Source organism: Oryctolagus cuniculus, chromosome 5, assembly GCF_964237555.1.
Source record: "Oryctolagus cuniculus chromosome 5, mOryCun1.1, whole genome shotgun sequence".
Taxonomy (NCBI): Eukaryota; Metazoa; Chordata; class Mammalia; order Lagomorpha; family Leporidae; genus Oryctolagus; species Oryctolagus cuniculus.
In genome coordinates, this window is record NC_091436.1 from 79430710 (window position 1) to 79502798 (window position 72089).

Below are 72089 nucleotides of genomic sequence, written 5' to 3' on the forward strand. Positions count from 1 at the left end.
AGAGAGACAGATAAGCAGACACAGAAAGAGCTCCTATCCATTGGTTCAACTCCTAAATACCCACAGTCAAGGCAGGACTAGGGCTGCAGCTAGAAAAATGAACTCAATCTAAGTTTTTCAGTGTGTTGAAGGAAACCAATTATTTGAACCAGGATATCTGCTTCCCAGGATCTGCTACATTCTTATTTTTGTGTGTTGGTGGAAGGGTGGGAGGGATTGTCAGAGCACTTAAAATCTATGTTGGCAATTTCCAAGTATACAATATGCCGTTTTTAACTATATTTATCAAAATGTTCATCGGATCTCTTGAACTTATTACTCTTATGCAACTGAAAATTTGGTTTTTTTTCGAGATTTATTTTATGTATTTGAAAGAGATGGGGAGAGAGTGAGAGAGAGAGGTAAAGAGAGAGAGAAAGAGAGAGAGACACAGAGAGAGAGTGAGAGAGAGAGAGAAATTTTCATTCCACTTGTTCACTACCCAAATGGGGCTGGGCCAAGCCAAAGTCAAAACCAGGAACCTGTAACTATTTGGTCTCCCACAGTTGGCAGGAGTCTTTTCCCAAGAATTTAAAATTGTAGACATTATTGGATGAAATAAATATCTCTTTTATTTTTTATTCAATTATTTTTTAATTTCTATTTGATTTTTATACTTTTCATTTTTCCTATTAACTTATTAATATTGTTTCATATTTTTCTTCTTAATCTTTCTCTTTTTTCTGGGTGCAAATTCCAATTAGCTTTTGTCTAAATAGATGTTTACCTGATCCACTGAAATTTTCTGCTGTTATTGTTTTTATTAATTTATAGACTTTGTCTTTGATTCTTTTAAACTCTTCCTACACTCTTTTTGATATGTCACGTTTCTTTCTCATTTAAAATACATTTTTAAGGGAGCCGACCCCATGGCTTACTTGGTTAATCCTCCACCTGCAGCGCCAGCATCCCATATGGGAGCTGGGTTCTAGTCCCAGTTGCTCCTCTTCCAGTCCAGCTCTCTGCTGTGGCCTGGGAGCGCAGTGGAGGATGGCCCAGGTGCTTGGGCCCCTGCACCTGCGTGGGAGACCAGAAAGAAGCACCTGGCTCCTGGCTTCGGATCGGTGCAGCTCCAGCCATGGCAGCCATCTGGGGAGTGAACCAATGGAAGGAAGACCTTTCTCTCTGTCTCTCTCTCACTGTCTATGACTCTACTTGTCAAATAAAAAATACATTTTTACTTCATAGTGAACATATTTCATTTATATCCAAGATCCAATAATTCTTGTATCTCAGTAGTGGGAAGTGAGCCTCTGCTTTTATTTTTTTTTTCCTTCAACTCTTCTTCATGTAATCTTTCCTTTGTTGTTTTCAATTGTTGATTTTATTTTGGCTGAATTTACCTCTAGGAGTACCTGAACTCATTTTGAGAAAGTGTCCTTTCAGAAAGAACATGAGTTTCTTTCTGCCAGATACATAAAAATCTACCAATTCAGGATTAATTGAATTGAACTGAATTCCACTTAAGATATCTAATCTAATATTCTGTTGGACTGTATTAAAAGCTGACATGTGAAGACTCCAAATAGCCAAATCAATGCTGAGCAAAAAGAACAAAACAGGAGGCGTTACACTACCTGACATTGAAATATATTAAAAACCTACTGTAAGTAAAATAACATTGAATTTCCATAAAAGCAGATACACAGAACAATGGCAGAATAGACTCTAGAAGCAAACACACACATTAACAGCCAAATGATCTTTGATAAATGTGCAATGGATATGTAGTGGAAAAAAATGATAATCTTTTCACTGATTCTGGGAACATTGGATATCCGCATGTAGAGCATTGAAACTAGATCCGTATCTCTCATCATGTACAAAATAATTGCATAATGGATTCAAGACCTAAAACTAATAACTGAAAATTTGAAGCTATTAGAATAAAACATAGGGAAATACTTCATGACATTGGTATAGTCAAGAGTTTTCTGAATTGAAACTGAAAAGAATAGGAAACAAGAGCAAAAATTGAGAAATGGGTTTTCATAATATCAAAAAGCTTCTGCACAATAAGGGAGCAATGAACAGAGTGAAAATACAACCTACAAAATAGGAGAAAATATTTGCAAGCTGTACAGCTAGTAAGGGGATAATATGCAGAATATACAAGAAACCCAAAAAACTCAATTAAAAAATTCAGCTAAAAATTTGAGCAGTAGATCTATAAAAATATACCTCAAAGGAAGACATACAAATGGATAACATGTACATGAAAAACTGTTCAATATTACTAATCATCAGGGAAATGGAAATAAAACCTATAATGAGATACCACCTCACTATGATTAGATTGGTTATTGTCAAAATAGACAAAAGATAAAAAAAATTTTGAATATGCAGAGAAAAGGCAACCCCTGTATATGTTGGTGGAAATGCAATTTCATACAGCCCTTGAGGAAACACAGTATGGAGATTCCTTATAAATTTAAAAATATAATTACCTTATGATCCTGCAATCACATTGTTGAGCATATATCTAAGGAAAATTGTAGAGGATACTGATCAAATATTCTCAGGGGAGCACACTCCCCTGGAATACAACATGGCTGCAGTTCTGTCTCTGCCTATGCAGGCTGGGTGAGGGCACACCTTCCCAATGGAATGTGGTGGCAGAAAGCAGCAGGGTGGGTAATTTGTAACTATGGTGAATACTGGTTTTGGGAGCTCAAGACTGTAAATAAAACTCCGGATCCTCATACTGAATGATAGGGATCAGCTTGCTGTCCCTCTTCCAGGAAGATAGGGTTTGGCTTTTCCTGTTCATATGGTGGGCTTTGGTTCATATGTTGCTGTGCCTACATGCTTGCTGGCTTGTAGAATTGCTTGCACCCTCTAATAAAAAGTGCTGGCCAGGAGCTATCCAGCAGCCTGCTGGTCTCATGGAGCTTCCTGTGTCCCCTCTTTTCATTTGAAAAACACCACAGAAAATGAGGTTAAAAAATCTGCACTTCCATGTTAATTGCAACATTGTACACAATAGCCAAGAAATGGGTACAACCTAAGCATCCCACCAATGATGAATGGATAAAGAAAATGTGGTACATATACACAATAGTATACTATTTAGCCATAAAAAAGAATGGTCTTGTCATTTGCAACATCATGCATAGAAGGGGAGATAATTATATCAGCTGAAATAAGTAAATAACAGAAAGATATCTTACTGATATGTGGAATGTGAATATGTATATGCATATAATCAAGAATACTATAACAGTTACCAGAGGGTATGGAGGGAAGACAGAGGGAGGGATATGGGGTTCTGGGATTCTGTTTCACAGTGGAATTTTTATAGATAGCATTAATGCACTGTATATTTTTTTTATAGGACAGGCAATCAACAACAAATTAAAAGATAAGATTTTGGAAGTTTTCACTGTAAAGAAATGTTAAATCTTTGAACATATACATTTACCCTGATTGATATTACACAATGTATACATGTACCAAAACTCTGAAAATATTATTATGCAATATTTATTGTGTGTTAAAAGTGATTTACAATAAAAATTAACAACTAAAATAAAAATAGAATCTTTGTGAAGGAGGAGGCTTTCTTTAATTAAAAAATGTTCAAGGACTGGCATTGCAGGCATCCCATTTGGGCCCCGGTTCAAATCCCAACTGTTTTGCTTCTGATTCAGTTCCCTACTAATGCACCTGGAAAAGCAGTCGAAGATGACCCAAGAACTTGATCACCTGCCACCCACAAGGATATCTGAAATGAATTTCAGGCTCCTGGCTTTGGCGTGGCCCATCCTGACTGTTGTGGCCATTTGGGGAGTGAACCAGCATATTGAAGATTCTCTTTCTCGTTCTCTTTTTCCCTTGCTCTTTCTCTTGCTCTTGCTCTTTCTCCTTCTATCTCTCTCTCTCTCCCTCTCCCTCTCCCTCTCCCTCTCTCTGTAACTCTGCCTTTCAAACAAATAAATACATCTTTGAAAAAGATTGTTCCTTTATTCACAAGTTGTCTTTTTCTTTCTGATGCCATAAGGTAATACCTGAGACTGGATGATTTATGAAGAATAGAAATTTAATTTCTCATATCTCTAGAGCCTGGAAAATCTGAATTCATGGAGCTAGCCATTTGGTAAGGGTCTTCTTGCTGACTTATGCCATGGAAGTAGTTGGAAGGACAAGAAGATGTTAAGAGATAATAAAAGAGGATTAAGCTTCTTCTTTCATAATGACCTCTCTTCTGCAATAATGAATCCAATCCTACAATAATTGCTTTAATCCATTCACTTTGCCATCACTGCTTAATCATTTGTAATGAGACCCAACTTCTATCTCTGTTGCTACAGAGATACTTGGGGGACACATTGAGCCATAGTAGAAATATTTTATTCAAAATTATCCTGTCAAGATTCCTGACTTTATGCAGAAAACTTTGTCACAGTTCTCCAAATTAATGCACACGAACAGCTAATCTGATCTCAAGCAGCCATGAAGCCTAAAACTTTACATTTCAGGCATCAGCAAGCACGTCTGGTCATTGTGACTTGTGAATCTGCTTATCACTCTTTTGCTAAGGTTTCTATTTTTTTTTGTGGAGTTCTGTTTTGTCAACAAAAATATGCATTTGAAATAGTAGGTTTTAATGTTTTACCTAGAATATCTAGGTGCTTTATTGTACAGTATTTCATATAACACCTAATGTAACTTGCATATTTTCCTATATGTTAGGAAAAACATTATCTAAAATATTCTTAGTAACCAAAGAATGTGGTGTAGCTGCATGACTTTCTATAAATATTCTCATGCAATTTGATTCTAAATGTCTCTAAGGGAAATAATAAACTTGACTTCTATATCTCCCCAAATAAAACAACAATTATTTGAGTGAGAGATTTAGCTTATATTCTTTATTTAGGAACACTACCAAGAACATATGTTTTACTCTCTATAAGTTCTATAACTATTGAAAAAAGAAGAAAATTCCAATATATTCACTAAATAAAAATACTTTTTCTGGTATCAAAGTCTTAGAAACATAAAAGTGAAGCATATTATATTCATCTAAAGTTGCCTACCTTTATCATTTCATAAAACTTATGCCAGGGTGGGCATTTAGTTTAGCAGATCAGATGCCACTTGGCACACTCACATCCCCTGTGGGAGGGCACACTCACATCCCCTGTTGAGTTCCAGTTCTACACCCAATTCTAGTTTCCTGCTTATATGTACCCTGGGAGGCAGCATGTGATGAATCAAATAGAAAGATCTCTGGCGACTACACTGGAAAACTGGATTGAGTTCTGTGTTCCAGATGTCAGCCTGACCTAGTCCCAGACATTGTAGACATCCAGAGACAGAATCAGTGCTGATATTCAGAAAGTTAATCAATGCTAGGAAACTCTTGCACAATCTTTTTTTTTTTTCTTTCTCTGTCTCATAAGCGACTAAATAAAATAAGAACTATGTGATATATTCACGTAACTTCTTACTATTATATTATTTTATGGTGATAGTATTTTATTATAAGTTAAACTATAATCTATACAGTGTCTTTGGATCTGTGTCATATTTCTATAATTATTTACTTGCTAGGTTATCAGATCTGTTAGAGGCAAATAAAATTATAAATCCAAACGGTGCTACTGAAATTTGGATGGTTACTTATAAAAAGGTTTATTTTCTTATAAGTTAATATGAGGCATTGCTATGGTTTTAGAGTGCCCTCCAATATATATGTTATGGAACCTTAATTTGCAATGTAAGAGTGTGGAGGTGAGTCCTAAAGGGAGGTATTTAGGTTATGATAAGATTCTCAGGAATGTGTTAATGCCAATTATAAAAGGCTTCAGCTTATGAATTCAACCTGTTGTTCTCTCACCCTCTCTTGCCCTTCTACCTTCTGCCATGGGTTGATGAAGCAAGCAGGTCCTCTACGTATGTGGGATTCTTTACCTTGGAGGTTCTAACCTTCAGAAAAATAGGAAACAAATCTTTGTTCTTTACAAGCTACTTAGCTTTAGTATTTTGTTACAACAGCACACAACAGGATAAAATAGGACTGTGTATTTTTTTAAAAAAGAATTTTTTTTTGAAAGTCCGAGAAACAGAGGAGACATAGGGAGATCTTCTGTCCTCTGATTCATTCTCCAAATGCCTGCAATATGTGGGGCTGGATAAGCCCAAGCCAGGAGTCCAGAATTCAATTCAAATCTCTCACATGGATAACAGGGACCCCTAGCACATTAACCATCACTGATGGTTCCCAGGGTGCACTTCAGCAGGAAGTTGGAATTGGATATAAGGCCTGGACTTGAATCCAGCATTGCAATATGGAATGCAGGCTTCCAAACTGTGTCTTCTCATTGTCTGAAATATCCAGTCCTGGCCCTGTGTATTTAAAAATACATACCTGAAGTAATATTACAGCACATTACATACTCTTGAAAAGAGAAAATTCAAAAATTTAGTGTCACTATTCTTTTATATAAATGATCACTTTTTTTAAAAAAAAAATATTTGATTAATTTGAAAGGCCAAGTTAGGTAGAGACAGAGAGAAAGTGTGATATGTCTTCCATCTTCTGGTTCACTTCCCAAATGGTCACAATGGCCAGGGCTTGGGCCAGCCCAAAGTCAGGAGGTAGAAGCTCTATCCAGGTCTCCCATGTGGGTACAGGTGCCCAAAGATTTGGGTCATCTTCCTTTGCATTCCCAGGTGCACTAGCAGAGAGCTGGATCAGAATTGCAGTAGCTTCGACTTGAACCAGCATCCACATGGGATGCTAGCACTATAGCACACAATGCCAGTCCCAATAACATCTTTAATAAGAAAATTTCAAATTAAATCACTTCTAATCAAACAAACCTAAAGCAACATGCTAAAGAAAAATGTTACCACATAGTATATACCTAATGCAATTTCAGAAATGTTAACACTTGAACATGTGTATTTTGAACTAAGAAAATATTGATTCATGTGATACACTACTGTATGATCACATCAGAGATATAGTCATATCTGTTGACAGAGTGTCCTAGGACCTTGAAATAAATTGGAGTGATTTAATTTTTTTTTTGCTTTCAAACTTTTATTTAATGAATATAAATTTCCAAAGTACAGCTTATGGATTACAACGGCCTCCCCCACATAACGTCCCTCCCACCCGCAACCCTCCCCTTTCCCACTCCCTCTCCCCTTCCATTCAATTCAAGATTCATTTTCATTTCTCTTTCTATACAGAAGATCAGTTTAGTATACATTAAGTAAAGATTTCAACAGTTTGCTCCCACACAGAAACATAAAGTGAAAAATACTGTTTGAGTACTAGTTATAGCATTAAATCTCAATGTACAGCACACTAAGGACAAAGATCCTACATGAGGAGTAAGTGCACAGTGACTCCTGTTGTTGACTTAACAAATTGACATTCTTGTTTATGGCCTCAGTAATCACCCTAGGCTCTTGTCATGAGCTGCCAAGGCTATGGAAGCCCCCTGAGTTCATTGACTCTGATCATATTTAGACAAGGCCATGGTCAAAGTGGAAGTTCTCTCCTCCCTTCAGAGAAAGGTACCTCCTTCTTTGATGACCCATTCTTTCCACTGGGATCTCACTCGCAGAGATCTTTCATTTAGGTTTTTTTTTTTTTTTTTTTTTTTTCCCCAGAGTGTCTTGGCTTTCCATGCTTGAAATACTCTCATGGGCTTTTCAGCCAGATCCACATGCCTTAAGGGCTGATTCTGAGGCCAGAGTGTTGTTTAGGACATCTGCCATTCTATGGATCTGCTGTGTATCTCACTTCCCATGTTGGGTCATTCTCTTCCTTTTTTATTCTATCAGCTAGTATTTGCAGACACTATTCTTGTGTATGTGATCCCTTTGGTTCTTATTCCTATCATTATGATCAATTGTGAACAGAAATTGATCACTGGGACTAGTGAGATGGCATTGGTACATGCCACCTTGATGGGATTGAATTGGAATCCCCTGGTATGTTTCTAACTCTACCGTTTGAGGTAAGTCAGCTTGAGCATGTCCCGAATTGCACATCTCTTCCCTCTCTTATTCCCACTCTTACATTTAACAGCTATCACTTTTCAGTTAAGTTTCAGCACTTAAGAAAAATTGTGTATTGATTACAGTGTTCAACCAAAAGTATTAAGTAGAACAAACACAAAAAATACTAAGAGGGATAACATATTAAGGTGCTCATCAACAGTCAGGGTGAGGGCTGATCAAGTCACCGTTTCTCCTAGTGTTCATTTCACTTTAACAGGTTTCCTTTTTGGTGCTCATTTAGTTGTCACCTATCAAGGAGAACAAGTGGTATTTGTCCCTTTGGGATCGGCTTATTTCACTCAACATAATGTTTTCCAAATTCCTAACAGGGATCACTTTTCAGTTAAAATTTAAACACCTAAGAATAATTGTGTGTTAATTACAGAGTTCAACCAATGGTACTAGAACAAAAACAAAATACTAAAATGGATAAAGTATTACATTGTACATCAACTGTCAGGACAAGAGCTGATTTTAAAGATTTATTTCTTTATTTGAAAGGCAAAGTTAGAGAAAGGCAGAGGCGGAGAGAGAGAGAGACAGAGAGAGAGAGAGAGAGAGAAACAAAGAGAGAGAGAGGTCTTCCATCCACTGATTCACTCCCCAGATGGCTGCAATGGCTAGAGCTGCACCTATCTGAAGACAGGACCCTTTGGGTCTTCCATGCGGGTATGGGGGCCCGAGTACTTGGCCCATCTTCTACTGTTTTCCCAGGCCATAGCAGAGAGCTGTATCAGAAATGGAGCAGCCAGACTTGAACCGGCACCCATATAGGATGCCGGCACTGTACACAGCAGCATTACCCATTACGCCACAGTGCTGGCCCTGAGTGATATAATTTTTGTCATTAGAGATGTTTCACATGTGGTGTTGTAGGGTGAGTATGTAAAGAGGTTTATCTGCTTATTCTAAATGTGTTGACTAGTCACAGTGCCTGGAATTATTAATTGGCCATAATTGTAAGCTGAGTCTAAATTCAGGAAAGAGAACCTGTCATCATAGATGTAGAACAAATGATTGCATGAATACAGGTTTGCTGTCAGTATCTCTAGAAATAGATTTGGTCACCTTAAAATAGTTTGAATTCTTCAGTATCTTCTACACACCTCATTGAACAGTGAGTTTCAAGCTGGTTTTCTACATAAAGTAAAAAAAAAAATTTACATGAGGCATCCAATGAAACTTCATGATTAACCATTAAGGCTGAGCACCTGTGGAAATTTTATATTAGTAGTAGAATAGAAAATGTACTGCAGTAGACATATGGAACACGCTGACCACTTGGTAATGATCCCAACTTAATTTAGGGAAGATTTGTTTTTCCTGAACATTTTCATACTATACTTTCCAAGCACCCAAAGACAAAATCAAATGCAGTGCTTATAGATAATTTTAATGAGCACTAGGCTGTAATGTTATGAGACTAGCCATTACATGGCTTATTTTTAAAAAGGTAAAACTACTAAAGTTACTTAAATCAATATTGATTCTAAGTAGAATCTAAATTGAAGTTTATATGCTGTTGGGAAAAAATAATTAAAATCAGATTAATATTTATGCCTTTGGTAAAGGCATAAATCTTTGCTAATGCTCCAGCTGCTGTGAGACACTGACACGTGGAAAGATGTAAATCAAGAAGGAACAATACTAGCCAGTGCAACTTCATTTAATGTAAAAGAAGCAAAAATGACAATGATCATTGATTGTGGCAAATTAAGTAGCATCTTATACACAAATACATGTGAATATCTTAGATTTTATACTAAACTAAAGGTGGAAGATCTAATTCAAATCTTCCAAAATTATTTAGTACCTATTATGTGACAAGCATTGTTACAGTTTCTGGAAACCTATAGATTATGAAAAGATAATTTTAATCTAAAACAGTTCATGGACTGGTAGGCAAGACAGATTATGTTATTATTATTAAGGCAAAGTGATGAGAGAAGTTGTAGGTTCTCTTTGGAAATTAAAGACCATTCAGATAAGCCTGGAGAGCCAGAAATACTTTATCACAATAACTCTGGTGAAAAGACTCATAAAATGAAATGTCAATTTAATCTAAATGAGTCTAAAAGAAAGAAATATAAAAATGTGAACATTAAATGAATGAATTCTAAAACTCTTAATTTGGAAGACCCCTCATTCATGTATTTAAGGATAAGAGGCAGTGAGGAGTATGTATGAGAGAGTGAGTATGCAGAGGATATATAAAACTAAGAAGGAGAATTGGAGCGCAAACAACAACAACAACAAAATTCCAAATCAATCTTTTAGGGAAAGTGGATCTGGGCTAAGTATCTGTGAATCAGAATTCACAGTTGCTTATTAGCATAATTAATTTTACTCACAGACCTGCACAGAATTAGTATGCCTATCATTTTTATTAATAAAGTCTTTGATCTTACTATTTTCTTTCCTTGCATAGTAAATAGAATATATCTCTTCCTTTTCATTGTAAATGTAACGTTATATGCAATCTCTCCACCTGCTCTTAAGATCATTAATTTTTTGGCACAGAGTACTCTCTCCTTCCCTCCCACTCCCTCATGGAAGCTTTTCTCCAGACAAATGGGTCTCCTGTTTATCTTTTGTAAATATCTTTGCATATTTGGGGCTATGTCAATTTCCTGCAGTGTGGAGGCTCTTTGAGGTCTTTGCTGTTTCTAATGATCAGATGTTAGACTCTTTCAGATTGTGTCACACTGGTATTTCTGACTATTTTAATCAATGTTTGCTGTATGAGAGTACATGGACATGTAAGGGATGTAGGGAGTATTTCTAGCAGATGAAGAACCAGCACTCATGGATAACTGGGATTTTTAGCATGCAGTTTGGAAGGAACTCAGATCTTTTATCGGCAACTTTACTTGCTTGTCTCCAAAAAGTGAGTATCCCTAATTTAATGTCCATTATTGCTTTGGTTTTGCTTGTTTTTCTCTTGACTCTCAACTGTATTTCTTAGTTTGTACCACTTTTTTATATACTCTCTCTGTTTGTATCATAATCAAACACCCTGATAGAATCACCACCACAGATAGAAAAAATTTAGATATGATCCTAAGCCTTGTAAACTTTGGATCAAGTACCATAACTTTTCAATAGGCATGGCAAAAGTAATGATTATGGTAATAAGTAAAATGGCTAGCAGAAAGAAATGCCTACTGAGGAGATATTGTATGAATGACAAGCTTGCAGACTTCTGTTTTGTCTAAATTCTAAAATATTGTCCATCCCCTATATCTTCAGGTTCTGCACCCGTGGAGCCAACCAATCATAGAGAAAAGATGTTGAGAAAATATTATAGTAAGTTTCAAAGAACAATATGATGAATTGACACAAGTTAAGGGATGGATGAAGATACCCTACCATGGCCTCCCGTGATTTCACAGATCCTCATGCTCTCTCCAAGGCTCCTTGTTTCAGCATTGTCCACTTTACATCTCGTTTGTGTGTTAGGTAGTTAGGCCCATGATGGCTCCTTCTTTACTGAACATGTAGATGTGTTTTCCTTGCCATTATTCCCTAACTGAGATAACAACTCTATTCAGCGTTCACATTGCATTAGATATAACCAATTTGGAGATGATTTAAAGTATATAGGTGAGGGGCCTGCACTGTGGGGCAGGTAAAGCTGCTGCCTGCAGTGCTGGCATCCCATATGGGTGCTGGTTCACATCCCAGCTGCTCCACATCTGATCTAACTCTCTGCTTTGCCTGGGAAAGCAGTAGAAGATGGCCCAAGTCGTTGAACCCCTGCATCCAAGTGGGAGACCCGGAAGAAGCTCCTGATTCTTGGCTTTGGATCAGCACAGCTGTGGCCATTGTGGCCATTTGGGGAGTGAACTGGCCTCTCTGTAACTCTGCCTTTCAAATAAATAAATAAATCTTTAAAAAAATAAATAAAGTGTATAAATTGTAGTATGGACAGGAGGGAAGGCAGAGTGCGAAGAAACACTATGTTCCTAAATTTGTATATATGAAATGCATGAAATTTGTATACTTTAAATAAAAGGTTCTAGGTAAAAAAATAAAGTATATAGGAGGGTATGTGTACATTTAATATTCAAATACTATCATTTTACATAAGAGACTTCAATATTGCAGATTTTTGTATCTACGGGGAGTCTTGGAACCCATCCCCTATCGATGCCAAGGGATTGTTAGTAAAATAGCACGCTGTTGTCTATGGCCCCATCTATGCCCTAGACACCCTCCTAGGCTCTAGCCCCTGCCAGGTGACCACATGGCCCAACCAACCACAGGTGTCAGCCCCAGTGAGATTTGCTGCTTCTACCTCCCTGTCCATTCCCTAGCAAATGTTTAACAGACCTGTCCCTGAGCACGTGTCTCTCTCTCTCTTGATCTCTCTCACTCTCCTCCTTTCTTACCCTCTCGCCCTCTCCCCCAGCCTGTCGGGCTTCCCCGACCTGACAATAAACCTTTCCTCTAACTCCAGTGTTCGCTGTGTTTGGTGGCGGCCCTACAGAGATGGCAGAACAAGTTTATACTTCTAATAAGTTAAAAATAGTTTTAAAATATCAATCTTACATTGATTGTAAATTAAATTTTATGTTATCATTTCATTTTTCCCTAAGTTTGGTCTTGTCTATCAAACTAAAATATGGAATATTTGAGGTCAGGGAACTTTACTTTTTAAAACAATTCTTATGGTAACATGTATCAAAGAAATTTAATGAATTTTTTTAATCTAAAATACAGCTCAGTATATTTTTCTATAACGTTTCTACTATGATTATTCTTGTTTCATTTGTTGCCCATAATAAGAAGGTATTCAAAATATAAATGGTTATTTATTATCACTATATTTTTAGTGACAATGTTAATCGGAATTAATGAATACTTTCTACTTTGAAGACGCTTCCTTAAATCTTCATATACAGTTTAATTGTTCATTTTCATATAAACATTATTAATGTCATGAACTGTAAGGAATCTGAGATTTTACTCGACTTGCAGCCAATAAGTTATTATTCCATGGTTTTGTGGACACTGGTCATGAACGTGAGGCTCTTTTCTCAGAGAAAAGGAAAGTGTATTTGTCACAGTAATTGCAGTTGTCAGAGTAACATCATTTGTGCCAGTTCCTTGATCCCTGGTTTCTGCAGGCGATGAAACAAGGGCCAGGTGGCATCTGCATACTCAGTGGGTTGTATTACCCAGGAACCCCAACTTTAGGAAACAATAAACTTTTATGAGAAAGTTGCTTGCAAATCTGTCCAACTTTTGCCCCAGAGCAAGATATAATCTTATTATCCTGAAGAGCAAATAAATATTCCCTCTGCCCCGGAGAAACATATTATCTTTTAACTTCCAAAGCTGTTTGCTCTACAAACATTCCTGAAAAAGGTACTCTAGAAAGAGGCCAGTGACTTTGTTAAATAAATAAATAAATAAATAAAGACGTGATGAGATGCGATGTAAGAGATCTATGGAGAGTTATCTCTGCGCCAAAGAAGAGATAAAGGAGTTTAATATCTGGTTTGTGAATGGGGAAACTAGAATCATGTTTCATACCAAACGAGTTGTAAACAGGAATTCCATAGTATCGTCTCACAAACTGAAACTTTGGACCTTTGGAATTGGTTATGTTGCTTCTTACATCCTTACTGATCATTGCTAAAGAAATTGTTAGTTGCTTGCCCCTAACCTTCTTCTCAATTATATAGCACATTTTTAGGAGTCAGAAATTATTTCTGCATCAGCTGTAGGCACAATCATCATGCATTTACTGTGTGGATTGTTTAAAATTGTTTGTAACTGTTAGTATTATATGTTAAACAAATGAGTAAGATCATTTCATGTGTTCCACATAAACAGAGACTTAAATAAACCTTCTTACATTCCCATTACAATAAAGAATTCTGCCTTTGTTGTTAAATAAACACTGATGTTTTTTGAAATAACTGTTTTAAAGACAGGCGTTTGACTTTATTCCAATTAGAAGTGAAGTCTACAAGTGTTAATCCACTGATGTCACGAGACCCAGGGTTCACACTGGGGAGGACTTTTGACACATGTATTCATAGCAATTTTTCATGTAAAGTATAGCAGAGTGTTTTTAGAGAGAAAAATGTGCCTGGATTATTTCAGCAACATAATTGACTGTTTTTATGTGTGTCATGGCATTTCTTAAAACTTTGGCTGGGATTGTGGCATTTCACATCACAGAAAAGGCAATAAAGCTGTATTGTAGTTTGCTTACATCAGTACCTAGGAAAAAAATTCCAATTTCAAAGGAGCAAGAGTTTTTTCCTGTTGCAAAGCAGCAGTTTGGGTAGCATTTTCATTTCCTGTCTTTTTGACTTCCAGTGCTCCCCTTCAAAAAGTTCTGAATACAGAAAGCAGAACTTGCCTCCAGCGCAAAACCAGAGCCCACTTTTATTATTGTTGTTGTTTCAGGGCTCCTGGATCTCATGCTGAACCTTAAAATCCTATTCGCAGCTCAGCTGCCAGCAAGCTGTGAGCAGAGCAGCGAAAAGTGGAAAAAATAACAGGCTTCACCATGCAATCAGTAGTTCCCTACTGAAACCATATGTCATGCATAGAAACCAGGAGACTTGAAAAGTCCTGAAGAAAAAGTCCTGAAGAACTGCAATGCCACTAGTGGTCCTAATGGGAATTAGTGACAGGCCAAGTGCCTGTCAGGTTAGAAAAATAGAAATAAATGTGTAAAAGAACAGCTGTCATTGGCTAAGGGAAGTGATCAAAACAATAGTCTTCTAAGGATTTAATGTAATTTCTGTCTGCAAGATGCCTCTTCATCCCAGCAATCAAATCACAAATTTGTAGTGTTGAAGAAATCATAAATATCTTTTCTAATATCTCCATTTCATACTTAAAAAAATCAAATAATCATCCTTACCATTGTAGTGGAATTCTTTCTTTTTTCCAGCAAGTATTTTTCAAGGTGAAATGTCACGGTGGTTAAAAACAAGGAAACAAGTATCAAATCCTCCTCCTATTCCCTAGAGATGAAAATACTATTTTTTTCTCTCTGAGACACAATTTCTAACCTATGGGATAAACTGATGATACTTGTAGCATTGTTGTAAGTTATTAAGTAAGGAAAACTGTATCTAGCCGGCGCCGTGGCTCACTAGGCTAATCCTCCACCTTGCGGCGCCGGCACACCGGGTTCTAGTCCCGGTTGGGGCGCCGGATTCTGTCCCGGTTGCCCCTCTTCCAGGCCAGCTCTCTGCTATGACCAGGGAGTGCAGTGGAGGATGGCCCAGGTGCTTGGGCCCTGCACCCCATGGGAGACCAGGAAAAGCACCTGGATCCTGGCTCCTGCCATCGGACCAGCGCGATGCGCCGGCTGCAGCGGCGGCCATTGGAGGGTGAACCAATGGCAAAAGGAAGACCTTTCTCTCTCTGTCTCTCTCTCACTGTCCACTCTGCCTGTCAAAAAAAAAGAAAAAAAAAAGAAAAAAAAAGAAAACTGTATCTAGCATTAAATAGGATCAGGCACACAGAAACATTCGATAAATAAATAGTGCAATTAATTACAGAAAGAAGCACGACCAATATTTCCTCTTACATTTGAAGGTTCCCTCAAAAGGTTGAAAATCTATGTATTTTCTATATGTACTCAGTGTGTTGAGTGTTTGTTAAAATATTAAAACTTGTCCAGTCATGCTTTGTATGTGATAGATGACTTATCTTTTGTCCTCATCTAGAGACAATTTATATTTCTGTAACTTGGATAGATTTAAACAGAATTTTTAGCTATATGCATCCCTAGACTTTCCTCATTTTATTCTTTAGAACATCTTTAAAGTGTTTGGAGTAACTGAAATTATTTTCCTAAATTCTAATTTTTGAAAATAATGGTCAAATATCTTAATAGATAATGAAAATTTGTCTTTTATCTTTCATCAATGGTATTTTCTAAAATCAAAGTTGGTTTCATTTATAGACATGATGAAAATAAAACTAGACTACATAATCTTAGATAGAATACTGATTTTTGTAAGATAATTATGCTTATTTTACCAGCATTTACAGTGATGAATATATAAAATTCACTCATATATTTGCTTCATAGATACTTTTATAAAACAAACCAATAATTATACTGTACACCTACACATACATTTAGATTTTTGTGAAATTGAAACTATGCCTCAGGCAATTTAAACCTGTAATTGGATTGTGTTTTAAAGAGTGATTTTGGAAAATTCATTATTGGGATTTTAGAACTTATCTTTGAAATAATGCTGTAAATTGTGGTGAAGCTTCTGGCCCAACTCAGAAAAATCTTTCAATCTACCACAATCCTATAATGTTGTGTTAGTTGGACCCTTCTGTGTATATCTGAACAGCATGTAGCAGTTTTTGATAGAAAATACCTCTACTTCCTTCCTTTAGTCATGGAAACGTTCTTTCCCTCTTGCCCATGGCTTTGGTTCTCACAGATTAGAGTCACTGTTTGAAGGTTGAGGTGAACTATTTTTCTGTTCTGTTCTGTTCTGTTATATTCTAATCTATTATCATTTACCATATAATACAATATGCTAATATTTTCTATATGATATATTCTATAATTTCATGCATATACATATTTAATTTTATATTTTGTTACATTATTAATGCGTTAACTCTTTTTGAATTTACATATATAGAGAAAAAAGAGCAGTCATCTCCATGAGTTAACCTTTAAGTTTTCTTGGATGGTCAATGTAATCTTTTTCAGTCACTCATAATTCATTAAAAAGAAACATGACAAAACAAAACCACGTCCTTGGAACACCAGAGAAACATCACATATATTATATTATTTCCGGAAACATTTAAGTATAGCATTTTATTTCAGTCTTAGATGAGAGACCCAGAATGTGGGTTCACAGATTGTTAACGATTGCCAGATAGTGGTTTGGTTTCTGAGAAAGATAAGGTACTAGTAGCACGCAATCTCAGTACTTTTCAATGTATCAATGACTTGGGTGAAACACACAGGAACTACTTAGCTGACGAAAAATATTAGACAAGATATTTGACAAAATTCACTCTCCAAACTATCTTGGGAGTTATAAATTATGAGTAATCCAGATTGATAACATTACAAGTAAAAAATGTGTGATGATCAGTTTGTGATCACTATTATTCCAGACTGGGCTGCATCTACCTCTTCCATACTCCCAGTATCCTAGGCATGTGTCCATAGCAGTTGCTGCTGTTCTATTGAACCTTAAACTACTTGAAGAAGAAATTGTGATTTATTTATTTTCATAACAGCCACACTGTCTACTACATCTTAGTTTTACAAGCAATAATTATAATTAATGTGTGGAATTTAAGATATGTCTAATTAAAAGGTAAGTACATTATTAGGTCACTTTTACAGAATATTTACCTATGAGCAAAACATTTAAAATACAATTTAATAAATACACATTTGAGGTATAAAAATTAGGATAACAATGGGGATAAATTTTATAAGAAGGAATAAAGAAAAAATGCTGATGACAAGAAAAATGTTTTGAAAACTTTGAAAAATTCTCTTAAGAAGTAGACAGATTGATGCTATCTATTGAAGCCAGACTAGTGAGTGCAAGAGTGATCTATTATGGATTCATGTGGGAAAATCTCAGTGAATGCAATGATCTACAAATAAAATGTACTGCCTCAGAGGTAATGAATTCTTATTTATTATAAGTATTTAGGCAGATGGCTTCTATCAACCAGCAACTGAGTAAATATCTCAGTGGGTGCAGATTCCAAAGTCCTTTCCAGTTCAATACTACCTGTTCTTTTTTTTTTTTTTTTTGTAGTTCTGTATTTTCAAGATGTTGGTAACTTCTGTTTGAACTAAAAGGGATGGCATACCTTTAGAAATGGCTTTTGATCAGTCAAAGGATTTCAAGCTCATTCTTAATATCGGATTGGATGGTTTTCTTTCTCTCCCTCGTTCTTCTATTACTCTGGCTTCCCGGTACCAGCTTCTCTCCTTCTGCTTCCCACTTTCCTCGCTGCTTTGCAGTGGCAGTAGTGGTGGTCATGCCATACCTCCACGCCCGTCCCAACCCCGCCTTTCTTTTTGTCCTACTCCTCTTCCTCCTATCCTGGCTTCCTTTTTTTCCTCTTCTTGTTAAATCAGTTGGGATGACAAATAATACCTAACGTTTTCTCTCAAATAGTTTTAAATATTAGCTCCATTAAATCATGTTTTATGTGAGTTTTTTTAAAAATTATTTATTTATTTGAAAGGCACAGCTACAGAGAGGCAGAGGAGAGAGAGAGAGAGAGAGAGAGAGAGAGGGAGTCTTCCATCCACTGGTCACTCCCCAGATGACTGCAATGGCTGGAGCTGGGTTGATCCGAAGCCAGGAGCCAGAGCTTCCTCCGGGTCTCACACATGGGTGCAGGGGCCCAAGACTTGGGCCATCTTCTACTGCTTTCCCGGGCCATAACAGAGAGCTGGATCTGAAGAGGAGCAGAATTGCTGTCCATTTGGATCTTGGCATTGCAGGCAGCAGTTTTAAGAACACTGTTTAAGAATTGCACACAAAATGTCTGCTTAACATTTAAAAATTTTAGTTATAAAAAATGATAATATTTGAGATGTTTTCAGTTAAAAAATTTACTATTAAAACTAATTTTACTTATTTCTAGGCCGGCGCCGTGGTTCAATAGGCTAATCCTCCGCCTTGCGGCGCCGGCACACCGGGTTCTAGTCCCGGTCGGGGCGCCGGATTCTGTCCTGGTTGCCCCTCTTCCAGGCCAGCTCTCTGCTGTGGCCCGGGAGTGCAGTGGAGGATGGCCCAAGTACTTGGGCCCTGCACCTGCAAGGGAGACCAGGAGAAACAACTGGCTCCAGGCTTAGGATCAGCGCGATGCGCCGGCCGCAGCGCGCCGGCCGCGGCGGCCATTGGAGGGTGAACCAATGGCAAAAGGAAGACCTTTCTCTCTGTCTCTCTCTCACTGTCCACTCCGCCTGTCAAAAAAAAAAACAAAAAAAAAACAACTAATTTTACTTATTTCTTTTCATTTTATTAATCATGACTACCAAAAAGTTTAAATTACATATAAGGATCTTCAAAAAGTTCATGTAAAATGGATTTCAAATACTATTTTGCACCAAAATAAATCCATGCTTTAATTCTGCTTTCCATGAACTATGTGAAATACTGTCATATTTGTGACACACATTTCTATTGGATAATTGTGGTCAACAATGAAGTGAACTGAAATTTTCGCAGAATTTTAGCTTTGGAACTGGATGGAAGCTTAACTTGATTATCCATGCCAAATGAAAACTCCTATGTGTAAGTAGGATGAGTCTATATCTGCCTGGGTAGGGCTATTTTCAGTTCATATTAACAGTGTGCCCACACTTTTTGAATGCGTACAGGCATGACCTCTGATATCTCATTATTTAAAAAGTACCTTGCTCAATTATGTCTAGGTACTTTTTCCACTTTTTGTTGCAATAATTTAAAATTGACTCTAGTGTAATTTGACAATGCACTAGTGAGTTCACCATATTCTTATTTCATGAGGATAACATAAATTATTCTTTCTTTTTCTTATACAGATTATTTCAATATCAGAACTTCCACAAGCAGCCACAGACTAAATATGATTCCACTCCAATTCAAGAAGCCTTGCTCTTCTTTTTTTATCAGTTATCTTTTCCTAAATTGTCTTCCAATAGAAAAAAAGCTACCAGAAATGCCTCCTGGCACCAAGAATCTTCCACTTAGCTATTAACAATCAGGTCGTGTGAAAAGATTATGACGTTAAACAGAAACTACCAAAATGAATATTTAGCTATGTAGATAACTTCTACCAACCAGAGCCTAAACTTTCCAGGATAATGGTTGCAATATTATGCTCTTTCTTTAGTCTTTATTTCTCCCTTCTAAAGTGTTCTTCCCTAGCTTGAGTACAATTTGTAAATATTTCATGATATTTTATTCCATCTGAAGTACTTGGGAACAAAACTTTGAATGAGATCCTGAGGGCTTAGATTTTTTTTTTCTTAAATGGCTACAGTAAAACAATAATAGAGCCATTCTGCCACCTTAGGAAACAGCCCAAAGGAAAAAGGACTAAGAAGATCATTTTACACCAGGCCCAAAAGGAATGGTAACTCCATAAATTATTCTGTGGGTATTGCTGAAGTAATTTGTCAGAGTTAGACATTCTAGCGAGTTTATAGTTATGCAGACAAAGACAGTTGAGAGTTGGTATAAATACCTGAACAGTGTAGGCCTGATATAACCTTACAGTATTCAATAAAATAACATTTTTGTAATTTGAATAAATTTATGAAACTGTAAAGAAAATTTTCTGTTAAGGGAAACTTTTACATTTGCTGGAATTACATTGAAGGTGCCAGAAATTGTCTCTGGAATATTTCTTTAGCCAGAAAAGTAGTAAGTAGATACTGAATAGTACCCTAAATCCTCAAGGAACCTTGATTGACCAAATCATCTTATTATTTTCATTTTAGCTTTAAACAGAAGGGGTAGCCAGTTCTTACTGCAATTTAACCTGCATCCATGTATGTGTATAATGACTTTTCAATTTTTTTAAAATATAAATAATACTACTTGACAAATTTAAAAATTCATTCAAATAGTTTTCACAAGGTTTTGCTCTATCCTCAGGTATTTGCCACATAACCTACAGGAAGACAAACTATTTCATATCTCATGCACTTTTCTTCTAAACTTATTGTGTAAATTTACAACAAGGATAAATGGTATCTCTTTTATAGATAAAATATTTAAACAGTATAGCCTATCCATTATTGAAACCTTACTACATTTGTAAGCTGTTCCGATCATGTTGGAGAATTTCTACTGTATTTTAACAACAGTTCACTTCTAAAGCCATAAAACGCACCATAAAATACACACAAAAATGAAAAATTGTTTATTTTAAGTGGCAGAAATTATGCTATGTGCCTACATAATTTCTCCTCTTGACAAAGATAGATTGCCCGACTCCCTTGAGGTTGGGTGAAATCATATGCCTGCATCCAAGCCACTGGAAAGTGCGTGGGGATGATATATGTTCCTGCTACACTTAGTCTCCTGAAATCTTAATACAATCCTAACTTGATGTCTTTTCCTCCATCTTCTAACTTAAAAATGTTAAAGGATATTAGGAGACTCTATAGAATATCAGAGCAACTGTCTGGCAGCAACATCTGTCCTTGATTTACCACATTGTCAGCTTGTTGCCAGGTACAAATGTAGACTGAGATATGAGTAAGAAATACACCTTTATTTTGTTCGGTGTTAAAGTGCGTGGCCTATCTTTACCAAAACATCTTGTACAATGGAAATATAATAATTATAGAGGACTGCTACCTGTAAACCATAGCTGTTAAGTGATGATGCTAAAATATCATTGAAAAAATCCAAAACTTTATGTCCAGCTTTCCAAAGTTAATTCCTTAAACAAAGAGCAAAATAAAAAAAATGGGTCCCCTCTTGTTTGAATATATATAAATATGAACAAAAATATATAATATATGAGTATTTTGCTAAAACATATATTTTCAAAAGGTTCTCTATGGGTTATACTTGTAATTATTAGACCAATTAGCATGGTAGTCTAAATGACATTATGCAAAATAATAATTCTTTTTTTTTCTTTTTTTCCCTGAAACCTTTTATTTAATGAATACAACCTTCATGCTTTCCGTAAATACAACTTTAGGAATATAATGAAACTTTCCACTGTATCTGCCCTCCCACCCAAATGCCCACACCACTTCCTCCTTCCTCTCTGATTCCCTTTCTTATTTTTTACATGATCTATTTTCAGTTAACTTTATACAAATATGATTAACTCAATACCAAGTAAAGAGTGCAAAAAATTGTATGTAGAAAAAAAGCTGCCTCAACTGTTTAGATAAGGGCTGTTCAAAGTCATTGCATCTTGAAGTGTTAATTTCATTTCTACAGATTACATTTTTGATGTTCTATTAGTTATCACAGATCAGGAAAAACATATGGTATTTATCTTTTTGGGATTGGCTTATTTTACTAAGTGTAATGTTTTCCAGTTTCATTCATTTTTTTGGCAAAAGACAGTATTTCATTTTTTCACTGTTGTGTAGTATTCCATGATATATATATCCAATAATTTCTCTGTCAAGTCTTCAGTTGATGGGCATTTGGGTTAATTGCATATGTTAGCTGTTGCGAATCAAGCTGCATTAAACATAGGCATGCAGATAACTCTTTCATATGCTGATTTCTTTTGATTTGAGTAAATTTCCAGCAGTGGAATGACTAGGCTTTGTGGTAGGTCTATATCAGATTCCTGAGGTATCTCCATACTGTCATCCACAGTGTCTGTATCAGTTCACATTCCCACCAACAGTGAATAAGGGACCATTTCTCCACATCCTTGCCAGCATTTGTTGATTTCTATATGAAAGCCATTCTAAGGGGGGTGAGGTGAAACCTCATTGTGGTTTTGATATGCATTTCCTGACAACTAGTAATCCTGAGAAATTTTCATGAGTTTGTTGGCCATTTGGATTTCCTCTTTTGAAAAATTCCTGTTTAAGTCATTTGCCCATTTCTTAAGTGGGTTATTTGTTTTGTTGTTGTTAAGTTTCTTGATTTCATTATATATTCTGGTTATTAACCTTTTATCAGTTGCATAATTTGCAAATAATTTCTTCTATTCAGTCAGTTGGCTCTTCACTTTGCTTAGTGTTTCTTTTGCAGTGCAGAAGCTTCTCAACTTGGTGCAATACCACTTGTCAATTTTGACTTTGATTGTCTGTTTCCTCTGGGATATTTTCCAAGATTTCTTTGATTATGCCAGTGTCTTGTAGGGTTTCCTCATATGTTATCTAATAATTTGATGGTATAGGGTCATATATTTAGGTATTTGCTTCATTTTGAGTGGACTTTTGCGTAAGGTGTAAGGTATGGGTCTCTCTTCATGCTTCTGAATGTAGAGATCCAGTTTTCCCAGCACCATTTGTTAAAGAGACTGTTATTTCTCCAGAGATTGATTTTAGTTCCCTTGTCAAAAATAAGTGGGTTGATTTCTGGAGTTTCTATGCTGTCCTATTGATCTATCCATCTGTTTTTGTGCCAGAACCAGGCTGTTTCAATTATAAATGCCTTCTAGTATGTATAGTATGTATGTATAGATTGTATAAGATTGCTTTAGCTATTCAAGGTCTCCTGTGTTTCCATGTGAATCTCAGCATTGTTTTTTCTATATTTGAGAAGAATGTCATTGGTATTTTGATTGGTATCACATTGAATCTGTCAATTGCTTTGGTAGTACTGTCATTTTTATGATGCCGATTATTCCAATCCATGAAAATGGAAGAATTTTTTCTTTTTTTGTATTTTCTTCTATTTCTTTCTTTAATGTTTTGTAACTCTCATCATAGAGATTTTTGATATACTTGGTTAAATTTATTCCAAGATATTTGATTTTTTTTAGTAGCAATTGTGAATTGGACTGATATTATAAGTTCTTTCTCAGTCATGGTGTTTTCTATGTATACAAAGGCTATTGATTTTTATGTGTTGATTTTATATCCTGCTACTTTACTAAACTCTTCTATTAGTTCTGATAGTCTTTTAGTGGAGTTTTTTGGTTCCCCTATGTATAGAATCACATCAGCTGCAAATAGGGATAGTCAGACTTCCTCTTTCCCAATCTGTATCCTTTTGATTAATTTTTCTTGCCTAATGGTTCTGGATAATACTTCGAGGACTATATTGAATAAAAATGGTGAGAGTAAGCGTCCTTGTCTGGTTCCAGAGTTTAGGTTGAATGCTTCCAATGAATGCTGGTTGTGGGTTTATTATAAGTTGCCTTAATTGTGTTGAGGAGTATTCCTTCTATATCCAATTTGCTTAAAATTTTCAACATGAAAATGTGTTGTATTTCATCAAATGCTTTCTCTTCATCTATTGAGATAATCATACAGTTTTTCTTCTTCAAATGTTATGTATTACGTTGACTGATTTGGAAATGTTGAAACATCCCTGCATACCAGGGATAAATTCTATTTGGTCCTGGTGAATATTCTTTCTAATGTGTTGTTCAATTTGATTGGCTAGTACTTTGTTGTGGATTTTTGTGTCTATGCTCATCAGGGAAATTGGCTTATCGTTCTTTTTCTATGTTGTATCTTTTTCAGGGTCAGGAATTAAGGTGATGCTGGCTTCATAGAAGGAGTTTGGGAGGATTCCTTCCCTTTCAATTGTTTTGAATAACTTGAGAAGAATTGGCATTAGTTTTTCTTTAAATTTCTGGTAAAATTCAGGAGTGAATGTATATGGTCCTCAGTTTTTCTTTGTTGGGAAGGTCTTTATTAGTGATTCGATTCCCATCTTGGTTATTAGTCTGTTTAGGTTTTCTGTGTCTTCATGGCTCAATTTTGTTATGTTTTGTGTGTCCAGGAATCTATCCATTTCTTCTAGGTTTCCCAATTTTTTGGCATACAGCTCTTTTACTTTCTGATGATTCTTTTTATTTCTGTGGTATGTGTAGTTACTTTTCCTATTTCATCTCTTGTTTTATTGATTTGGGTCTTCTCCCTCTTTTTTGATTATTTATTCCAATGCTGTATCAATTTTATTTATTTTTTCAAAAAACAGCTTTTCATTTCATTGATTTTTTTGTGTTGTTTCTTTGGTTTTAATTTTGTTTATTTCTTCTAGAATGTTCATTATTTCTTTTCTCCTACTCATTTTGCATTTAGAAAGCTTTTGTTTTTTTAGGTCCTTGAGATGCATTGGTAGGTCATTTATTTGGTGCCTTTCCAATTTCTTGATGTAGGCACCAATTTCTATAAACTTTCCTCTTAACACTACTTTTTCTGTATCCCATGTTTTGGATATATTGTTTTGTCATCTTCTTTCATTTCCTGAAATTTTTTGAATTCACTTTTGATTTCTTCAATGACCTATTGTTCATTGAGGAGCATGTTTTTCATTCTCCATGTGTTTCCATATGTTTTAGAAATTATTCAATATTTAATTTCCAGCTTCAGTCCTTTGTAGTCAGAGAATATGTTTGGTATGATTTTGATTTTTTTCAATTTGCTGAGTCTTTCTTTATGGCCTAGCATTTGGTCTGTCCTAGAGAATGTTCCATGCACTAGTGAGAAGAATATGTATTCTTTATCTGTAGAATGAAAAGTTCTGTAGATATCTGTTAGTCCATTTGGTCTATAGTGTTGATTACTATGTTGTTTCCTTGTTGATTTTCTGTCTGGTTGATGTGTCCATTACTGAAATTGGAGAATTGAACTGCCTCTTTACTCATGTGTTGGAGTTTATGTCTCCCATTAAATCCCTTAACATTTCTTTTAAATAGCCAGGTGCCTTTTAATTAGGTGCATATATACTCACAATAGTTAATTTTTCCTCTTGAATTGATCCTCTAATCATTACATAGTTCCCTTCTTTGCCTCATTTTTGTCTGATATTAGAATGGCTACACCAGCTCTTTTTTAGCTTCTGTTAGCATGGATTATCTATTTCCATCCTTTCACTTTTAGTCTGTGTGTATCTTTGCTCCTGAGATGTGTTTCTTTTAGGCAGTAATGGATGGATTTTTTTTTTGACAGGCACAGTGGAAAGTGAGAGAGAGAGAGAGAGAAAGGTCTTCCTTTTTCCATTGGTTCACCAGCAAATGGTCACTGCAGCCAGTGCGCTGTGACCAGCGTACCATGCTGATCCAAAGCCAGGAGCCAGGTGCTTCTCCTGGTCTCCCATCGGGTGCAGGGCCCAAGGAATTGGGCCATCTGCCACTGCACTCCCAGGCCACTGCAGGGAGAGCTGGACTGGAAGAGGAGCAACCGGGACAGAATCTGGCGCCCCGACCAGGGCTAGAACCTGGGGTGCAGGCGCCACAGGCAGAGGATTAGCCTATTGAGCCGTGGCACTGGCCTAGATTTTTTTTTAATCCATTCATGCAATTTGTATCTTTTTACTGGAGAGCTGGGCCATTTACATTCAAGGTGACTATTGATAAGTAATGACTTTGTCCTGACATTTTTCCAAAAATATTCCTATTGTTTACTTTGTATTTCTTTGTAGTTCTACTGTGAGATTTTCTGCCTTCTCATTCTTTGATAAAGATGGCTAGCTTTCTGTGTTTCTGTGTGTAGCACACCCTTAATCATCTTTTGTAAGGCTGGATGAGTGGCAACAAATTCTTTTAATTTCTGTTTTTTTTTTTTTTTAAATTTATTTATTTATTTGAAGTCAGAATTACACTCAGAGAGAAAGAGAGGCAGATAGAGAAAGAGGTCTTCCATCTGCTGGTTCACTCCTCAATTGGCTGCAATATCTGGAGCTGCACTGCTCCGAAGCCAGGGGTCAGGAGATTCTTCCGGGTCTCTCATGTGGGTGAAGGGGCACAAGCACCTGGGCCATCTTCCACTACTTTCCCAGACCATAGCAGAGAGCTGGATCAGAAGTGGAGCACCTGGGACTTGAATGGATGCCCTACATAAAATAATACATAATAAATGCATACTATCTTTCAGTCTTGCCTTAATTATGACTTCTTAAAAATACATAAAGCCGCACTACAGGTGGCGGCTTTACCTGCTACACCAGAGCACCAGCCCCTTAATTTCAGTTTTTTAATGCAAGATTTTTATTTCACCTTCATTCATAAATGAGTACTTTTTAAAGTACAGTAATCTGAGTTGATAGTTTTTTTTTTCTCTTATGACTTGGGCTATATCTCACCATTCTCTCCTAGCCTGTAGGGTTTCTGATGCGAAATCGGCTGTTAATCTAATTAAGGATCATCTGAAAGTAAGCTGACGTTTCTCTAGTGCACATTTTAGAATATTTTCTGTATGTTTTACTATGGAGAATTTAACTACAATGCTTTGGGGTTAAGATCTTTTCTTGCCAAGTATATTAAGAGTTTTATGTACTTTTTGGACTTGGATACATCCCTTTCTCCAAATTGGTCATGTTTTCTGTAATTATTTCATTTAAAAGTCCTTCTAATCCATTATCTCTTTCCATTCCTTCAGGAACTCTTAAGACCTGTATGCTGGGTTGTTTAATACATCCTGTCAATCTCTGACACTGTTTTTTAGTTATTTTATCTCTTCTTCTTCTTTTTTGTTTTGTCTGATTAAAAAATTTCCAGAGATTTGTCTTGTAACTCAGATATTCAGTAAACTTGGATAATTGAGGTCAAAGAAACAGATAATATTCAACAATACAAATAAATGTTTACTTTATATATTCCAATAAATGAAAGTAGACTAACAATCAGGAAATAAATAATAAACATATATTGAATATAAAAATGAATTTAGAAATAATAGTGTAATCACTGAAATAAACTTCCAGTGGATGCCGAAAACACTACTATTGTTTCATAAGTAGTGGATAAATTGAGGGAGAGAGATAAGAAAATCTCCAAGCAATGTAGAGAGATATAGAACAGAAATTAAAAATGTAGAGAATGGGCTGAGAAGCAAGTTTGTTTTTTAAAAAAGAAGAAATAAATTAGGGAGGTATAATGACAAAATGAATAAAGACTAAGATTGTCTCCAGAATATTAAATAAATTGGCTTAAATTAATGTGGTCCTCCTCTGTCCTAGGGGAGAGTAAGAATAGATTCAGGTATTGGTGAGAATAGATATAAAAATAACCATAAATAATAGAAAGAAAAATAAACTATTGAAGCAAATGGAAATCAGATTTATGAGTTTTGTCATCAATAAAAGGCTAGAGAGATCTGTTCAAAATATTCAGCTTCATAGAAGATAATCTGTAATTCTACATCTAAAGAGAGTTTCTTCAGTCTGCATTTATAGAATTCTCCCATTAAAATAAAAAAACATGCTAGCACTATTATCATTCTAAATTTAATCTTTATACTCTAATCCATGAAGCTACAAACTTTTCCAATAGAAGGACAGCTAGTAAATATTTTCTGGGCCATCCAATCTCTGCTGCAACAACACAGTGTTTTTAATATAGCACTAAAGCAGCCAAAGTTAGTAGGTAAATAAATGAAGCTGACTATGTTCCAATAAAGCTTTACTTATAAAAACAAGTGGGAAGCTGAATTTTTCCAGTTTGCTGATCTGATTTGTGTATGATTTATAAGTTCATACTGTAAAGGGTACATCCTCATTCATTTAGCAATAAAATATTTAAATATCCTTGACTAAACATGATATATCTAGACTCTATAAATAAAGCACAAACCAGCTAAAATTTGAGAAAAATTGGATTTATGCACAAATATAACATTTTTTGTGGAGAGAATCAGTATGAATATTGACTTTTTATCCTTCTATTCATTGATATGTATCTCTTGAAGGCTTACAAAGATTTATGCACTGTGCTACAAGTGTATATTGGGGATATGGCAAGAAATAGGCCTCTGTTCTCATGAATCCTATTGTATTGTATTCAAATACAATTTTATCCATTTAGTCACACCAAAATGTGAATAGCCTCATATATGAAAGTGCATGAAGTCATTACATTATATCATGGTGGAAGTGTGTCTAGGAAGGAACCCTTCTTTGAGAAGTTATAACTGAGGCAAGACTGAAAGATAGTATGCATTTATTATGTGAAGAAATAAGTGAAGAGTTTTTTTGAGGAGAATATAGGAATATAGTCTGAAAATCTTGCAGAAAGGAAGAGTAATTGTAAGGACAAAGATTTGAGGGAAGCAAATATATGGCACAAGGGAAGGGGAAAGATTGAGATTTAATTGAGGGTAAGGCAGTTTGGGGAATCTGCGGAGTATGAAGAATCTGTATTAATTTTCCCTTATCCTGGAAACAGTCAGAAGTTTCAAATGTGTTCAATAGGGAGTGGACACATTTGGACCTGTATTCCAAAACTATCATTAAATCATTAGGGCTCCTAATTAAAAGACAAAATGGATGACAACCATAAATACAGAAAGCAGAAGAATTATGGAGAAATTATAGTTGTTAGTCGATTGGAGAAATGGAGAAAAGTGGTCAGATTTAATTGGATAGTAACTTGGTCTAGGGTTTTGTGTTAAATGACATTTTCTTAAGTTTTCTAATATATTTAATTATTGCTTTTTAATACTTATTTATCTTTGAACTTAACATTTACATTTTGTGATATTCCAAGTATTGCAATGCTTGAAATGTCAGTACTGTGCTTTGGTATGTACCAATGTGTTTGTGTGTGTGCATATGTGTATACAAAGTATTTGATAGATATTTTCAGTGTAGACACTTGTATGCCTTTGGGTTTTAGGAAATAATCTTTACCGATTAACTACATCACCATTAGCTATTTTTCAATGATTGTTAAAATCTATTTTCTTATATCATCTCTCTCTTCCTTTTTGGTATTTCTGCCTTTAAAATATTCTCTTTAAAGATTATTTATTTGAATGGCAGAGTTACACAGAGAGAGGAGAGACAGAAAGAAAGAGAGAGATCTTCCATTGGCTGGTTCACTCCCCAGTTGGCCACAACGGCCACAGCTGAGCCAATCCGAAGCCAGGAGCCAGGAGCTTCTTCCAGGTCTCCCACGCGGGTGTAAGGGCCGAAGGACTTGGGCCACCTTCTACTGCTTTCCCAGGCCACTGCAGAGAGCTGGATGGGAAGAGGAGCTGCTAGGACTAGAACCGGCACCCATATTGGATGACGGGGCTTCAGGCCAGGGCGTTAACCTGCTGTGCCACAGCGCCGGCCCCTAAAATATTTTTAATTGTCTTTTTAGTGAGGTCTGGGGAAGAACAGCGTTTGCAGCACGTGGACTATTCAACATGTTTAATGAGAAGTCTTATGATATTGATTTTGTTGCTGTTTGCTTCTTGCCAGCATTGCTTCCAGCAATCTCCAAGGGACATGCTTATTTTGGTTTTATAAGGCATTATTTCTTTACAGGCAAAAACATTTTGAAAACCATATGCAAAAACAGGTTGTAGTACTTTTAAGACAGAATAATGAGCTTACTTTATTTTGGAAAAAGCACAAGAAGGAGGCATGAGTTTGTAATTCATTCATTTATCAGATATATTGATTCCTTGTAGGAAATATGCCCCTCTCTCTGCAGCAACTGGCTTCCTTAACTTGGTAGAAAATATGACCTGTGAAAATGCCATAATTTTTTATATTAGGAACATCATCTGTAACGATGACCACACCTATTGTTCTTTTGGTACCCATGTTCAAGAATCCAAAAGAAGAATATTATTAACACATTAGATCAGACTAACTTTCTGAATGAATTGATTTTTTGTGGTTTGAATGATGCAAGAAAATTCTTAAGGTTGGTGAAGCAAGATAAAATGAGAATTGTAAAAAAGCCAGACAAATGCTAAGTAGATAAAACTAAAAAGAATATTTTTGGAACAACTGTCAGATTGTTGCAACCTAAATATTTATCTTTTGTTTGCTTATGCTATGTTAAAATTAAAGAAGATCAGCAGTGCCATGAATACTAAAGCATTGTTTTGATTTACCAAGGCAATAAAATATTATTCTAGCTTTTTTTTATTGAAAAGTAAAGTAACCATTTAAAAATTATCATTTAAAAATTGTTCTTTTAAGACATTAAAATTGTTCGTAGTGCCTTAAGACATGATAAACATTCATTATTTCACTTACTACTGAGGCATTTTGTGCATTCCTCAAAATGCAATGTATCATTCTCAGTATAAAAGTAAAGTATAATCCAAAATAACTCCAAAAACATAAAAAAGAAATAGCCAAATTAAATCTTAGCAATGTATTGAAAAAAATATGTCCCTTAGAAATAAGCAAACCTGAAGTGACCATAATGTTGCTTCTAAATATTCTAACCTATGATGGCTTCAGATGTGAGCAAGTAGATAGTGACCTGATTGTGTTATTTGAAAAGATTATGAGCCATGGCAAATAGATGGATTGTGAAGTGTGATGGTTTTTATTCATCATATTGTCAACTTTGGGAAAAAGTCTATTCATTTCATTCCAAGGTTGTTGTATAATACCAGGAGTATGGTTTGCATTGGCCCTCCTGTATGTGCTACATGAAAGTACAAAGGAGTTTAATTCCATTCCCCATTTTGTTGCAAAAGAGAATATTTCATTGTTTTTTACAACTGAGTAGTATTCCATAGTATAAATGTATATATACCATATTCTCCTTATCCAGTCATTGGTTGATGGACATCTGGGTAGATTCGACATCTTAGCTATTGTGAATTGAGCTGCAATACTCTTTGATATACTGATTTTATTTTGTTTAGGTAAATTCCCAGGAGTGAGATGGCTGGGTCATATGATAAATCTATTTTTAGATTTATGAGGAATCTCCATACTGTCTTCCACAATGGCTGTGCTAGTTTACATTCCCACCAATTCCCCACATTCGTGCCAACAATTTTTTGCCACTCTCTCGCTCTATATGTAACTCTGCCTTTAAAATAAATAAATAAATTTTTTTAAATAGAAATCATATTAGAAATGAAAAAAATCTTTGATTTGGGGACAGATGTTATAAAGTAAATGAAAAAATTGCCAGGAAATAGCCATTCTTGTGTCAGTGACTAACTTTGCTCTTTGCTTACTTCACCACCATCCTAGCAACATGAGAGTACTTCAAAGAAGTTTGTGGGGAAGTGGATTTAAGTTTCTTTCTTTTTTTTCTTTTTTTTTTTTTTTTTGACAGGCAGAGTGGACAGTGAGAGAGAGAGACAAAGAGGAGAAAGGTCTTCCTTTTGCCTTTGGTTCACTCTCCAATGGCCGCCACGGCCGGCGCGCTGTGGCTAGCGCACTGCGCCTATCCGAAGGCAGGAGCCAGGTGCTTCTCCTGGTCTCCCATGGGGTGCAGGGCCCAAGCACTTGGGCCATCCTCCACTGCACTCCTGGGCCACAGCAGAGAGCTGGCCTGGAAGAGGGGCAACCGGGACAGAATCTGGTGTCCTGACCGGGACTAGAACCTGGTGTGCCGGCCCCACAAGGCGGAGGATTAGCCTACTGAGCCGCGGTGCCAGCTGAAATTTCTAAGTTTCTTTGGTAAAGAAGCAATTTTGAAATCCATGCAAAGTTTTCTGATAGTGTACATTTTCCACATATTTTAAAAAATGGTTTGCATCAATGTACTTTATCTTTCTACAAACTTCTTGAAGTATCTATATTTTTGGCGCAGTGATAATGGAAGTTTGCAATAGGTTATGACATTGTCCTATTTTGGTTGAGAAGAAGAAACTTAATTTTTATGATAGTAGCCAAAAAGAGACTCAGTAATAGACAATTTAAAAGATGTTCCCTGAAAATAATCAGATTGCTTAATATACCTTTTTCCAGTTTATACATTTAAGCCATGTTAACTTTAAGGTTATGCTTTTTTATTTGTTTTGTCTTAAGCTTTACTTTATTTTTGTTGTTGTTGTTAAAGATGTATTTATTTATTTGAAAGTCAGAGTTACAGAGAGGCAGAGGCAGAGAGAGAGAGAGGTCTTTCATCTTCTGGTTCACTCTCCAAATAGCGACAATAGCTGGAGCTGAGCTGATCTGAAGCCTGGATCCAGGAACCTCTTCTGGGTCTCCCATCTGGGTGCAGGGCCCCAAGGACTTGGGCCATCTTCTGCTTCCCCAGGTCATAGCAGAGAACTGTATCGAAAGTGGAACAGCCAGGTCTTGAACTGGTTTGCATGTGGGATGCTGGCACTGCAGGCAGTGGCTTTACCTGCTAAGCCACAGCACCAGTCCCTTGTCTTAAATGTTTTTATAGCAGTTGTTTTGAAACAAAGTTGTACTGAAAGCCAAGTGAGAATATCATGGTTGATGTTTTAAATTTTCTGTAACATAATTTTAAGTGAAAATCCAAATTCAATGAATAATGAAAAAAAAAAAAAACCTGACTCTCTAATAGTGTAACACAGAAATGAAAGGTCTTTCTCTTCTCAAATGAAGGTATACCATGTTGTCTACAGAGCCCATTTGAGAAGTTTTTGAAGGTTGATTAATCTTGTCCCATCCTAAGAGTTATGTTTGATTTGTTATATTTGTTAAATAATGTTCATGGTTGTTAATTAAAGTATGCATTAGTCATGCATGTGTTTACCACTGGAAAGAGTGATATTAAATCAGTGACCTTTCCCCTGCTCTGTTTTAGTTAGATGAACTACTGTAATTAGATTTAGATTTTGACTGAGCATATTCTGTGAAGCACTCTAATACTTGAGACCATGAGCTAAAAGTTAAATAATGACTTTTAAACATGATTAACTACTGACTGGCTAGTGAATTAAAAACCAGATGAAAAACTGAGGCACATTTTGTCATGCTAGTTTAAGATTCTGAACCAAGAAAAGATGTTTAATCATTTTGCTTTGATTTTAAGTTGGAGCCACACTCATTTAAAGATTCCCAGTTGGAAGCAGTTGCATTTAATGTTGAGTTCATGAAAATGTACGATTTCGGTCTAAATGAACTGTTTTGGTCTTATTTGTTTTGCAAGAATTGTGTCCGTTAAATAATGTTCTATACAGTTAATAAAATTTTTTTTCTTTTCAAATCAAGGAATGACTTGGGTAATCTGCTTAATTCTTCATATTATATTTTTATGCAAGATATTTATGCATGAAAAAGTGTGTACTTGTTATTGTTTACTTGTTAGGACATGATACTTGGTAGAAATCATGTTTAGAAAAAAGTGAATTACACAATTTAGTCAAGGAAAATAGATATTGTAAAGCTCTTCGAGCTATATATTATGTGTGTATTTGTGTATAAAATCATGTTATGATGCCAAAAGTAATGCATAGCTAGTAAATCTCTTTTACACACGATGTCTTACATTAAACTATTCCCAAATGAATAGGCATAGAAGTAATAGAGCTATAGTAGGAACGAGGGAAATCTTGATGATTCTTAGTTGTGATATTTCTTATCCAAATTTCCAGAAATAGCAGCTTTGAGATACTTTTGCATAACCGAAGAACATTATCCCTTTTCATTTCAAATATAAAGTTGTTTCTAGCAATATAAAGACTTTCATCTTTTGATCCAAATATCTTTCCTCCCCTGTGAAGTGTGTTTCATGCACTAAAGATATTGGTAAAGAAGAACCTCAGTCAGATTCTTTTGTCTATAAGATTCTTTTTAGGTTCTAGAGTACAAGATTTTAAAGCAATGTAGAAGCATTGAAACCTAGAAAAAATGTTGGAATAAATTTTATCATTAAAATGATGTTTCCCATGGTTGAGGGTTTAATAATACGGAAAATCACTTTTTTATTTTAATAACTGCTGTTTATATATTTTAGCAGATACACGTAATTCTAATAATTTCTGTCCAATAGGTACCATCTTGACACAAATGTATTTGTTATCATGATTATTAGCTAAACAGTATTTTGAAATCTTTTGTCCTTTATTACATTAAGACACATATATGAGTACATCAATGAATCACATTATATGAAAAGTATTAACTAGTTTGGAACTCAAGTCTTTTAACAAATATTCTTCTTATGACATAACCCAATGACAGGTAAAAATCTTGGTAGTTCCCAAGAGATGAGTAAATTTTCATATAAACTGATGCTAGATCCTCCCTGCTTCTGCCCTGGATTTCCTCAGGTATATTTTATAATAAAATACAAACTATATAATGATTATGCAGTGTTATTTTCACAGTCAGAAATTTTTTAAACCTTCATCAAATTCATTATTGAAAGGCTGAAAATACAGAGATAGAATTCATATATAATATATAAGGCAATAAGGAGAACTAGTTATATTCAAATGTATTCAAAATTTGACTTTCTTTACATGTCTAACCCATATTTTTACAAAACAACATTATTCTGAAATAGTAACATTCATAAGAAAGGGTTTTGATACATAATGAGAGTTCTGCTCTGTTAGTGTTTAGTTGTGCATCATTGACATAAGTCTCTAACTTCCCGGCACTGTAGTTTTCTCATCTGTAAAGCAAGAGAAATATATTCAAGAATTACTAAAATCTCTCACGATGAAATAATTATCTAATTGTAACCATTGTCTTCTAAGAATATACTGTTCAATTAGTCTAAGGACTAGAAGTTTTGTTTAATATATAATGATAGCATAGTTTCATATCAATATAAAATTTGACATCAAGAAACACCTAAATGACTCATGCCTCACTGGAATTTTGCATTCAGTTTAATGTGAAACGTGACAATGATCACAAAAAAATATACACATATGTTTGAAAATCATTGCTGCACCCAATATTTCAGTTAATTGAATTAGAAAGCCTCTGGTAGAAGTGTGCTGCTCCATGTACTAAAAAACAGCCTTGCAGACATTCTTTGGACCAGTATTATTTAATTTTTATTCATTATATCTGTGAACATCCAGGACATTTAATCAACTCTACAACTGACATGGCCATAGGAAGGTATTTGGATAGGTTTTGGATAAGAGAATCAATTTTCCAAAATCTCTCAGTCAGTTTGAACTACATCTAATAAGACCAAGTTAAATGAGCCAAATTGAAACTTTTATCTTTGGATTAAAAGGAAAAAGTAGATTAATGAGAAAAAAATTAGTAATACCTATAAAATATAAAGAGTTAACAATAGCACTGCCACATCAAATTAAAATGAAGTAAAAAGCATAATTCAAACATCAGCAATGTTAGTGTGAAAAAAAAAGAGAAGTGAATTGTAATGGATAATACAGTAAACAGATAATACAGTAATAATACAGATAATACAGATAATAATAATACAGATAATACAGATAATAAACAGATAATACAGTAAACAGAACCTGTCAATGGAAATGGAGTTTCTAAGTATAGGGGTAGTGTAAATCTACTCAGACTACATCTTCAGTATAGGATTTCTTTCTGTGAACAAGACTGCAAAAAAATACTAATATAAATTATACTCATTTAAATAGCCATGACTGGGTGGGTGATGAAATGATCAGCCTTGAATCCATAATAGGGATGAGGAATGTTAATTTATTCCAGGACATAGATTGTACATTTATTTAAACACATGTAGGGATGTCACAAACACAGAAATTAAAATTGTTCTGTGTAATCCATCAAAGAGTCGGACTCAATCAGACAGATTCAAATAAACGAAAAGGACAAAGAATTGGTTTTGATATAAAAAAGATATTTTTAATTCTCAGAATAAGGCAGACAGAGCAAGTTTTCAGACACAATCAATTTATTGTATCTTGGAAATTTAAAACCAGAGTTTTGGACACAAATTGGTGGTTAGGAATTTCCTGTACATGATATATAATGCACCATGTTATTTTTAAATTGGTGAGTCTAAAAAAATTTTGCTAGATTCCAACTTGCCAAGTTCTACCTACCTAACACCTGAAAGAATTTTTGAAATGGTTCCATTGTTTAGGAGTAAAACAATATCGAATCTTAACAACTCAATGGAATTATGTAGACTTTTTCAGTATGTATGCATTGACATTAAGAAACCTTTGAAAAATGAATGACTATATAGTAGACACTATAGATTGTTTTTTACTTATTTTTTATTTTTTGACAGGCAGAGTTAGTGAGAGAGAGAGAGAGAGACAGAGAGAAAGGTCTTCCTTCCATTGGTTCACCCCCATATGGTTACTACGGCCGGCGCGCTGCACCAATCCATAGCTAGGAGCCTGGTGCTTCCTCCTGGTCTCCCATGTGGGTGTAGGGCCCAAGGTCCTGGGCCATCCTCTACTGCCTTCCCTGGCCACAGAAGAGAGCTGGACTGGAAGAGGAGCAATAGAAACAGAACCCGTTGCCTCAACCGGTACTGAACCAGGGGATAGCCTATTGAGCTGCGGCGCCAGCTAGATTGCCTTTTGAAAACAGCAAACAGAAAAATCACTTACTACAAAAGTTTCAAATGTTACGTTGCTAAAATAAACCACAACTAATGAAGTTGAATCCAGAAGGGAGATTATCAAGTAGAAATGAGATCACTTGCTCTTTCTCCTAAGTGTAAGAAGTCCTTATCACCATTCTAAGTATGGTTTATAGGTTCATATCAACCATGAGCTAAGACAATAATAAATAGTTTCAATTAAATTTCAGAAATTTAGGATTCAGTGCTGAAGGAGAGATGACCAAGAGCATATATACAAGGTACAATTTTGTTTTAAAATTCCTACTTCACTCACTCAAAGATGTGTGTTTCTGTGTGAAAATCAAATTGCTTAGCTTTCGTAAGGCCATATGATGGATGTCATAGGTAGAAAAAAGGCATCTGAAAGATATCCATGTCCCAATATATGATATCTGTGAATAAATGTTTTACATGAAAAACAGGAATTAAGGTTGTCATACAGAAGATGTTAAAACACGTAGGCACACCTTGTGTGGATTGGCCAAGTAGAAGAGGGAGCCGGGAGAATCAGTATAATAGTGACGCAGTGTGACAAAGATTTGATTGTTCGTTGCTGTTTTTTAAAGATTTATTTATTTGAAAGTCAGTAACAAAGGGAGTAGAACACACACACACACATACACACAGAGGGAGAGGAAAAGGAAAAGGGAGGGGGAGGGAGGGAGAGAGAGAGAATCTTCCATATGGCTCACTCCAGAAGTGACTGCAAGAGCTGTATCTGGGCCAAATAGAATCCAAGATCCAGAAACTCCATCCTGATGTCCCACACGCATGGCAGGGGGGTCAAGTATTTGAGTCATCTTCTATTGCCTTCCTAGGCACATTAGCAGGAAGCTGGATCAGAAGAATAGCAGCTGGGACAAGAATGGACACTCCGTGTGGGATGCAGGTGTCACAAGCAATGGCTTAAACCACTGTACCATGCCACCAACCCCATAGCTTTGTTTAAAGATAGAGAAACAAAGTCACAAGCCTAAGGAGGAGGGAAGCCTGGAGAAGCTGGAGAAGACAAAGAAATGGTTTCTCCTCTGGAATTTACAGAAAGGAAGGCAGTCCTCCTGATACTGACTTTAGCCTCATGAGACCCGTGCTGGAATTCTGACTGGTAAACGCATTAGGAAAATAGATCCATGTAGTTTTAAACCAGTAATTCTGTGATAATTTGTTACAGCAGCCATAGGGAACTAATACGCAGGTAATAGGAATGCAGTGACTTGGGTTTTTTTCTTTTGCTTTATTTTAATTTTGATTTCTTTTAGGGGACTGTCTTAAGTATTTTTCAGTAGCCACTTTACCAGTGATTCACTTGGCAGCAAGAGAATGTTTTACAGCATGGATTGTCTACTAAACAACCTAATCAAAATATTATTAAACAATTACTCTGCAGTAGGCTGTTTAATGAAGTGTTTTCGGTGTAGTTTGAGCACTAATAGCAAGAGTGTTAAGCTGCTTTGTGCTCTGTGTATCAAAGAGCTTGTAGTAATGTGAGCCGACTAAGAGCCAAATGAATCCTGAAGTACCTTTGACAGACAATATACTTGTGCCAGTCTAAATCTTGTCAGGTATTATTATTGTGCATGAAAATGGGAAAAACACAAAACTATCAAAAGCTTCTATACACTGTTATCTCATATTTAAGTTCACAACTGAGTGCTTCCTAAGCTTCCTACCATCAGAGGTATGGCAGTCGATTTCATATAAATTTGAATGTTAATGTAAATTGAAAAGTACATAATCTAGAGTTGAACCAAGTACTCTTGAATTACTAACTACATCAGAAACAAAGGTAATCATTGTGGGCTTGACAAAAAATTTTTATAATTCAGGAAATAAATTATAAAAAATGATGAAAAGTAAATATAGTAAAGATTTCACTGGCTTTCAAGTAAAACTTTTCCATTAAGTCAATTAATTTTCTATCTTCTTCTTTTATAAGGAATTGACGCTAAGAAAGTCATATAATTGGGTGGCATTTGTGGCACAGCTACTTGGAATGCCCACATCCCCATGTCCCATTGTAGGTTTGAGTCCCTGCTCCACCACTTCTGATCTAGTTTCCTGCTAATGTGCCTGGAAAGGCATCAGACCATGGCCCAGGTTATTGGTTTCCTGCCAGACATATGGAAGATTCAGACTGAGTTCCAGGCTCATAACTTTGACCTCATCTTGAAGGCATTTGGGGAGTAAACTACCAGATGGAAAATCTCTCATTCTCTTTCTGTAACTTTGCCTTTCAAATGACATATAAATTCTTTAAAAATGAAAGCCTCACTATCTTGTTTTTTTTTCCCACAAAATATTAATTAAAGAATAAATATAACACTAAATATTATGGATAACCCATGAGAAATTATAAAAGGGGATGAACTAATAGTTAACACAAATAACTAAAATTATGAATACAAGTTCACTGAACTCCATTTCTACTTGTTTCCATGATAGTTGTCTTCATGGACAAGAAAATACGTTACAGTTGCTACCTTAGAAACAAAAACAAAAACAAAAATCCTTTCTGGATGAAGGATGCTTTTCTTTCTTTTGTAATTGTTTCTAAAGGCAGTGACTCTTAAGGGGATGACAGCTTAGCAGCACCGGTTGGCTGAGATAATTGGATAATATACTTTAGAGGGTTGAAATGCAATGCAGCCATGACTTGGCAAATCTCCTAGGAGTATTACAGGTTGGTGATGTCCAAGTCCCTTGTCAAACCTACTGACCTCTCTATGGCCCTCCTCAAGAGAGCTGTGGAAAGCTTTTACATTTACTGCATTCACTGGTTCTCCAACATAGCAGCTGCTTGCTACTCCCACTCATTGCAATTTATCTGCCATGCAAAAGGAACAGGAAATCACTGCCTAGAGGTCTGTCAGTTTTATTTGACCCTCTTGATTTTTCTTTTATGAGATATTAGAGCCTTCTTCATTGCTCTCAATCCATTCATCTCCACCTATCACCATCTTTGCTTCTACTTCCATCATTTGCCATCTTAATGCTTAGGTATTTTGACAAGTGGGATGAATCCTATTGTGATTGTCAGCAGTGGATAGGGAAGTTGAAGGTGGTGGTATCTACTAAAACACATATTTTAATATTTCTAGAAAAAATCAAATAAGACCAATTTATTTTATTAAATTTATATTTATATTATTAATTTACATTTTATATTTTTAAATCTTACTAAATACTGAGGCCTGAGATTTTAATTGATTAAAAATATTTGCTGTTGCTTTAAGAAATTCCATATTTAAAATTTCCTAACACATGTAATGTAAAATATAAAGAATTCCAAAATCTTAATGTTTATTTTATGTGTATGTTGACAAAACAAAATTAGATTTTGAGATAACCTACTGACACTTAACCTCTCCCGTTCCCATAATTTGGAACTCTATGAAATCCCAACCAACAGAAAAATTACTTGATTCCCAGCCAATTCTTATATTTAGTATTTTCCTTATACAAATGTAAGTTATTAGAGTTTATTTATAATTTCTTACTTGTTCCCATAAAGCTGTAGTGTTCTAAGCTTTAATTCCTCAACTATTTCATTTTTAATTTTATGAATGCCAATTCCATTTCATGTTAACAATATTGATGTTGTGGTTGTGGTGAAACTATAAGATAGTGTAAATTTCCTAATTGCCTTAATACGTTACGAGGCGAGTATCTAATAATTCAACCAAAATGAATGTTTCTACTTTCTTATAAATTAATTTGGCCTGAGGTCAATGGCACAAACTCTATTTTTATGTATCTTTTCATTCTCCAAACATATGTAGCAAGGTTCATTATTAAAAGCCTTTTGAACATCTGATATGTTCTAGAAAGCTATACTGTGTTGAAAGTGTGATTCTAAGCATTAGTTATTTAAAATTGCCAGCGGCAATGACTGCAAACTACAAAAGAAATAAAGCCAAAGTTCTTTTCAAGTTTTGAAATATGCATCTGTTATTGCATGTCGATAATTTTTTTTCCAGCAGAGTGTTACCAAATAGCACGATCCATAGATTAGAAGTCTGTAAGGACAAAAATTAATTGTAGTGGTTTACAAAGAATGAAAATGTATTTATTCCATATTTGATTTTTTTAAAAAATCTTTTATTTATTTATTTGACAGAATGATAGTAAGAAGAGAGAGAGAGAGAGAAAGGTCTTCCCTCCGTTGGTTCACACCTCAAATGGCCACTTTGGCCGGCGCTGTGCGGATCCGAAGCTAGGAGCCAGGCACCTCCTCCAGGTCTCCCATGGGATGCAGGGCCCAAGCACTTGGGCCATCATCCACTGCCCTCCCGGACCACAACAGAGAGCTGGACTGGAAGAGGAGCAACCAGGACTAGAACCCAGCACCCATATGAGATGCCAGCGCCACAGGCAGAGGATTAGCCAAGTGAGCCACAGTGTCGGGCCCCCATATTTGATTTTAACAAACTTTAATTTCTGTAAGAGAAATGAATATGATCAATTACTGTTATTCACACACAATTATTCTTAGGTGTTTAAATTTAACTGAAAAGTGATCCCTGTTAAATATAAGAATGGGAATAAGAGAGGGAGGAGATGTACAGTTTGGTAATGCTCAATCAGACTTGCCCCAAATGGTAGAAATGTGCAAGGGGATTCCAATTCAATCCCATCAAGGTGGCATGTACCAATGCCATCTCACTAGGCAAAATGATCAGTTTCAGTTCACAATTGATCATAATGATAGGATTAAAGGAGTCAAAGGGATCACATAAAGACTAATGTCTGCTAATACTAACTGATAGAATTAAAAGGGAGCGAACCATCCAACATGGGAAGTGGGAAACACAGCAGACCCATAGAATGGCAGATGTCCTAAACAGCACTCCGGCCTCAGAATCAGCCCTTAAGGCATTTGGATCAGACTAAAAAGCCCATGAGAGTATTTCAGGCATGGAAAGCCAAGACACTCTGGCAAAAACAAAAACAAAAACAAAAACAAAAACAACAACAACAACAACTAAATGAAAGATATCTCTGTGAGTGAGATCCCAGTAGGAAGAATGGGCCATCAAAGAAGGAGGTACCTTTCTCTGAAGGGAGGAGAGAACTTCCACTTTGACTATGGCCTTGTCTAAGTTAAGATCAGAGTTGGCGAACTCAAGAGGCTTCCATAGCCTTGGCAGCTCATGACAAGAGCCTCGGGTGATTACTGTCGTCATAAATAAGAGTGTCAATTGTTAAATCAACAATGGGAGTCATTGTGCACTTATTCCCCATGTGGGATCTCTGTCCTTAATGTGTTATACTATGTGAATTAACGGTAAAACTATTACTCAAACAATATTCTATACTTTGTGTATATGTGTGGGTGCAAACTGTTGAAATCTTTACTTAGTATATACTAAATTGATCTTCTGCATATAAACATAATTGAAAATGAATCTTGATTTGAATGGGATGGGAAAGGGAGTGGGAGATGGTGTGGTTGCAGGTGGGAGGGAGGTTATGAGGGAAAAAGCCGCTATAATCCAAAATTTGTACTTTGGAAATTTATATTTATTAAATAAAAGTTAAAAAATAATAATAATAAATAATTTAGTAATTTTCTCCTTCCCCTGTTAACTTATATTTATAAGTATTGTGACTTATATTGCCAAATCCAAGATTCTTTAGGATATGTTCAGGTATTCTTTATAATGTGTCCAAATATTATGAATCTATGAGTCAAGTAGTGTTTTTATGCAAAGAAAATAAATGATAATTTGGTGTGATTTCTTAGAATCAGAATTAGAATCTAAAAGAGTCTCCCACATAAAGCTGAACGAAGTGATTTTTGTTTAATATGTAATCTTAATTTTTTTAAAAAATTAATGTAACTTGTATAACATTTTAAAAATGTTTCATTAAATTGTGATTCTAAAATAAACAGATAAATTTCTTTGCACTTTGCCATACTGATCTTGTATTTGGTAACAATATCTGTTCTTGTGCAATAGTCATTTACTTCAATGAAAATTGGAAACAAGAGCACAAAGAAGATATTTTTCTGAAAATTATATATAAAAATTCATGGCAGACAAAGAAAGTAAATTTGGTGCATATTATATTGGTGGTTGCTTCTTTCAGTTGCCATTATGGAGTTCAGTATGTGGTAAAGAAAACAGAATCCTTAGTAATGATAGTGAAACCCAGGTTCAGAAGAATGTGATATATTGGCTCTTAACATTATTTTGGAGTGTAGCTCTGTGTCCACAAGTCTTTTTATGAACTAGCTAAATTTTCTATGCCAAGTTACTAATATTTATTTTTATCTTTGTTTTTAGTATTTGGTATGAGAAGTTTTTTCAGAGTTATGCTTGCTGTCCTCTTTTACCATATTCAGACACTTACAGGCCTCTCTGAGTTGCCTGATTTCTCTTTCCAGAAATTTCTCAGAGAATCCTTCATGTCAGAGATCAGATCCATCCCTTCATTAGCAGAGGAAGCCGTCAAGTGCAGAGATGATCATTTGAAGGCCCATGATAATTAGATGGCTGATTAGTGACAGAGCTGGGTCAGAGCCAGGACCCAGACTCCAGACTCCTAACAAGGGTCTTTCCCACCACACTGTGTTTCCTCCTGGAGCCAAGTCCCTCATTAACAGAAATATGAGCCCTATGTCTTAAATTTTATGTCAGTGCTTCTTACTAATGTGTTGTGTTGTTTCTTTGCAGAGTTGTTGACCTTACACCCTTCTTTGGCACTCAAACTCCCGGAGAGCAGCAGCGTTTTCCTAGGACTAAGTATGATTCCCCTGGTGACTAAAGTCACATTTTTTAACTTGTCTGAGAACTGTGTATGGCAAATTAAACAAACTCATCAGCCAGTATTGGCTAGGAGGGAGTCAGCTTTAACAAATTGGCATTATGTGTGTGTAAGTGTATGTAATGTGGGAACTTCCTTCTACTTTTTTCACTTCCCTTGGAGATTCTTTCCTAATCTGTTCTTGAACATGCATTTGGGATAGAATATAAATATGAGTAAACCCATTGATACTCTAGAACATGGGAATGAAAAAACTAAGTGACCTGTCCAAAAGCTATTTTCATTTTACAAGGGATATAGAATAACTAGGTTTATCTGAAATCTGGAGCATGAATTTAGAGAAAGAAAGCCTCAATGTACTACCACCTAAGCTACCACCTAAGTAAATAACTCCTTGAATACTGCTTCAGAGGTACAAATCCATGATGGCCTTTGTTGAACCCTCCCAGCTACTTCCCAATGAGATTTGGCCATCTATAACACTGAATAAGTTAAAATTAAAGCAAGTCTGAAATAATTTCTGAAAGGGAAAAATTTGTGTGTAGTTTTATTGATGTTACAATATTTCAAAAACCAATGCTTTCGGCTGGCACCGTGGCTCAATAGGCTAATCCTCCACCTGCGGTGCCGGCACACCAGGTTAAAGTCCCGGTTGGGGTGCAGGATTCTGTCCCGGTTGCACCTCTTCCTGTCCAGCTCTCTGCTATGGCCCGGGAGTGCAGTGGAGGATGGCTCAAGTGCTTGGGCCCTGCACCCTCGTGGGAGACCAGGAGAATACACCTGGCTCCTGGCTTCGGATTAGTGAGGTGCGCCAGCCATTGGAGGGTGAACCAATGGCAAAGGAAGACCTTTCTCTCTGTCTCTCTCTCTCACTGTCCACTCTGCCTGTCAAAAAACAAACAAACAAACAAAAAACAATGCTTTATGATAAGCTTCTTTGTAATATTTATATTAGCATCACTCAGTTGTTTTCTCAGAGGAAATTCCATTTTTTAAAAGATTTATTTATTTATTTGAAAGTCAGAGTTACAAAGACAGAGAAGCAGAGGCAGAGAGAAGTCTTCCATTGGCTGGTTCACTTCTCAATTGGCTGCAAAGGCCGGAGCTGCACTGATCTGAAACCAGGAGCCAGGAGCTTCTTCTGGGCCTCCCACATGGGTGCAGTGGCCCAAGGACTGGTACCATCTTCTACTGCTTTCCCAGGCCATAGCAGAGAGCTGGATTGGAAGAGGAACAGCCAGGACTTGAACTGGCACCTATTTGGGATGCCCGTACTGCAGGCGACGGCTTTTACCTGCTATGCCACAGTGCCAGCCCCAAGAAATTCCATTTTTTTAAAATTTATTTATTTCTAAGTCACAGTTAGGGAGAGAGAGGGAAAGACAGAAGTCTTTCTGCTGGTTCACTCCCCAAATGGACTTAACAGCCTGAGCAGGACAGGTCCAAAATCAGGGGCCAGGACCTCCTCCAGGTATCCTGCATGGGTACAGGGAACCAAGGACTTGGGCCATTCTCTACTGCTTTCCCAGGTGCATCACAAGGGAACTGGATAGAAAGTGGAGTAGCCAGGACTCGAATCAGCTTCCGCATGGGATGCTGGCACCACAGGCAGTGACTTTACCTGCTATGCCACAGCCCTGGCTACAGAGATTTCATGATAAGGAAAAGTAACCAGATTAACCACAGATTTCCTGAAGTATTTGATATGGACTTAATGTTGGACAATGAGTCTAGGGTTTATTTTAAAATTTCTATCTCATTCTTTATATTTTAATTGGAAGATTTACTTTAATTGAAAGGTGAGTTTAATTTTAATTAGGAAAAAAGGTTTAAGTATTTTTATCTTCTCTTTCATATACTATTTCTATATTAAAATAATGGAAAAGTGGTTAGGTAATGCAACCATTTCTGTATATATATGGAGTTTCTTGATGTAGGAAGAACCAATAACTTGATCAGCATTTGCTAAGGATAGTGGCAGACTATATTTTGAGGTTTTTAAAGCATTAAATGATGTGAAGAATATAACCTAAACAGTTTGAGATTATAAACTCAAGAGCATTACAACATTCAGGAGTTATATGAGTTCTATGAGAAGAAAGAGAAGGACATTAATAGAAGAATAAAATAAGAATAACAAAGTAGGAAAATAAATAAACAGAATAATGCATGTCTTAAGTGTTATTTAAAATATCTTTAAACACCTTGTCAGGAGAGGTATTTGGCCCAGAAATTAAGTTGCCACTTGGGACACCTACATCCCACATTGGAGTACCTGATTTTGAGATCAGCTCTACTCCCAGTTCCAGCTTCCTGTTAGTGCATGCACTGGGAAGAGGTGATAGCTCAAGTGGTTATGTACTTGCCAATCACTTGGGACATCTGGATTGAATCCTATCTCCTGGCTTTGGCCTGGCCCAGCCTTGGCACTTACAGTTGTTTGAGGAGTAAACCCAGTGGTTGGAATCTCTTGTCTGTCCCTGTCTGTAAGAGTCAAATAAGTAAATAAAGGAATTCAAATGGAGTGTCACATTCTATGATTTTATGTTTTAGTTTTGTCACATAAGAGAACATAGTGAATGAGAGTAATTCTGAAAAGAAATATAGAAATAGTGAGTATTTTTTCTATAAAAATAGCTCACAGAAAAATGTTTTTTTTTTTTTTTCTCTCGATTGTGTTAGAAGACTTAGCAGTTATGAAGGTAACACAGTCTCCCTCATGTCAAGGACTACATGTCAAGCATATTTCCTCTGTGGAAATTAATTTCTGAATGGTTAATCTTCAACTCACTAACGTGGTTGAAGCAATCAATACAAGATACATACAGGTTTTTAAATGCCATATATTTAAAGCAATAAAAATAAAATAAAAATTTCTAGGAAAAGCAACAATAGGAACATAATTATTTAAGAAGGCAAAATAGCTGGGGAAATTCCCTCCCCACTTTTCTAATTATACATGGATATTTCAGAAAAGTCACTCTTTTTTGTACATTCCAGTATTACTTGTCTTATTTTCAAATGAGTCAACAAATATTTGGTATGTAATGAAAAGACACTTGTTATGCAGCTTTTTGCCAGGGGATATCAATGACAATAATGATGATGGCTACCAAGATAAGCAACCAGCACAATACAGTGATACACTCAGCACAGGGCGCAGTGCTTTGCTGAAGTGCTTTACTTAAAACAATCACCAGAATTAAGTAGTAGGATCATTGTTATTTGATGAATAATTAAGATATGGAGAAACAAAATACTTCACCCATTGTTGAATAGCTAATCAGCACATAGGCTAGATTTGAAGCAAAATGAATTTCTTTCTTATTTCATAAAAATGACAGTACTTCTAAAACTAAAGAAATTATCATATTGTAATGAAATTCTATGGATCTGTAATCTAATCCTGGCTCTGAACTAAAAATCCATGAGAATTTGAGTAGATTTACTTTATATATTTGAGCCTTAGTTTCTTTATCTATAATTATGGATTTAGAATTGCCCATTTTCTATGACACTACTAGTCACAATGTTCTAATACTTTTGCTAAAGGAAATTAGAGATATAGAGATGATATTTTAAAATGTATTAACATAGAAGAAGTGATAAGCCATTTCCTGATATACATAATTACTTTTATGGTAATTCTAGGTATATATGTACGTTAACTAGAGTACATTCCAAATGCATAAATCCATATTTTCTGAAAATTTTTGAATATTGAGTTGTATAATTTATTTTGAGTTCTTTGTAGTATAGTTTAATGAAATAATATAGCAGTGAATAATTACTACCAATACTGCAGAGTTAGTGGTAAATTTAACATTCTAAAAATGGCTTGGATTAACTTGGAGAATGAGGCCACTATGCAATTAAAATCTTGTTTGGGGCTTCATAAATCTTGTTATATCCCTAACTTACATAGTGAGAGTTTGCTTTAGTCTGTGAATGCTAGAACTAATTTTTTTTCAGTATGTTTTGCTGTAAAGTCAAAACATCTCAATTTTGTCTCTATGTATCTATTTCCTGTTAGTATACAACTTTAACAACACTTTTAATTTAAAGATCCCTTTGAGAAACTACAAGTTTTCTTAATGAATTTATAGATTTTTCTTTCTCAACAGTCTCTCTGGAATCACACAGCCCATTAATCTTAGGTGATTTTTTATCTATATTGGCAACATTGGAAATGGGTTTGTTGTACATATTATTTTCCTCTTTCTTTCCCTTGGATTCACTTGGTCCACCTCTCAGATGTCTCTGTCGTGAGGAAGGCACTACTTCCAACATTTAACACTAACTCCCTTTTGTAAGTAAAATAGTGTCTAATATTCTGCATGATGCCCTAGTTTTAGACATCTTTTCTATCTTCATAATTTCACACGTTTAATAAGTAGCACCAAATATTTGATATTAACTGATTTCAAAAAATCCATATGTCATAGTGACAATTAAGTCCAAAGTAATTGCTGATTTCCTGTGATGCTCATCATTGATTTGTTGATTATAATTCCCATTGTTTATTATAAAAGGGATACAGTATAATTTGTTGGGGAGAAAACATCTAGTTCTCCTTCATAACAGTGATACACATGTATATGATTATGTACTTTAAATTTATTTATACTTTTTCCAATTCTATTTGATGAGTGAAACTATTTTATTGATAAATGTATCACTATTACAAACCTGTCATTTCAGTTTTTGAATAGCATAACAGAGATGTACTGAATGTTTGTTTGTTTTGCCATTTCATTTATCACACAATTTGAGGAGAAATGCGAACATTTTATGCTAATTTTTGTTGTACTTATTTCTTCATAACAGTTCTCTTATTCCTATACTGTTTGTGTGTGTATGTTTTTTGACCTGTAATATGAGCTCAAAAGTTTAAAGAAATTTCAGTAAATTTTTTCAACTTCCCACAATAGAAAGTCCAAGTGGATAAAAACATAAAATATTGGGTAACTAATACTTATTTTCAGGAAAAAAAAGGTCCTGGTATTGATGTGAGTTAATCAATAGGGTGAAATTCAATTCTGTATTCAAAGTACACAGAGAACAATAAGTGCTAATCACTACTAAGTTAGTGATTTATCTCGATTTTAAATTGTCTTAATTAATAACACATAGGCATCACTTTACCTCTTCTTGTTTACTTCTCATATTTTCAGGACTTGTCCTAAGACACAGGTAACAAATAACAATCCTAAGTCACACTCTTTTATTGAAATCATCTAAATAGTGTAAGTGGAAAATTTATTGTGTTTAGATTCTAAGTTTGCTTTTTCTGCCAGTGGCTCTATTATGATAATGTTTGATTTTTATTTGATATGAAATATTAAATCATTTATTTGTATTTGAATAATGTGATAATATTTTCTATTTATGTGGAACCATTTCCCCATGGAGAGTGCAATACAATTTCTGATATTTTCTCATTTATGTTTATGGCATCTCATTGACTTTAAGGGCTAATTTTTATTAACTCTATTGATTGGGATGCATAGTACTTATTATTGCTATTATTACCTTGTAAATAAACACAATGACTATCTAACTTCATATAGGGAGGTCTCGAGGATTCAAAGTGAGGTGTTTCAATCAGCAGCATATGGGTGTGTATTTGTGTGTATATGTATGTGTGTTTGTGCATGAGTGCATGGAGAGAGAGAGAGAGAGAGAGAGAGAGTGTAAGGAATTGGCTTATATAATTATGAGAGCTCACAAGTCTAAAATCTGTATTGCAGGTTGGCAGAGTTCAAATTCAGGTAAAAGATGATGCTTCAGTCTTGAGTTTCAATTCCACAGGCAGTAGTTTGGGTACGGAGAGGAGTTTGCATGTTAAAGTCTTGAAGACAATTCTTTCTTTGAGAAATCTCAGTCTTTACTTGGAGGCTTCAACTCATTGAATGAGACTTAGTAATGTTCCTGATAATACTCTGCTTTACTCAGTCTATTGATTATATATATGAATCACATCCGAAAATATCTTCAGAGAAACATCTAGACAATTTTTTGGGAAAATGTTGTTAGGTGAAACAGGCAACATAGCCCAGTCAAGTTGACCCAGAAGTTAACCATCAGGGGTAGGCCTTGTGGTACAGTAGGCTAAGCCACTTGCATCCCACATCAGAGAGCCAATTAGAGCCCTTACTACAGTGCACTTCTCATCCAATTTCCAGCTAAAACACCTGGTAGCAGATATGGCCCAAGCACTTGGATTACTGCCAGTCACATGGGTGACCCAGGTGGACTTCGTGGCTAATGGCTTTGGCCTAATCCAGGTCTAAATGTTTTTGTCATTTGAGGAGTGTGAGTCAGTAGATGGAAGATCTCTCTCTCCTCTCTATCTGTCATTCTTTCAAATAAATAGATAAATTTTATACACACACATATGCTTGTTTGAATGTTATGAAAATTTCCATATTTGTATCTTTATAGTTATGCTAGATTACCATGGATTTATGGCTAAAATGCACATGTGTGTGTGCTCTGTGAATGTGTAAGATCTAATAAATCCAATCAGAACTAGTGAGTGCCAGCCATTTTCTCAGTCCCAGTCATTTAATGTGTAGTTTTTGAATATTAATTACTATGTTTGTTCTTAGAGAATTTGCAGTTAGCAGAGTGACTACCGTCCTGTTTGGTAACCTTGTTGCTTGAGCTGCGTTCAAATTTAGAGCTGTTATATAAAAACTCCTGTGACTCACTTTGAAAAACTTTAACGATGTCTAAATTGACGGATAACATATGGTTTTATCATATACAATCTGATGTTTTGAACTTTACGTATTTCATGGAATGGTTGAATATAGCTTAATTCAGAAATGAATTACCTCATCTAGAAACCTTATTGAAAGCTGTTCACATCCTAGATACAAAGATAATGAGTGTTTAGGTGCGACCAATGTTTAATATCAAATATGTTTTCAACATTGTGTTAAAAACAGCACTGGATTGGAACATATGTGTTTAGCAAATAATTAGAATTTGTATTTCATATTTGTATTCCTCTTGATCCGTCTGACTTTCCTTCAATTAACAATCCAGGTAATTACAAAATATCTTTCCTGATCTTTTTCGTTGTTTATGTTTTCTGATGGCTTAACGCTAAGTGATCTCTTTCTTGGACCACATGAATCTTTTTGGTTTACTGCTGATGTGCCTGAGCTCCTTCTCAGATCTTTCTGTCTGATTCCTACGCTGACCACAATAAAGTACCAGATTTGACTATTATTTTTATTTTTTTCTTTTCTAATCCTAGCTTCCCTGTGCCTCGAAATTTAGTGCCATGCTCACATTCCCTTGTGTCTTCTACTTACCTTCACCACACTGATTTTCACTTCTGAACATCCCCCACTAAACCTGGGTAAGATTTCAAGCATGTGGTCCACCAAGTCATCACGACTCACCGATCTTGGCGGCTGCATTTCCTTTCCTGAATATACTTCCTAACCTTATGCAATAGGTTCTTGCTTAGTGAATAAGAATAAAAAGTTTACATCTTTCTAGAATAATTGGCCTCTGCAGAGTATTGGTCTGTGGCACCCATGACCAGGCTAGTAGGCATCTCTGCACTGGCTTCTGTGTTTTAAGCCAAAGAGAGGGCTTTCTGGTAGAGAACATCAATAATAACAAGAGTGTTTCAAAACAAAAGCCTTTCAACACTTAACCAATCATGTTATTTAAAATCAAGAAATGAATATATCATGTAGAAATTGATACAACTATGGTTTTGGTTACATGAAATAATTACTAAAGGGTTGGATTCAGTTGATGTTGGAGCACAATAGAATTATCTGTATTTAAAAAGATTTTCAGTATCATTGGCCATTAATAAATCAGTTCTGCAAAGGCATACAAATTCCCTCCACTACCAAGGCAGGGCAACAAAGTAAAGGACAAAAATTGAAATCCAAATATATACAAATGGTGAAAGTGTAATATGGTACAGTTCCTTTGAGAAATAGTCCATCATTTCCAGAGAAGATTAAACAGTTTTCATGTGACCCACAAATTCTACCCATGTGTATGTACCCAATAAAAATATGGCCATACATCCAAACAAAAATATGCACAAATGTTCACAGCAGTATTATTCATAATAGCCACAATTAAAAACAATGCAAATATCTATCAACTGATGAATAAAATATTGTACACCAGTATGAGGCATAGTGTGTGGCATTTTTCATACAATGGAATTATATAACATATACCTACAATAAGGCAAAAAAAATCCCAATGTAGCACTAACACATACCATGGCATGGATTGTTCATGACAACATTACATGAAATGAGAGAAACCAGTCACAAAACACTACATTGTGTGATTCCATTTACATGAAACTTCCTAAAATGAAAATCCACAGAGGCACAAAATAAATTATTTGTTCAGGGAATTAGCAAGCTGATGTAAAATGAACAATAATGAGTATGGAATTTTCTTGTGCAATAATAGAAATAATGTAAAACTGATCATAGTCATGGTTACGCATCTCAATAAATATACCAAAAGCATGGAATTATACCCTTCAAATAATTGAATTACATTATATTAGAATTGTGTCTCAACAAAACTTTTCTAAAAATAAGATGATTTGGGGTGGGTGTTTAATAGGTGCTATATGTTGTGATAGGTGCTGGGGATACAAGGTTGAGGCTGCCTTTTCTCCAAGGAGGGTGTACCGGTGAGAAGTGAACACATCAGGTAACTAATAGAGCAGACATATGACATTGAAATAGAGTTGAATAAGATTTAGGAGAGCTGACTATTTCCTACTCTCAGTTTCTATGCCTGACAATGTAATGTTTGTGTAAATCATTCAAAGTCTATTGGCTTTTATTTTCAGAAGACTGGGGAAAGATACAAGGTCTTTTTTAACCTGAAATTATTTGTCTTTCTTTTTTTACCCCAAATAAACTGTTTATTTAATAAGTACAAATTTCATAAGTAAAACTTTAGGAATACAGTGATTCTTCCCATCATACCTGCCCTCTCAGCCTCACTCCCACCCTACTGTCTCCTCACTCTCCCATTCCCAGTCCCATTCTCCATTAAGAAAACACAAAGCAAAACAAAACAAACAGTTCCTCAAAAGTCAAGACAAGCGCTGTTCAAATCATTGCTTTTCAAATTTCACTTCTACAGATTTCATTTTAGGTCCTCTATTAGTTATCACAGATAAGGGAGAACATATGGTATTTGTCCCTTTGGGGCTGGCTTATTTCAATAAGTATAATGTTTTCCAGATTCATCAATTTTGTTGTAAATGACTGGATTTCACTTTTAACCACGGTGTAGTATTCCATAGAGTACATATTCCATAATTCCTTTATCCAGTCTTCAGTTGACAGGCATGTAGGTTGATTCCATGTCTTAGCTATTAAGAATTGAGCTGCAATAAACATGGGGGTGCAGATAACTTTTTATTTGCTGATTTCATTTTCCCTGGGTAAATTCCCAGATGTAGGATGGGTGGGTATAGGTAGGTCTGTATTCAGATTTCTGAGTTCTCCCCAAACTGATTTCCATAGTGGTTTTACCAGTTTACACTCTTTGTCTTTTTACTCCCAATAACTTCAATGGTACTTAGTTTTAGTTATAAGTATGACTGTATTTTTCTTTTTCATAATTGACTATTTGACATAAATAAATATTACAACATAAGAAGAACACTTTCTACATTCTGGGTTAGCAATGGATATTTATGTGAAAATGTTTGGGCTCTTTCATCAAACCATATCCCAAATCCATCAGTTGCTCTCCATTTTCACTGCCAGCACTGCAGTAATATTATTAGCTATTGCCTAGAAAGAATGGCATTGATCATGGAAATGTTTACAGTTGTTTTCCAATAAGCCACATGTGCTCATTAAAAATTTTAAATGTGGTTAGTGTAACTGAGATTCTGAATTCCATTGAATTTTACTATATTTAAATTGAAACTTAAATAGCCACATGCGCATTGAGCTGAGCAGGGGTAGATCCCACTGTTTATGCTCTCAAATCTCCACCAGTTTATTGTTTTCATCACAGCAGTAAAAAAAAAAAATGATATAGATTGAATTATAGCACTCATATGTAAAATGATACCATGGCTCACATTCACCTTGATCTTATTGCTATTTTTTGTATTTAAACCCAACTTTTGTTACTGTACTGTTCTCCTTTTCCAGTCACTCTATCAATTTCACATCCACACCATGATGAAGTCCGTCTCAGAAAGTCTTCTCTTCTTGAGATATTCGCCTCATAATCATATGCCAATTTCCCTTTTCATTTAGTCCTAATCTCAAACATCTTTGTTTTGAAAAGACATTAAGTGGCCACTCTCAAAAGAACCTCCTCTGTAGTCGGTCTCACACTGTTCCCTTGTTTTCTTTTATCCATAGCATTCATCACAACTTAAGACTATTTGTTTATATGTCTAATGTCTGTCTCTCTCTGGAACATAAGCACCAGAGAACTGCCATATGTCTTTCCCATCTGCACACCTAATATCAAGACTGGTATCTGGGGTGTAGTAAGAGCTCAATAAATTTTTTGACAGTGTCTATGAAGAACTTAATAAACATATAAACATGTGAATCCACAGTTTGTTTCATTTTAAAATTTTTATTTACTTTTTTGTAGTTCACATTTATCATTTTATATTCATAAATAATACTGGAAAGAATTAACTGAAATTCCTAAGACTTGACAATTAAATCTGGAAGAAGTGGTACCATTTTAAGTTATGTAAACTATATCCAATTTTAGTCTCTGTTCTTTTTAAGGCAACTGCAAGCCAAACTGCAATAACTTTCTAATACATAAAGCAATAACGCAAAAATAGTTTCAAACTTTATATTATATCCAGAACAAATTTTGCATAGAGTGGTAAACATTTGAAAGTCACTTTTGACATTGATTTGACAGAATGACTTCTCTTTTTTTAAGATTCATTTTTATTTGAAAGAAAGGATGACACATAGAGAGGGAGAGATACAGAGTAATATCTTACATTCCTTGGTTTACTCACCAATGCTTGCAACAGCTAGAACTAGGCCAAGCTGAAGCCAGGAGCCAGGAACTCTCTTCGGATGTCCCACATGGGTGGCATGGACACAAAGACTTGAGCCATCATACATTACCTCTCAGGCGTATTTGCAGGAAGCTCGTTCTGATGTGTGAGTAGGTGATACTTAAACGTGGCACTGTGATCTGAGATGCAGGTGACTGAGTCGAGGCTTAACCCAATGAGCCATAATGCTTATCACAGGAGAATGACTTATTAAATTTATTAAATAATTGCACTGTGTGAATTGTCTTTTTATAATTAATTAATAATTACATTGATTTTGATAGTTAAAGTGATTCTCAGAGATTCTAAAAGGCAGCTGACAATTGTAGTCTTTAATTGTTAGCTGCATGGTTAAATCTGTCACAAATGTCCTTTCAGAGAGGATAGTGAAGAAAACAAGGACAAGTGGTTGAGAATTTCTGAGAAGGATCGACTCCTGCCAGTTCCTCTGATAATGCTCTGACATATCAGCCTATCTGGCCTTCTCATCACCATTTCTGCCACCACTAAACACTGAAGAAGTATGAATTGTGAGGAGGGCATTGCTGGAATGCTTCCCGATCTCCACATAAATTAAGTAGTCCAGGTTACCCAATATTAACCTGTAGATAATGATTGACTCAAGTGTCAATTAAACAGTTTATAGACCAGTCAAAATTCAACTCATATCAGTGTGTAATTTTCATCCACAATCTATTAAAATGTATCTCTACTTCCTATAAAATGGATGTGTTTTCATATACTCATATAATTAGCATATAATTATCTATGCAAGGAAAACACGTTCTTGCATTTTTAATTTTTACATTTTTCTAATGACAAGCAACTGAAATAAAGGCTTGTTCACAATTCAGAGATCTAACATTTCAAAGGAAAGCAGCAATGATTGTGACTCAGCTAAAACAAATAGTTTTTAAAATTTCAGGTAGTATTATGCATTGCAGTATACAAATTGGATTTTTAAGCAAAAATGTTCTTGTTCAAATCTTTATTAAGATTTTTTAAAGATTTACTTTTTCATTTTCAATTATCTTTATGTACAGAAGATCAATTTAGTATATATTAAGTAAAGATTTCAATAGTTTGCACCAACACAGAAACACAAAGTGTAAAATACTGTTAGAGTACTAGTTATAGCATTAATTCACATTGTACAACACATTAAGGACAGAGATCCTACATGGGGAGTAAGTGCACGGTGACTCCTGTTGTTGACTTAACAATTGACACTCTTGTTTATGGCATCAGTAATCACCCTAGGCTCTTGTCATGAGTTGCCAAGGCTATGGCAGCCTTTTGAGTTCGCCAACTCCAGATCTTATTTAGACAAGGTCATAGTCAAAGTGAAAGTTCTCCCTTCAGAGAAAGGTACCTCCTTCTTTGATGGCCCATTCTTCCTACTGGGATCTCACTCACAGAGATATCTTTCATTTAGTTTTTTTTTTTTTTTTTTTTTTTTTTTTTTTTTTGCCAGAGTGTCTTGTCTTTCCATGCCTAAACTACTCTCATGGGCTCTTCAGCCAGATCCAAATACCTTAAGGGCTGTTTAGGACATCTGCCAATCTATGAGTCTGCTGTGTATCCCACTTCCCGTGTTGGATCATTCACTCCCTTTTAATTCTATTAGTTAGTATTAGCAGACACTAATCTTTGACTCCTTTAGTCCTATCATTATGATCAATTGTGAACAGAAATTGATCATTTGGACTAGTGCGATGGCCTTGGTACATGCCACCTTAATGGGATTATATTGGAATCCCCTGGCACATTTCTACTGTTTGGGGCAAGTCCGTTTGAGCATTTCCAAACTGTACATTTCCTCAATCTCTTATTCCCACTTTTATATTTAACAGGCATTACTTTTCAGCTAAATTTAAACAGCTAAGCATAATTGTGTGTTAATTAAAGAGTTCAACCAATATTATTAAGTAGAACAAAAAAAATACTAAAAGGGATAAAGTATTAAGTTGTTCATTGACAGGACTGATCTACTCCTGATCAAGTCCTGATCAAGGGCTGATCAAGTCACTGTTTCTCATAGTGTCCATTTCACTTCAACAGGTTTCCTTTTAAGTGTTCAGTTAGTTGTCACCCATCAGTGAGAGCATATGATATTTGTCCCTTTGGGACTGGCTTAGTTCACTCATCATGATGTTTTCCAGATTCCTCCATTTTGTTGCAAATAACCGGATTTCATTTTTTTTTACTGCTGTATAGTATTCTATAGAGTACATGTCCCATAATTTCTTTATCCAGTCCCCTGTTGATGGGCATTTGGGTTGATTCCAGGTCTTAGCTATTGTGAATTGAGCTGCAATAAACATTAAGGTGCAGACAACTTTTTATTTGCCAATTTAATTTCCTTTGGGTAAATTCCAAGGAGTGGTATAGCTGGGTTGTATGGTAGGGTTATGTTCAGGTTTCTGAGGAATCTCCAGACTGACTTCCATAGTGGCTTGACCAGTTTGCATTCCCACCAACAGTGGGTTAGTGTCCCTTTTTCCCCACATCCTCACCAGCATCTGTTGTTGGTAGATTTCTGCATGTGAGCCATTCTAACCGGGGTGAGGTGGAACCTCATTGTGGTTTTGATTTGCATTTCCTTGATTGCTAGTGATCCTGAACCTTTTTTCATGTGTCTGTTGGCCATTTGGATTTCCTCTTTTGAAAAATGTCTATTGAGGTCCTTGGCCCATCTCTTAAGTGGGTTGTTTGTTTTGTTTTTGTGGAGTTTCTTGATCTCTTTGTAGATTCTGGTTATTAATCCTTTATCTGTTGCATAGTTTGCAAATATATTTTTCCATTCTGTTGTTTGCCTCTTCACTTTCCTGACTGTTTCTTTTGTAGTACATAAACTTCTCAATTTGAAAGGTAGAGTTACAGAGTGGGGGTGGGGGGATCTTCTATCTGCTGGTTCAGTCCCCAAAGGGCTGCAACTACTGGACTTGAGCTGATCCAAAGCCAGGAATCAGGAGTTTCTTGTGGGCCTCCCATGTGAATGCAGTGGCCCAAGTACTTAGGCAATCCTTGTCTGCTTTATCAGGCACATAATCAGGTAGCTAAGTCAGAATTGGACCAGCTAGGGCTCAAACTGGTGCCCATATGGATGCTGATGCTGTGGGCAGTGGCTTTACCCAGTATGCCACAGTGCTGGCCCCCTTACTAAGTTTTCAGAACAAGTTATCTAACTTCTCTAAGGCACAGCTTTTGTTAACTTATTCAACAAATGTTAGTTAGCTATTAAATACCAAAGATATATGCTTGTATACATATCACACCATTCAGTAAAACCCAAGTACATTATACATGAATGTATGCAGGATTATATCCTTTCAATATAATAGCTAACTAACATTTGTTCAATGAATTAAATATTAAGCATGCAACCCTTGGCATATAACAACTATTCGTTTTTTAGAAATTAAAATATTTTCCAAGAAATCATATTTTCTATATTGTCAGACTGATATTAACTTTTGCCCTTCAGATTCTCAGTTATACATGATATACGGATTTTAGCAACATTCTGACTTTGATTTTCTCATTAGTACAGTCTGCGCTTTAAAGAGAAAAATGAAATTAAAATCTGTTTAAAAGCATAGTTGATGGCTCTGCATTAGTATTTTGAAGTAATTTTTTCAGTTTCCTCTAGTGGTACACCATAATACAATCATTTTTCCACAAAACTATTTAATGAAATTTGACTTTATTTTTAGCCTTGCATTTTCTTCCATTTTGTAGGATGAGTTGAAAATGTATGTTTTATTATTGATTCTCAGGATTTTATATAGAATTTATAGATCCTCCTCTAAGTGATTAAGAAATCTTTAGCTCCTTAAAATGTCACTGTTCTCACATACAGGACAAGAAGTTACTCCATGAGGCACATTTCTGTTTCCTGCAAATCTACAGAGAAACAGTCCAAAGTGTTACTAAATTGACTTCTACATGGCAAACTTTTATATACGCCAATAAAAAATATCTGTCTCAAGGGAAGCTTACCTGTTTCCCTTGTCAGACCAACTCAAAATATTCCCCCCCATGATCCCCATACCTTAGGTACCATAGAGTGATATGGATGGAATTATGGTCCTCTACTCCAAAATTCAAATACTGCAGCAGTAGTTCCAATGTGACTATATTTGGAGATTGGTTATTTACACATGTAATTAGAGTCAGGGGAGTTCATATTGATGAGACAATAATCCCATAGGTCTGGTATTTTTAGAAGAGATGCAGAGTCCTCTTTTCCTAAGAGCACACAGGGGAAAAGTCCACGTGAAGACACTGAGAAGACTACTATCTATTAGCGAAGAAGAGCTCCTATCTCCTGGAGCCCTATCAGCCAGCCCCTTCATGTGGGATTTCTAACTTTGAGAACTAAGAGAAAACAAGGTCTGCCATAAATCATTCAGTCCATGATTGTTTTATTATGGGAGGTTGAGCTAACTAATACAGATAGAGGGCATTAAAGGTCTCACTTCAAGTTCTTGGAATCATCATTTTCTCCCTAAATCTTTTCTGTAACATTTTATGTTTATTTCTTAAAAAAAATTCATTTTATGGGCAGGCAATGTGATACAGCAGGTATTTCTCCCATTGTGGAGTGCTGATTTGATTCCTGGGTACACTACTTCCAATCCAGCTTCCTGCTAATTTGCATGGAAAAGCAGCATATGATGGTCCAACTACATGGCTCCCTGCCACCTGTGTGGGGGACTCATATGGGAGTCCTGGGTTCCTGGCTTTGGCTTGGTCCATCACTGCTATTGAAACAACTTGGGAAGTCAACCAGTGAATGGAAAATTTTCTTTCTCTGTCTTTCCCTCTCTGTCACTGCCTTTCAAATGTATACATAAAAAACCTTTAAAAAACAACATAATTTCAGTGACTACGTATATAGTGACTATATACTATATCTACATGTATGTATGTATGTGTGTATATATATATGCATGTATACACACACGTATGTATATATGCAGCATAGACAACTTAGTAGGGATGGGCAGAAGACTCTATGTGTCCCTGACACAAAAGGCAACTTAATGGTTAAGATTATGGTCTTCAGAGCCAGAATGCCTATATTTGAAATTCATCTCTGATATTTACTAACTCTGTGACCTTGGACTGCTTCACTTCTTGGCATTAATTTTCAGTCTACAAAATAGAGATGATGATATTATACCCCTTCTTGGGAAGATTAAACAAATTAATGCATTTAATATACTTTGAGTAGTGCCTAACATATTAAAAGTATAATGAACATCGGTTACTATTTGAAGGTAGAAGTCCTAATGTCCTCTTATATACCTGGTGTGAGAAGGCATTCAGTTAATTTACTTCTGACTAAATCTCATTAAACTCAGTGAATAATGCACTAGTTTAAAAAGTGGCAGTTCCATTTTGCAGGAGTTATTGACTAGATGTATTTTATTTATGAATAGCAGAAGGAAAAGGAAGAATAACTTTATTCTAATGTATATCTGTGATGCTGCCAACTTATAATGCTTGCTAATGAATTATTCTAGAATAATGGAAAATACACAGCAAGAGCCCTGGTCTTTGCCAAACTCTCAGGGAAAGCAATTTGAGTTCTTTCTGTTCTGTGCAAGCATTCTGGTTAAGGGCATAGGGTATGCCTCTGCCCTGCCTAACCCCAATTGAAGCTCTGTTCAAGTGCATTTTCTATTTGTGATCTATGCTAGCTCTCCCTGATTATGTTAAGTGAATTCCAGTCATCCCTCCGGCCTTAATGTTACTTACTGAAAAGAGAGTGACCTAATGGTCATTGTGAATTGTGTTTAATTGCACTTATTACAGCCTGTTTGTAATTTGCAATTATTTAGGGGTTTTTATTGTTGTGATTGCTATTGTTGCTTAGGGCAATTTAAGAAAAAGGCTCTGAGATGTGAAGTGACATAAAGTTGTCCAGATGTTATTTTCTGTCTTGAGGTAAGGATGATGGGAAGTGGGAAAAGAAAGAGAGGGGGGAAGGTTCACTGAATAGTAAGAGGAAGCAAGATGGATTGGCAGAAAGCTTAGCTCTATTGAGGTTTTCTATAATAAAAAGAAGCTGGTTGAGAGCAATATTTATATGAAGATAAGGGAAAAAAGGAACAATAAGGTATTGATTGTCCAAGTATGTTGGGAAACATAATATAGTTGTTTAATACCTGCACAAGAAAGTGTGAGAAAACCAATCAGGTGTAATTATCTTTTAAAACATTTTTGGTTTTAAAATGTCTTAAATAATCTTAAAGGATTATTGTAAATACAGGGCCACCATTACCACCACAACTACTATTATCAGCACTAATGAATTTTTTTTTAGCATTAATGAATTTTTATCATAGGAAAAAATAAAACTGTGAAGTGTACTGGACAATAGGAAGAAAAATAAATATAATGCCAATGTTCTTATGAGAATAAAAAAAGATTTATTGAAAGAGACTGACAGCGGAAGACAGTCAAAGATAAAGAGAGAGCTCCTCTGGTCCACTCTCCAAATGACTGCAGTAACCAGTGCTGGACCAGGCTGAAATCAGAGACTAGGGTCTCCATCCTGGTAATTCATGTGGGTGGTAGGAATGAAAGTACCTGAGCCATCATCCACTGCCTTACCAGGCGCAGTAACAGACAGCTACATCAGAAGCAGAGAAGCCAGAACTAGAACTGGGATGCCATTGTTGCAAGTGGTGACTTACCCTGCTATACCACAGCACCACTCTTATGAAAACTTTTGCCACCAAAAATTAGTTTTTGTCAGGTGAAGTGGTCAGATATGCTTATAGTGTGACTGACAAAAAAAGGAAAGAAATAATTACTCACAAGTATCTGCATGCTTCTGAGTAATATTTTAACATTTTGAGTGGTAGTTTTGTTCCAATGGAAGAGATACTGAATTATTTTAAAATTTGTAAATTCCTCGAGGTCCATAATATCTAAGAGAACCTTTCCAGCTCATTTCCAAAAGTGCTGACAATATTATCTGCACTGACATTGTATTTGTCTTATTTGTGATTATTCTGTACATTTAACATTTCAGAGTTTTAAAAAGATAGTAAATAGGCCGGCACTGTGGCTCACCTGGCTAATCCTCCGCCTGCAGTGCCGGCACCCCAGTTTCTAGTCCCGGGGAAGAGTGCCGCGTACTAGTCCCTGTTGCTCCTCTTCCAGTCCAGCTCTCTGCTGTGGCCCAGCAGTGCAGTGGAGGGGGCCCAAGCGCTTGAGTCCCTGCACCCGCATGGAAGACCAGGAGGAAGCACCCGCTCCTGGCTTCGGATGGGCACAGTGCTGGCCAATGTAAGGAAGACCTTTCACTCTGTCTCTTTCTCACTGTCTAACTCTGCCTGTCAAAAAGAAAAAAAAAAAAGATAGTAAATTCACAATAGTTATAGTGGCTCAGTATATAGCATGTAGAGAATATGCACAGAAGTACATTTAGAATTAAATTCCTGGCCAAATATAGTAAATAAAGAACCACAGGTCTGGCTATAAAACAACTATATTGATGTAGACATTAATATACTGTTACGTGCATCTTCTATAATACTGTTATACTTGATCAAAATGAAATTCAGAACAACCAAAAGAAAACTGATTATTAAATTCATCATTAGAATGATTGACCAAGCACTTTTAATGGTTTTGTTACTGTATTCCAATTCGATTGGTAAAAATAATCATGTTAGTATATATGCAACTCCAAAATCAACTAAAGAATACAAAATTACTAATAATATCATCCTCTGGCAATGACCACTTAATATTTTTGGCAATGATCACATAATATTTTTGTGGTTTTACTCTAACATAGAAAATGTAATTTGACAAGTATTTAAAATATTGAGAACATTGGAACAATAATATACAGCCTGTACCGTGCTTTGATTTTTATTCAATAATGTACAATATATATTTCCTGATGTAGTTATTCCTATCAAATCTCATGTTATAGACTGCAATAAGTGATCTTGTTATGTTATTGTTTTATTCAACGTATACTGTGAATATTTAATTTATAAATGATTAATTGATATTATGAATAATGTTTTGATGAATATTTTTGCTTGGAGTTCATGATTATTTCCTTATGGTAGATTTTTATGAATGAATATAGTTATTTTGAAATGAGTCCATTTTAAAGACTTTGAGATACACCTGAGTACTCCAGTGTAGCTCAGGGGATGTTTTTCTGTGTCTATCTGAATAAAAACTATATGGGCCTTAAAGCATGGACATGAAATCATGCAGACCCTACATTGTTCTCCTTCAGTAGCAAATGATCTCCAATTTTCTGTGCTTGAGACTATAGTCTCCTAAATTTCACTGACGTTATTGGTGGTCAGTCCTCCCAAGCTGTCTTTCTAACTTGATGCCCTTCAAAATGTCAAAAAATTCCCACTAACACTAATTGCTTACTAATTTGAATCTCCTGATTCTTCCTCTATTTTCTGGAAGATGTCAGAGACACTTTTTAGCTAGACTAATTTAACACCAAGATCTGTAGATTTATACACATTCTTTCTTTGTACTACATATTTTTATATTTTTATCAACCAATAGGAAAGAGAAGGAAGTAACTATCAGAATGAAAATGCCCTTATAAAGTAAATATCACAAATTTCAAATCACATGCATTTCAGGATAGATTAGTGAAGAAAACTGTGGACAATAATGTTTGTAATATTCTAATACTCATCATATAAAGTCTGCTACCTGTTAATGCATATCTTGGGAAACAATGATTATGACTCAAGCAATCAGATTCCTATTTTTTTTTTAATTATTATTTCTAAGGGAGAGTGGCAGAAAGAGAAGGGACACACACACACACACAGAGTGGGGGGGGGAGAGAGATAGATATTTTTATTCATTGGTTTATTTCCCATAGGCTGTGACAGCCAAACCTGTGCCAGGCCCAATTGGCATCTTGAGACTTAATTATTTTCCTTGTGTTCAAGGTACAAAAATCTGGCTTTCCCCTCCACCAACTTCAATACTCAATGAGATATTCTTTACATTTGAAAGCCAGTCAGATATTAATTTTATGTACAAAGTATTGTTCTTTCTATTTCCTTTCTTTTTAAAAGCAACTCTCAAAGATAATCAAGAAATCATATATTGATGCATATGAGAAGGATGAGGTATTTCACTGCCAACACTCATGAGCTTTCGAATATAAGTAATTGAAATAGAAACACGTGTCCAAAGTTTTTTTGTCTTTTTTTATTATTTAGGAAATATAAATTTCCAAAGTACAGTTTATGGATTACAATGGCTTCCCCCCCATAATTTCCCTCCCACTCGCACCCCTCCCATCTCCCGCTCCCTCTCCTATTCCATTCACATCAAGATTCATTTTCAATTATCTTTATATACAGAAGATTGATTTAGTATATATTAAGTAAAGATTTCATCAGTTTGCACCCACACAGAAACACAAAGTGTAAAATACTGTCTCAGTACTAGTTATAGCATTACTTCACATTGGACAACACACTAAGGACAGATCCCACATGAGAAATAAATACATAACATGCTTGAACTCAGTTACATCAGACTCCTTTGTATTTGTAACAAATTTCATTTTTAAAAATCCTAACATTTCACCATGGCTGTCATTTGTGTATTTCTCAACTGGATTGAATACTCTTTTCTTTAATGCCATAGAGTCTTTGGTTTTTAAATTTAGGTGTAGATTCTGGGCAATAGAATTTAGGTTAAAAACTCTAGTGAAGCTACCTGTATCTAGACTCTCCTTTTGGAAAAATTATTTAAATAAGTGAATCAAAGACATTTAGAAATATAAAGATATTCAGAAGGACATCTGTAATTACAAGTAGAAATTTGTTTTATTATATTTCTGAGGTAAGATCTTAATTCTGGGAATTCTTTGCTAAATGAATTAAATAAATATCTATCCATTTCTCTGTTTCCTATTTGGCGTTTTACTCTTCAGTCATTAATAGCATTTTAAATTTATTTCATGACTTAAAAACAGTAATGGCTTTAAAACTTACATAATCCTTAAAATTTTGAAATTGTATGGGTTGATATAATGGCATAACAGGTTAAACCGCTGCCTGCAATACCAGCATTACATAGGGGTGCCTTGTGAGACCTGGCTTCTCCACTTCCGATCCCACTCTCTGTTAATGCGCCTAGAAAAGCAGTGGAGAATGGCCCAAGTGCTTGGGCCTCTGCACCCACATGAGACTCACAGAAAGTTCTGGTCTCGATCTTCTACCTGGCCCAGCCCTGGCTGTTTCGGCCATCTGGGGAATGAACTAGTTGATGAAAGATTCTCTCTCTCTCTCTTTCTCTCTCTCTTTCTGCCTTTCAAATAAGTAAAAATAAATCCTTTAAAAATTTTGATGTTATAAAACATGTCATCTTCATCTTCACTGTTTTATACCACACACACACACACACACACACACACACGATGCTAAGTCCTCAGATCTTTAGAAAAGAAACAAGGGGAACGTTCAACATGACCAGAGAAGTTCATTTGCTTCCTCCTCCATGAAAAAGACCCAACACAGCTATGCTTTGGAATAAGTTCCCAAGGAAGAGCCCCTGATGAGCACACTGAGGAACCAGTGGGAAGACAGGATGTGGGGACTAGGCAAGGCAGCATAGACAGAGGAACAAAGCCAGCTGGCAACTGCATCCCAGGCCAACAGTGAGGGGATTCCCTATTGCTGGGGAAGGATGAGTAGGAGAGCATCAGTGGAAGCCATCTGCAAGACTACATTACACCAGCAATCCTTGCAAAGGAGGAATCCAGCCACCAAAGTCCAGAAGCTCAGTAGGAGAGCTCTCTGGAAAACTCACAGCCACTTTGCTTCAGAGAATAAACTCACAACACCCCTCTATGTGTTATGCTCCGAGCACAGGCTGAGTGGCAGTGTGGCATCATCTTCAGAAAGGAGGCTGTTGAAATCCATATTGCTCCAGAAGTCAGAAGCCCTTTCATATCTACTTTAGAGAGATACCACAGACATTCTTGTACTGTAACAAGGAAGCCTGAGACTGACAAATCCAACTGGACCTAACAGAGCAAGGGTGACCTCAGCAATCCAGTGCACACAGAACTCTGGACCTCAGGGAACAGCAGGAACAGAGTAGCTGTGATATCTATCCTCTAGGACCTTAAACGTAGAAGTACCTACCTCTCAGCCTTGGGGATTACTCTCCTATCCACACACTCTCCTCCCCCAACTGCTGTAAACATTACTGATTGCTGCAAGGCCTGTGCACACCACCAGGACTCAAGAATCAGAGATGCCTCACACTAGGGATTGCACTTTAGTGAGGTCCTGGCACATAATAGGGGATGTGCCCATCCCCTGGACAGCGTGCATGTTTATGCTCACTCTGGACACTACACCCAGCCCACTCTCCAAACCAGCACAGTGAAAGGCCTGCAGACTACCCTGTGCACCATACTGGCTTCCTGCCACACCTACTGACTAATTGGGATTTTAGTGCCTTGCCCATCCCGGGCATCAACCAGGGCTCTTGTCCTTCCCACAGATAACTGCCTGGACTCTACACTCTCTGCTCAGATCAGCACTCCGTTTGCTTGCTAGGGTCTTTGGCCTCTAGTTTCTGGTTCTTGCCCAGGTTCAGCATGGGCTCAAGGTTCCAGCCTGAACCCCAGCCCCCACCCTCACAAAGAAGCTGCTAGGTATCTTTACCCCTGTAAGGCTAGTGCATTGCTGCTCACTTGTGGCTCTGACCTGGGGGGGTTAGCTTAGCTCAGCAGAGAGTAGTCTAGGAATACTTCCTCTGCTGCCACAGAGTCAGGCCCACTGTTGTGGATCTAGCAACTCTCTTAGCATCTGAGCAACCTATCTTCACCCCTCAAACCCCAGCATTAGTGCTTTTCTTAAGACTCTAGAGTGGAAGGTGGTCAATGAGTTCACATTTTTCCCAGAGATAGTTTAGCTCACAACTCGAGCTCTTGGCTTGGGAAGTGACTGAGAGTCTGTGCCAGCCCTCTCTCAGCATCAGCAGTGAGTGCCTCTAATACCTGAGGGAGCTCCTACTCTAGTCCTCTGTCCAGAGATGGCAGAGATGTGCATGACAGAGGTCCCAGCAGCCACACTGGGAATGAAGAGTGCTCCGATTCCTACCACTATTACCATTAATATATAAAATAAAATGAAAGTATAGGGGATGTAATATAAAAGCATAGGGAGACTTTACTACAGAGTCCAATAAGGGCTAGAGCTAAAGTAGTCTACCAAACTGATATTAAATTTATGTCTTCAGTAAAAAAACTTTCAATCCACAAAAACTGTCTTCTAAAAATATTAGAGAAAAACAAATTCCCAGATTTACAAAAATCAAGTTAGGAACACAAGAAATACGAAGAAGCAAGGCAATATGACTCCCCCAAAAGAACTCAATAACATGTTATTATCAGACAAAGAAAGGGAGATTGATGAAATGCCTGATAAAGAATTCGAAGAATGATTGTAGGTTACTTGAAGAGATATGAGAATACAGGTAAATAGCTGGATGAAGTTAGGAAGTACATACATGAGATGAAAGAGAAAATGGAAGTCCCCGCACTATTGTTGAATTGGAGCTTATGTCTCTCCTTAGATCTACTGCCATTTGCCATATAAAACTGGGTGCCCTGACATTAGGTGCACACTTCACTTTTTTCAATGGATAGATCAACCAGACCAAAAAAAAATCAACAAAGAAACCACAGAGTACATCTGCACTATTGAGCTTGTGGAGCTATTAGACATTTTCAGAACAATCATGCTAGAGCTGCAGAGTACACATTCTTTTCATCAGCACGTGGAGCGTTTTTTAGGATAGATCACGCCCTGGACCACAAAAGAATCCTCAACAAATTAAAAAAACAAATGAAATCATATCGAGTATCCTTTCTGACCACAATGGCATAAAGCTAGAATTAAACTACAAAAGAAACTTGAGAAATTATACAAATAATGAAGACAGAACAACATGATATTGATTAAACAATGGATTACTGAAGAACTCAAAAGGGACTTTTAAAAAGTCTTAGAAATAATGAAAATGGGTGCACAGCATATGAAAACTGAAAGAATTCAGCAAAATAGTACCAAGAAGAAAGTATATAGCAATCACTGCCTATATCAAGAATGTAGAAAAATAACAGATAAGTAATCTAACAATGCATCTCAAGGACTTAGAGAAACAAGAATGAACCAGTTCCAAATCAGTAGAATGAAGGAAATACTAGATTGGAGAAGAAATGTACAAAAAGAGAAATTTTTAAAAATACAAACACTTTGACCTCTGACAAGATAAACAAAACTGATAAACCTAGTCAGAGTAATCAAGAAAAAAAAATGACTCAAATCAATAAAATTAGAGATAGAAAAGGAAATATTACAGAAATACAAAGAATCATTAGGAACTGTTATGAACAACTATATACTAAGAAACTGAAAAACCTAGAGGAAATGGATACATTTCTGAGAACATCTAGTTTACCAAAATTGAATCATAAACACATAGAGAACTTAGCAGAACATTAGCCAAAGATGAAAATGAATCACTAATAATCTCCCAAAAAGAGAAGTCCAGGACTAGATGACTTCTCTGCTGAATTCTACCGAACATTTTTTTTTTTAGATTTTATTTACTTATTTGAAAGATAAGTTTACAGAGAGAATGAAAGGGGGAGAGATATCTTCCATCTGCTAGTTCACGCCCCAAATGGTTGCAAAGGCTGGTGGTGGGCCAAGCCAAAGGTAGGAGCCAGGAGCTTCATCCTGGTCTCCCATGTGGATTCATGGACCCAAGTGGTTGGGCAATCTTCTGCTGCTTTCCCAGGTGCATTAGCAGGGATCTGGATTGCAAGTGGAACAGCTGGGACTCAAACCAGTGTTCATGTAGAATATTAGTGTTGCAGGCAGTGGCTTAACCCTGCTGTGTCAGGACTTGAACCAGCGACCGTGTAGAATGTGGGTATTACAATTGGTGACTTAACCTACTATGCCACAGTGTCAGCCTCTACTAACCCTCTAAGAAAGAACTAACAGCAAATTTTCAACTGTTCAAACAAGTTTTGCTAGAACATCTTATCAACTCTGGGAAAGACTTTCAAAGCTTTCAGGTTTATATGATGATGTTTGACGCATTGCTCCAACTTTGCTGGATGAATGTCCTCATTTTAAGTCCCAACATGACATTTAAACCAAAGCCTCAATGCTATTCAGAAAGACATACTTCCTGGAACTTCTGCAGCCCCCAGTGATTACATTCTGTTTTGGGGTTTCCTGTACTTTGGATCCCTTGATATATATATATATTTTTTTACAAATCAACTAATTTAATAAAATCACTATTGTGAGGACTTTTCATGTAACACACTATGGAAAAAAATCCACTGATAATGACTTCACATTCCATACCACATAACCTTTAGAAAGTACCGTTGGTTGAGTTTTTGGTATAAAATCAAACAAGAACATCAACAATTATCTGAGAAGGCTATTACTACGTCTTTGCCTTTCTCACGCATTAACTATGTGAGGCTGGATTTTCTCAGCCATTGTAATCCATAAGCTGTACTTTGGAAATTTATATTCATTAAATAAAATTTGAAAGAAGGAAAAAAAAGAAAAAAAAAGAAACAGCTGTATTGTCATATTGGCTTCTGCATCAAGTCTGTTGCAGTCAGTTCTCGAGGTTGAAGTATGTACAAGCATCTGGAGAAGATCCCTTGATATTTTTATTCATGAAAGCTTACCTATGCAATTTAAAGATGTTTGTTTTGTTCTACTCAGGATTTCTAGTTTTTTATTTTTATTTTCTTTCTGCACCAGAATGATTTACAGGTTATCTTTTTGCTATATTGCCAGAAATGGAGTATTTTGGTTTTTAGCTCTCACTTCTTAAGCCCATCAGCCTGAATGTGAGGAGTAGTGGTTTAATGACATCATTTCTGTAAGAACCTAACCTCTAATTTGTTTGTCTTTAAAGTATATGGATCTGCCTTAGAGCATCAGCACAGAATGCCTGAAATCCTGTTTCCTGCTAGAGAATATGGCCTTGAATTACTTTTGCCTGCTCAGGAAAAACAACATTCAAGGATGAATGCATGAAAAGCAATCTCATTTTCTAAAACTCCAAAACTTCAACCACAGAAACTTAGACAATCAGAGAGTACACATTTGAAATCTATTGCTTAGATCTTTACTTGCTTATCCTACATTTGATTTTGATGTTATACTCTTGCATTGCACTGATGGGTACTATATAAACTGCATGCAAACATTTTTTCTTTGTTCTATTAGAAAAGTGTTGAGGTTATTTTCCACAAGATCATTCCATATGACTTTTATGAAATTTCAAGAGAATTGCACATCAAGATGTTGTGCCAGGAAAATTTTCACTTTTTTCTGAGCAATTGGTTGGTTCTATTTTTTCTCGTGGATAATTTGAATATTTAAATGATCATCTTTCTTTATCACCACCTCTACTATAAGGAAGTCCAACATAGTTTCAGACATTATAAAATGCATTGTTATGCAACAGAAATATCTCTGGCATATCATGAATTCATCTATTTCCTACTAATATTTGAACATGTTTACATTTGTAAATAACCACAACTACTGGAAAAATAGAGCATTTATAAAGAAATCAAGTGGTGGCACTAGATAGTAATACAAATTTTTTTGCAAGAAATTACAGTTAAAAACAAAGTCCCATAACTGACAAATTCTCTCAGTAAAGGTAGTAGAGAGAAAAAGACATCTTTATTATTGAATAAGAATTAAACCAAAATGTATCACAGGCAATCTGCTAAAAGGCTGCAAAGACATAAAAAATCTCAGCCTCTTATATAGCCAAGCAGACATAATCCATTACACACGTGTTTCAGGATAAGCAATAACTAGTCCTCAAGTAAGAGGACTTGACAGCACCATTTGTCATACATAATTCATTCTAACTTTACCTGGTAATTTGTGTGACCATCTGTTTTAGCTAATTGGTTTTATTCAAAGGAAAAACAAACTTCTCATATGTTCGTGACAGGCGGTAGTTTTGGAGTTTGGAGCCCAGAGCCCACAGCAGTTGGGCTCTTACCCTACCCAATAAATTGGGAGATAGGAGTGCTATCTGCATTAATGCTAGAGGTCTTAAAGAAATGTCTTCCAGATTTTTGAGGAAGACATTTTTAGGCCATAAAGCTGAAAAAAAAAAAAAAGCCGATTCAGTCTTCAAAAATACACAGATACATTTCAAAGAGAGAAGAATGTATTCAAAGGTTTTCTGAATTAAATGGAAAGGAGAGGAGAGGGAAATTGCTTATTATTGTCAGCAGAGAATTGAATCCTTTTTTTGTGAAAACTATTTAATTATTTGAGAGAATCAGAAAGAGAAACAGAGAGAGAGAGTTTGAGATCCCATCTTTTGGATTACTCCCCAAGTGCTCACAATAGCCAAGCCTGGGCCAAGCAGAGCTTAGAGTTAGGAACTCACCGGCACCACTGCTCAATAGGCTAATCCTCCGCCTGTGGCGCCCGCACACTGGGTTCTAGTCCCGGTTGGGGCACCGAGTTCTATCCCGGTTGCCCCTTTTCCAGGCCAGCTCTCTGCTGTGGCCCGGGAGTGCAGTGGAGAATGGCCCAAAATCCTTGGGCCCTGGGGAGACCAGGAGAAGCAGCTGGCTCCTGTCTTCGGATCAGAGTGGTGCGCCGGCCGCAGCTGCCATTGGGGGACAAACCAACGGCAAAGGAAGACCTTTCTCTCTGTCTCTCTCTCTCACTGTCCACTCTGCCTATCCAACAACAACAACAAAAAAGTTAGGAACTCAATCTGGGTTTTGCACGTGGATGGAAGAGGTCCATCATTTGCTGTCACTCAGTGTGTACATTAGCAGGAAGCTAGAAAGAAGAACAGAATCAAGACTCAAACCAAGGTACTTTCATATATGGGATACAGATGTCACAACACATCCTAACCACCATACAAAATGCTTACCCCATGTGTCTGATTTGTAATTTGTGTTTTGTCTTTCAAATTCTTAGTACATTAAAAATAATAAATAAAAATTTAAAAAAACATTTCATTTAAAATACTAAAATATAAGATTACAGAAAATTTTACTATATTATTCATAAAAACTTAAGCAACAACAATCCAGTCCTTAGATTATCTGAATCACTGGGCACACTTTTCACTTGCAAGTCATTTTAATCTGTTGGTCATACCTCAGGAGAACACAAAGATGATCTAATCTCTAGTTTGAATGAACTATATTAATAAGCTGAGATTCTGATTTTGATTCTTAATAATAGAGACAAATGCT